Source organism: Herpailurus yagouaroundi, unplaced genomic scaffold, assembly GCF_014898765.1.
Source record: "Herpailurus yagouaroundi ecotype Mexico unplaced genomic scaffold, PumYag 162560, whole genome shotgun sequence".
In the NCBI taxonomy this organism is placed as follows: Eukaryota; Metazoa; Chordata; class Mammalia; order Carnivora; family Felidae; genus Herpailurus; species Herpailurus yagouaroundi.
In genome coordinates this window covers 1-69,519 of record NW_024423281.1, presented here as the reverse complement: position 1 = coordinate 69,519, position 69,519 = coordinate 1, and the positions used below count along the sequence as shown (strand labels likewise).

The 69,519-nt window shown below is 44.8% G+C and overlaps 1 protein-coding gene and 4 long non-coding RNA genes across 5 annotated transcripts; 4 read left to right on the top strand and 1 right to left on the bottom strand.

Annotated features, from left to right (window-relative positions):
- Positions 1–3,452: 3,452 nt before the first annotated feature.
- On the top strand, positions 3,453–13,047 carry LOC121026850 (uncharacterized). The gene is made up of 3 exons (XR_005788467.1): positions 3,453–3,584; positions 10,298–10,424; positions 11,893–13,047. It is a non-coding gene; the product is annotated as an uncharacterized LOC121026850 (long non-coding RNA).
- Positions 13,048–29,027: 15,980 nt separating this feature from the next.
- LOC121026849 (uncharacterized) lies at positions 29,028–44,765 on the top strand. Its single transcript, XR_005788466.1, has 5 exons — positions 29,028–29,171; positions 33,552–33,635; positions 34,475–34,584; positions 41,628–44,122; positions 44,364–44,765. It is a non-coding gene; the product is annotated as an uncharacterized LOC121026849 (long non-coding RNA).
- LOC121026848 (transmembrane protein 174-like) lies at positions 44,399–46,587 on the bottom strand. The gene is made up of 2 exons (XM_040469658.1): positions 45,853–46,587; positions 44,399–45,663 (listed from the first exon to the last, which is right to left on the bottom strand). The coding sequence occupies exons 1-2, from the start codon at positions 46,485–46,487 to the stop codon at positions 45,558–45,560; spliced, it is 741 nt and encodes a 246-aa protein (XP_040325592.1). The 5' UTR covers positions 46,488–46,587; the 3' UTR covers positions 44,399–45,557.
- A 4,089-nt stretch (positions 46,588–50,676) lies between these two features.
- LOC121026851 (uncharacterized) lies at positions 50,677–53,385 on the top strand. The gene is made up of 3 exons (XR_005788468.1): positions 50,677–51,013; positions 51,936–52,000; positions 52,387–53,385. It is a non-coding gene; the product is annotated as an uncharacterized LOC121026851 (long non-coding RNA).
- Positions 53,386–55,136: 1,751 nt separating this feature from the next.
- On the top strand, positions 55,137–59,647 carry LOC121026852 (uncharacterized). The gene is made up of 5 exons (XR_005788469.1): positions 55,137–55,677; positions 56,795–56,856; positions 57,328–57,417; positions 58,284–58,356; positions 58,465–59,647. It is a non-coding gene; the product is annotated as an uncharacterized LOC121026852 (long non-coding RNA).
- The last annotated feature ends 9,872 nt before the right edge of the window (positions 59,648–69,519 follow it).

Genomic DNA, 69,519 nt, shown 5'->3' with positions numbered 1-69,519 from the left:
GTGAGCGCCTCCAACCCGGAGCCAGGGGCTTCGACCGGCTCCCCCCCCGCTTCTCGCCCCGCGGCCCGGGAGCGCTGCTCGGACCAGGGCCCGGAGGGCTGTGAGGACTGCGCGGCAGGCCGCGCCCCGCAGTCCCAGTCTCCCGGCGCGGGTCGGGACCCGCTGCAGTTGCTCTTGTGCCCCACGAGTCTTGGCAACAAGGGCGCAATGTCAAGATCGCACTTACAGCCCAGCCCTCGAGCCGGGGCCTGCTCCCGCCTCCCGCTGGGGAGGCGCCGGGCGCTGCGGACTCAGGGCCCCCGCGGAGGGCGCGCTTCTCCGGATTCGCGCCGCACGGTTAGCCTGGGGGTTGGGAGAGAGGGTAGTAAACAAGATCTTTCCCCGGACGGGAAGCCCCCCCCTGTGCGCCGAACCAGGCCGGGTAAACAGGGCACGCAAATGCTCTAGGGAACAGGCAGCCCAGGGACTTTGCTGGCAGCCGCCTACGCCGGCCAAATGGAGTGAGTTCCCGGTTTAAACCAGATCTCAAGCTTGGCTGTTTAGCTGATGGACTCAGCTTCCACTTTTAAGAAGCAAATCAAAATCCGGGTGGAAAAGGCTAAAGGAGTCTCCCTCTTTCTCCAAAGAGAGGGCTGTACACCCCCCAGACTTCACACTGCCTGCACTATCAATGAAACGTTTATTTTGTGGAATATGTTAGAATAAATCACAACAAAAGCTGTAATTGAAAAAAAAATCGAGATATTTTTGTCACTGTCCATATACACATTATGTGCTTGCGGGCTGTATCAGTCTGTGAACAGATAGATACATAGATATAGATATACATATAGATACAGATATAGATATAGATATAGATATAGATATAGATATAGATATAGATATTTGCTGGAGTGTATACTGTGGACTTAAGTTTGCATTCTAAAACTCAGCGAAAATAGTCATAGATCCCATCATATATGCCCTGTTTGAGCATGCTGGCCTTCCCAAAGGCCCATTAAAATGCTATTTTCTTTTATTTAGAACCTCCAAAACAGGAGCAAAGTGTGCTTTTAGAATGAATCTACTCTACATGTAAAAAAAAAAAAATGACGTGTGTAAATTGTATTTACAATGGAGTGTTTACAATTCACTTCTTTCTCTAATGTGACCTGACTTTGGGGCATGGAGGTCTCTGTGCAGGGGCCTTTAGGCAGAGTCATTCTTGGCTCTTAGAGTAGTACCTGATACTGTAAAATGCTAAATCTGGACAGATTTACACAAAACAGAAGCTGTAATCTCACCCTTAAAATTCCAGCTGAACAGCTTTAGGGATTTTTCTATGTTCCAGACCCCATGAATGTTTTTCCAGGTTGAGTGGTTGGGCCTTAGACTATGACGGTTCAACCAAAAATCGTGACGTTAGACACAGAAACGAGATGTGTCATCAGGTTGTTGGTGTTTTGTTTTGGTTTGGGTTTTATAGTATCCACATTGTGGAACAAAGGTATTTTATTTTGAAAGATACAGCTATCACTTTGATGAAACAGTGCATAGATACATGATGGAAACTCAGAAATGAATTTTACATGTAAGAAAGGTGTGTTGTTTTATGTCTGGTCCTTGACTTGAAATTGTCTTTATGGGGTTTTCTTTTCCCTAAACAATATTTTTATGAAGACAAGAAATAACGAAGGTATTCAAGACCATTTTTCCAGACAGCATCTGAATAAAACTTATTTCTTCCCGTTGAGATAGGCATGGATTTTCCTCTAACTTGAAAATACATGACTACTCTTTACTGCGGTAGAAAAACCACTCAGAAAACTGCTTTCCTCTACTGCTAGTGAAAAGTATGTTGCATTCCCTGCCGCCCCCCCCCCCATCCCCAATGAAACCCAGAATTCTTTAACTGTATTGCCAGGTATATCACCATTAATACATAGCCTGTAAGTGCCTTTTGGGGATATGGGAAACTCCTTGGGTAGGTCCTGGCTGCACAGAGTTATTCTTTTTTTTTTTTTTTAATTTTCTTTCAACGTTTTTATTTATTTATGGGACAGACAGAGACAGAGCATGAACAGGGGAGGGGCAGAGAGAGAGGGAGACACAGAATCGGAAACAGGCTCCAGGCTCTGAGCCATCAGCCCAGAGCCCAACGCGGGGCTCGAACTCACGGACCATGAGATCGTGACCTGGTTGAAGTCGGACGCTTAACCGACTGCGCCACCCAGGCGCCCCACAGAGTTATTCTTTAAGCAGCACAAATATGCTTCAGGACACAAAGTGTGAGAAAAGACTCAAGTCAAATACGTATGTACATTATCGGAGTTAGGGCAGAGAATAGACTGAAAATAATGCTCCCTGTTGCTAAATCCATTCATAGCCGGTAAGATAATTAAGGACCTTCCGTTCTATGTAAACGGAGTCACATTTATGTATAAAACTTGGTGCAACAATGGCACGTCCCTCCAAAGCACCCAAGAAGCCTGAAATAGTTACGGTACGCCCTATATCTCCCTTCCCCTACGGGTCTTGCTTATGGAGAATAGTGGAAAGTACAATGTACTGAGTTAAACAAATATTTAATTTGCTCCACATCCAAAGCAAATCAGGTTTCAGGCCAACATATGGGCTCCAGCTTAGAGCTGGAGACATAGCCTCAGGTTGGGTCTGGGGGTGAGTGATGTCTATGGTCATTGTCGGAGGTTCTGGCTGGTCTGAAAAGACTCTGGGTCACCACCTTCCCGAGGAGTGTGGACAGACTGCGTTCTGCTTCATTCTAGAACCCATCACAGGTTAGAGCTCTCTGAGGTAGGCCCAAAATGGTTGATCTAGATTTAGAATTTAACTTCTTATTTGTCTGGCTGAGTTCCTTTAGGGCAGGCATGGTAATTTACTGATTTGGGGTTCCCCGTGTTTAGCACCGTGCCTGGAACATGGTAATCCCTTGATACAGATCTGATCAATCACTTACATTGTAAATGAAGAAGATCCCCTAAGTTAGGGTCTTTGGGTCTTTAGGTGACTGCAGAGCATCTAGAGATGTACCGTGCTAAAGTAGCCACTAGCCATATGTGCCCAGTGGTGTTCGGAATGTGGCTAGACCAGTTGGTTGGAGCTGTAAGTATGAAATACATACCGGATCCTGAAGACTTAGTGTGAAGAAAAGAATGTAAGATATCTCATTAATAATTTTTATGTTCATTATATAATAATACCATAAATAATACCCCAATATATTGGGATAATTAATTCAGACTTGCGGTAGGCTACTTTTAAGATGACCCCCAATAACCCATAAGTGTAATTCCTTCCCCTAGAATATAGGCTGGGCTTAATGGGTCAATTCTAACAGAAAAAAAAGGCAAGAGTGATAGAATGTAACTTCCAAGATTAGGTTACAAATCTACAAAATGCAGCTTTTATCTTGGGGGCTCCTTCCTCCCTACGTTAGCTTGTGCCCTCTCTACTTCTATCTCAGAGCACAGTCACCAGTAAAGAAGAGACTCCCATGCAGAAGATGCCAAATGAAGACAAGAGTCCCTGGAGGATGAGAAGTCACGTGGAGGAGAGGTGAGGCACATCACCCAACAACCAGCCATGTGAGTGATACTTCTTGGAAGCATACCCTCCTGCCCCAGTCAATGTAGCCCAGCTGATAGCCTGACTACAAACTGAGGAGGAACCCTGAGCCAGAACTCTCCAGCCAAACCACTCATGCAGAGCAACTGTAAAATAATAAATGTTTGTTTCAAGCTAGGTTTGGGGGGTAATTTGTTACACAGCAATAAATAACCAATGCACAATTATGAAAATTAATTTCCCTTTTTAATTTTTACAATGTGGCTACTAGAGAATTTTAAATGGCACGTGTGGCTCACATTGCATTTCTGTTGGACAACACTGGTCTCTGTGACTCACATGGGACACAGGTGCTCCAGATTTAATTTAGGGTTCTAGGGAGCTGGACTCTAATTTATGATATAGAAAACCATGAAATAATTAGGTGTAAATCCTTTTTTTGTTTTGTTTTTTGAGAGAGAGAGAGGGTTGGTGGTGGGGGTTGGGACGGGGCAAAGGGAGAGAGAGAGAGAGAGAGAGAGAGGGAGAGAGAGAGGGAGAATCTTAAGCAGGCTCCTCCCTGAGCGTGGAGCTTGGTCTCACGACCCTGAGATCATGACCTGAGCCAAAATCAAGAGTCAGACACTTAACCGATTTAGATATAAATCTTACAAAATATGTTAAAATCTATAATCCGTTGGCTATACCAATTGGTGATCTTTCCTTATTAAACAACTATGGATTGAGAGTTAAGGGTTAATCTATGCTTGATTTAGCCCCTACATAGTTAGAAACTGTACCCAGAGAGACTGCTTTAATGTCCCTTCCAGCTCTAACATTCTAGGATTCAACAACTGCTCATTTCAGCATTCTCTTGCTACAAGGAGCAATGGTGATGCTGGTGATAGGAGGTTCAGTGTTTCTTAGGTATTGAACCAACATTAACAGCTCCACTTTTCCAAAATAGGAAAGAATGTGGCCAGTGGATCAAGGTGAGGAGTAGACAGTCTGAGACAAAGGAGCACTCGCCAGCACCCCTCTGGTTGCTCCCACTGGCCTCTGCACCCCTCCACAGCCTTTCCTGGAATACTTGAACCTCTGTTCTTCACCACTCCTGACTTCTATAACACCAGAAAAATTGTGTTTTCATTTAGGAGTTTTGTAGCTAAACTGAGAGTTGGGAAGAAATGAACTTAGCTTTCTATTTATTTGTATTTGCAGAACCACAGAGAACCAATGTGATAATTAGAAAAACATTTTAGAAAACCCTATTTTCTACTGGATTTTATATTCCCAGTACAGTGACAAGTTCTCCTAAGTTTTCAATGGCTAAACATATCAGTTTCCATCTTTTGACCAGAAGGCCACTCATTTGAGTCTCTTTTTGCTCTGGCTATTTATAGATAATCACGGAATAAGAGCATGTTACAAAATGAACATCATCTTCTGTGCTTCTCTTCTACATTCAACTAAGAAAGGCTTTTCATAGGTGTTCTTTGCATTTTATTTTGACACCGTGATTACAGATGCAATTAATACATAGCACTTCAAAGGGAGATGATTTTCTATAGCAACATTTTGACCGAAAGTAGATAGTCTTTTAAAAGGCTATCATTGATAGTTTACATCACTTAAAAGTGACCTTTGATGGGGACACCTCGGGTGGCATACCTGGTTAAACGACCAACTCTTGATCTTGACTCAGGGCATGATCTCATAGTTTGTGAGTTTGAGCCCCACATCAGGCTTGTTCCGGTGGCGTGGGGCCTGCTTGGGATTCTGTCTCTCTACTGTTTGTGCTCTCTCTCTCAAAATAAATAAGCTTAAAAAAAAAAAAAAGTGACCCTTGATGAATGTTGCTGAAAATATTCCAGGTTTGGATTTATTGGGTGATTAAGTGACGGGCAGGGACTACTACACAGGCCATCATTCCATAAATATCTGTGATAGTGGCTGCTCTGAAGTTTTGTATAATAAAGTCAAACAGGCTGCTAGTATATAAATTAGCAATACTTTGGCAGATGGCATTTATTGTTTTGTTATATTTATTTCTGGCGGGTCTTTAATTTCCAAATTTTTGTAACTATTGTAGTGGATTTTAGATTTTCCTTTAGAGGTGAGTTTTGATCCTATGAAGGACAAATTGTATTCAGACAATTACATATCAGAGCTCTATCTTAAGTGACAATTTCAATTCTAGATTATGATTTTCAGTTTTCTAAATCTACATAACTTTTTCCTAAAATTATTAGTGTTTGTCTAAGTATACAAAATAAGAAAATCAGCCATTTCAGATGACACCAAAGCTTTACCAAGTCTTCAAAATAATGGGATTAAAATCGTGTGTGTGCTATTCTGTTTTCCATAGACGCTAACTCAGACATTGTTTCACAGAACTAAGCAAGTTGGCTTTCCAAACATACTGAACAGATGCTTTTGATAACTTTCTGAAATCAGTAATGAACATCACAGTGTGTTAGACTATGCTTATTTAAGTGAAGGTCTTAGAAGTGATGGTTCTTAGTTTTGTGTTTTTATTCTCATTTATTCTCATTTTAAAGCCAATCTTCTGTGCTTTGGCATTTCATATTAAGCAACATTCACCCAAATCTTGGAGAGCTTCCCCCCCCCCCCCAATTTGGAGGGACGGGGTAAAAAAAAAAAAAAAAATTAACATCAGATTTGCCATTGTTTTATTTATTTATTTTATTTTATTATTTTTTAATTGTATTTTTTTATTTTTTTAAATTTACATCCAAATTAGTTAGCATATAGTGCAACAATGGTTTCAGGAGTAGATTCCTTAGTGCCCCTCACCCATTTAGCCCAACTCCCCTCCCACAATCCCTCCCGTAACCCCCAGTTTGTTCTCCATATTTATGGGTCTCTTCTGTTTTGTCCGCTTCCCTGTTTTTTTATTATTTTTGTGTTCCTTCCCTTATGTTCATCTGTTTTGTCTCTTAAAGTCCTCATATGAGTGAAGTCATATGATTTTTGTCTCTCTGACTAATTTCACTTAGCATCATACCCTCCAGTTCCATCCATGTAGTTGCAAATGCCAAGATTTCATTCTTTTTGATGGCTGAGTAATACTCCATTGTATATATATACCACATCTTCTTTATCCATGCATCCATCGATGGACATTTGGGCTCTTTCCATACTTAGACTATTGTTACTAGTGTTGCTATAAACATGGGGGTGCATGTGTCCCTTCGAAACAGCATACCTATATCCCGTGGATAAATACCTAGTAGTGCAATTGCTGGGTCGTAGGGTAGTTCTGTTTTTAGTGTTTTGAGGAACCTCCATACTGCTTTCCAGAGTGGCTGCACCAGCTTGCATTCCCCCCTGCAAAAAAAAATTTTTTTTTTTTTTTAAGTAAAGAAGGCCATTACTTTACCAGTGAGATTCTATTACTTTCTTCAGGGAATGATGATTTATATTATAAAGGTTTAGAACCTGGAATTTTATATCTTTGGCTCTTGGAAACCAATCAAACCATTCTCAGGCCTTTGCCTCCTCTTTAATCCTCCTCCTTCTCCCCCTCTTCCTTCTCCTCATCCACCTCCTAGACCATCTCCCATCCTTCCCCAGCCACGCACGATCTCATTATTCTTCATGCTCTGTAGCTCTCCTTCCAAGGCAGACCCTCTACCTTTGGTGCTTCTGCAACAGCAGCAGACCTGTTCCAGTTGCTGAGCTTTAGACTAATCCAGCCTCTGGTGAATAATCCTGTGCCTTTCTCCTTGCCCCCTCCTCCCTCTTCCGCCCATGCCATGCTCAGCTGCTTGATAGGATGCTCTCTCTATTCCTCTCTTCTTTGCTGATGCCAAAGAGGACTCACAAGGGGCTGGCCAGAGAGACCCAGCTTCGGCCAAGGAAAGCGCTTACAGCGCAAGGAGAGGAAGAGGAAGCTCTTCTTAGGACTTATATTAATGTTAGAAAGAAGGAAAAGAGTTGACACGCAGTTTTCAGTGTGTGCAGGATGCTTCCAGTTGTCTTTCCTAAGCCCTGCCTGCTACTGCCCCAGTGTCCCCAAGGCACTCCCACGTAATTTGCTGTTACCAGCCATGCAAATATTTTTCTAATTCCCAATTCAAACTCAGCTTCACAAACAGGTGCCTTTTAGTCCAATCAGGATAAAATACACATGTGGCTATTATTCTCTTGTTTTGAAAAGGTGACAAAGGGCATAAGGGGCTATCAGGCCAGGCTGTCACTGGGTAATTTGCCACGAGCCTCTGTGTGGATCCAGACCCTCCCTTTGTTTGGGATCCAGCACGTGATTCCTGCAGATGACTGACAAGGGCAGACTTGTAACAACGTTATTTCAGGAGGATAATAACCAGCCCTCATAAATTCCTTTTTTAATAGTTAATTGCAGGTTGTAGGCTATTAACAATGACTCTATTTTACATCACAAAAGAAAATAGTTTCTTGTTACTGCTAGTTTCTAAAACCACTTTGAGACATTATAGTACCCTCGGAGAAAACCTAGCCTTTCATGAAATGAATCATAAATAGTTGAGTTAAGAAAACCACTGTGAAATAGGAAAAGAGAAGAAGGGAGGAGAAAAAGAAATATCTGTCTGAGATACAGAAGAGATGTTCTGGGAGGAGCTGCTTCCATGCAAATAAAATTTTAACCCAACTTTCTTTTTTTTTTTTTTTAATTATTTTTTTATTTTCTATTAACCCAACTTTCATGGCCACCCATCTAAGTCTTACTTCCCTGGGTGATAAGTGAAATTAAGCACAGAAATATCTAACAGCTTTAAGCCTTAAGCTATGTAGAGAAAATGAAATCGAGTCAGGAAGGAGCTCATTCTGAGCTTTGTATAAGGAGCCCTGGGTTTCATTTCATTTCTTGTTCTGTTGGGGGTACATCACTTCGTTACTGATTCCTGGCAGTGAAAGAGAGACATTACAATTTTCATTAAAACTCTTATACTCTCTTAGGATTTTTACATCTTGACTTCAAGTTGTGCTGCAAGAGATCTTCACCATTGTGAGCTCTTTTAAGTTTCAGACCATGCAGCAATACCTATGCTGTAAATGGCCATCAAGAAATAGAAAATAATCTTATAGACATTTAATTAGAGGAGACAGTTTATAGGAGCATGTATGTCTATTTCTCTTTTCCTTTAAAAATACGTTGGCTTTAATAGGAAAAATGCATAAGCCCAGAAATATCTTTTTGAAAAGCAATTCTTGTAAAACACACATAGAGTTAAAACCATGCAAGTCAGGTACATATGTGACTAATCATATTTTTGATATATCTCTCTGCCTAATCATTAACTTTAAATGCCATATAAGAATTTGTAATCCACAGTAAATTATTTCATAGAAATAATTTAAGAGGGCTGCTAATGTGAAACATTCTAGTTTCCACCAGCAGTTTGCTGCCAAACGTTGTAGAAAAAAAAAAAAGAATCCCAGATATAAGTTGACATAAATTATAGTGAATATAAATCTCTGATGATCAAGTGGTGGTTAGAGATTATTGCATTTAGAAGATAGGGAAAAAACATATTAAACACCATGAAATCTTTCCAGGGTCTATTTTGCTTATTAGGAAACTGGATCTTTAAAAATCCCCTCAAAGCCTTTTAACTTTTTTGTTTAATGCCCTAGACTCCATGTTGTACATTTCAAAATATATTGTAACAGTTGAGTTTATTGAGCATAGAAAATAGAGGGGAAATTGTATTTTAATTACCAGGGAGACTGCCTAAGCTCTATTTTTAAAATGTGAGTTAGATGGGGCGCCTGGGTGGCACAGTCGGTTAAGCGTCCGACTTCAGCCAGGTCACGATCTCGCGGTCCGTGGGTTCGAGCCCCGCGTCGGGCTCTGGGCTGATGGCTCAGAGCCTGGAGCCTGTTTCCGATTCTGTGTCTCCCTCTCTCTCTGCCCCTCCCCCGTTCATGCTGTGTCTCTCTCTGTCCCAAAAATAAATAAACGTTGAAAAAAAAATTTAAAAAAATAAAATAAAATGTGAGTTAGGAAATTTAGCTTTCAAAGTAAAACCTTTAACTTTTTTCAAATGTTCTTCTCATAGTATCCGTTTTGCAGAAAAAAAAAATCAGAATAACTGAAAGTGATAATTATCCAAATAGTAGTTTTGAGAGGTTTCCCCCCCGCCTTTCAGATTCCTAGGTTTTTTGCAAAGCTGGAAACATTTGAGTGGAAATAATGTTCAGATTATAAAAAGCAGCAGCACATGAGTGAAATCAGGCAGAATTGGCCTGACAGGGGGTCAGAAACCAGAAAGAGTGACATGTAGCCACTCAAATGGCAACATTAGTCAGGTAGAAATCCATAATTAGCTGAAGTTTTTTTGAGTTTAAAGGATTACTATAAAGTACAGAAGGAAAAGAGTAAGTCTGGTTTTGAGAAAATTAATTCCCTTTCCAAATCTTCATCCTTTCCTTCAAGATGTGACTCCAAAGAAAGACAATTACGTCAAAGAAGGTTAGAGGCCTAATTCTGAACACTGCCTTTTAAGCACATTCTAGAAACCTATTAGACATCATGTAAACTGTAGACCGCGGCGTTTCTACGACCCCAATACTAAACATCTGTACACCAGCTTCTTGGGAGCAGAAATGGAGACATATGCATTTAACATATTCCAACAATATAGTCACAAGGGAAAATCTACCTTTCACCATATATGGCCATTGTGCAACTCTATCCAAGAACTCAATGCAGATATTTATGTAATATCTCTACTCCTTCTCCCCGCAGGTTGGCAGAGATTTAAGGAAATTCTTTGGGGAGGCCCCTGCAAAGTTCGTCTTCTAAAATATGAATGGTGTTGATGGAAAAAGCTGAAAAGCTTTTTTTGAGCATGAATCGGACTACCATCATGTGGGTATGTCAGAGAGTTTTTTATCAATCTTTCTAAAAATACCTATGGATATAAAATGTGTAGTTATTACGTATACATAAAAACCTTTGGTTTGTGCTGGAGTTGTTTGTTTTCGGTAACCTGTGATCTTGACCTGTTCCTTTGGGGAGTAGCTCCGTATGCACTCAGATTCTAGTAATGGAAAAGAAGAGCCATGGGATAAAGTGAATTGTGGGTGATCTTTTATAAGTCAGTTTAAGTGACTTTGGGAAATTGTCCAATGTGGCTAGATTAACACTTTGCTGATTATTAAGGGGGAGAAATTCAACAAAAGGACAGAGTTATTGCAATAATAGTATCCCCAAGGAGACAGACTATTAAAAAAAGAGACCATTTTTTCATGAGTATAATTTGCACAATTAAATCAATATAAAATTATCATGCTTGAGTGCAATGTAGTTAATGAACATATAGCAGGCATGATAATGCAGTCACATAAGAAACTGTGACGTTTTATTATAGAACTTTAATGGTATAGAACCTTAATGGAAGGCTGTGTCAGAAGGCTGGATTCTAATTCTACTCTGCTCTTCCTACCTTTCTGACCATGGCTAAATTCCTCGTCAGAAAGAAATGGAGGTGATAATATCCATCCTACCTCGCAGTTATTATGAAGATCAAATAAGAGAACAAATACAAAATTGCCTTGAAAACTGTCAAACGCTACAGAAGCACGAGATACTATGATTACCATGTTCTCAGCCATCTGCCATAATAGGATGCCATTTTTATGTCAGTGCTAATGTAGGACTCCCACTGGGAAAAGAAAAATCAAAAGAATGCTATTGCCTACACTCACAGTCTCTGGAAGGAGCCCCCCTGAGCTTGGAGGAAGGGCCATGCTCCCTCTGTAAGCATCACCCACTGCTCTGGACAGGCACTGTGTGTCTAAGGTGTTCTCCAGGAGGAGGGGTGGTACGCCCATGCTTACAGAGAGGGCATGGCTCTACAAATCGTCCTCCACCTGCCGGTCTCTCATATATGTTAATAATCAAAATCTTCTCAACTTCTCAAACTGCACGGATCGGAATGTACTTTCGGATGATAGAGACGTTTCAAATCGCCAATGCTGCCTGGCCTATTCTCTCTGAATACAACGGTAGTGTATTTACTGCGTTTCTACTCTGCTCACCCTCCCTGCAAAATATATTATATTTAAAATGTTTTCAGTGACTTGTTACCCAGTAGTGACGTTAACCACAGGGTGCAGGGAGCAGGAGCAGGGAAAGGCCTTAAAAATGTTAATTATCTGGAGCATAGAGCTTAACATTCTAGACTCCAAGATGGTATTTAAGCCTATTTAGATTTTCTCCAAATTCTTTAAGGCTAATGCAACTTCTCAATGTATCTAGTAATCTCTAATTACTTGTGGAAATGGTAGATGTGAGAAGACCAGATTAAATCCATGGATAATCCCAAAATCTCATTTTAGCCAACAGCGTGGCTCTTTTCCCACCAAACCCAGTACCAGAAGGACCATTAAGAAGAGCTGAGTGGACTTTCAAGCTCCCTGCCCATCCCTCTGATGGAGATGTTAATGAATGAACCAAACTGCCAGAAAAGAAGACTGCAGGAAGGAAAGTGAAAACTCAGGAGCCTGGGCCACTGCCAAGCTAGAAATGCAGACGCTGAGGAAATGGAAGGTACTGGAGGACTAACGTAAAGGCGCAACCCACAGACCCACGCCTTGGGAGCACTGCGCTACAGTTTCCAGAAGGTGGAGGGCCGTCTTATTTGGCAGTGCTGCCCCACCCAGATCACGTTCTGTCCCCAGTGTGACCAGCTGGGTGTTCACCTGAGCTGAGCAAGAGTGAGCTGGAACCAGGAGCCTGGCTTTCTGGCTCACAGTACCAAGGAGCAGGCAATGGACTCGTCCAAGCACTCTCTCCTTACTTGAGCACGATTTGCTAACAGGATGAGGAAAGGGAGAGGAAGACAAAGACTTTGTTTTTTAGGACAACTTTGTAAATCCCACTGGCCTACATTTTATTGGTTTCCTCCTCATGCTGCTTTCTATTTGATCTTTATCTATTTTGTTGGTTTATTAACATCATAACAGCAAGGTCTCACAACCCTTTTGAACCCCAGTGTAGTTTTAATGAACATAAAAACTGTCCATGGTCTCTAAGGGTTATTTGAAATTCCAAAATAAATAGCATCAGTGAAACAAATGCGCAAGTCATTTTAGAATAAAGTTTCTGAACAGATGAAATATTTTACACAGCAATTTAATGTCCATCAGGTTAAAAAGAAGAAAACACCACAAAAATGCAGTTTGGTTTTTTGATAGCCCCGTTCCCTGACCCCACCGCCGCCTTTTTTCCTGGGCCATTTCTGTGTATGTTGGGCTCTCTAGTCTAGAACTTTTGGGGAGTTTTGGTCCAGATGGGTCAGGAGTTAAATGTGGAAGCAGAAAGTAGAGAAATGGGGCCGATGGGATGAGGGGAAGAGAACCTGTTTACTGTAACGTCTTGGGGTGGAATGATCGAAGTATACGGAAGTCTGTACTAGGAGATAAAATAGTTGGAATGGCCTCGGTTGGAGAAAACAGAAAAAAGAACGGTGTCCAGCCAATTAGATGTAAACAGGTGGCTCCCGGATTTAAAGTATCTGAACCACAGAGATCAGGATTAGCATAACTGATTTATGCCTGTGTCCCTGAGGCTCACAACACGTCCAGGCCTCAGTATCTGCAAAACGAGAGTAATGCTCAGTCGCCAGAGGCTGCAGGGCGGGTTTGGATCTTGGGAAAGAGGGGACGCAGGGAGCAGCTCGCGTCTTTTCTTCCCAGCGCGGCTTTCCTTCCGGAGGCTGCAGTGATTGTCTCTGGCTCTTAGGGACGGCGGGGCCCCTCGGACCCCCGGCTCCCTCGCGTCTCTCAGACAGGCACCCGCAGCGGCGGGAGGGTGCGGCGCTTCCAGGGCTCCCGTCCCCGAGTCGCTGCGGACGTCAGAGCCCGGTGTCGAGGCGGCTGGCGGCGGGTGTCTCGGGCCGAGCTCCTTCAGTCGGGGCGGTTCCTACGCCCTCCGCCAGTCGGTGTCCCAGCCGCCTGCGCCGCCCGGGCTCCGCGCCCCGCGCCCCGCTCTCTGTGCTCCCCCAACCCCTGCCCCCCAACCCCGCACCCTCCGCGCGGCCGGCTCCTCCGCTGGCCTCTATCCTTAGTCCTTCTTTCCTGCCCCCCTGCGGCCATCAGGGGGAAAGCAGAGCGACCTCTGGGCCCTGGCTGCCAGGGCCGCCGGCGCTGCCACCTCCACGGTGGGCACCTGGGTCGCGCGCGGGTGCGCTGCGCTTGGGCGGGCGGGAAAGGCTGCGCCCCGAGAAGGGGGGCAGGGGTGATTCCTGCGGACCGAGACCCCCTGGGATCTTCGAGAGGGTTCAGGCCGTCCCTACCCGCCCATCTAAGCGCAGTGAGGACCCGCGGGGGGACACCCTTTCCCAGAGCCAGGACTGGCCGCCTCACTGACAAAAACTTGATGATCTGTTGGCGGGCAGTGGATGTGCAGTGTGGAGGAAGGAGATGGAGTGTGAGGGGATCGCAGCCGGGGGTTCAAGGCAACAGCCGGGGGTTCAAGGCAACAAGAGTAACTTCCGTAGCACCACCTGTGCCGATGGGGGCTTAGGTGCTTACTTCTCTAGAAGTTTCCCTTTCACTGTCCGCTAGCCCAGAGGGAGTTCTCAATGTTGTCCACATCCTCGTAGTACGTGGGTGCGTGGCCTTTCTCTTAGCCAACCCAGCCAGCGAGCTTTTGGCTGCCAGAAAATGTGTTTCCTATCCAACATCTCTCGCACAAGGACAAAAATAATGCGTCTAAAAATGGTGAATTTCCTGTCTAGGCTTCCCTTACCCAACCTGGTTCCCCACTTACGAATAAGACTGGAGTAACAAAGATGAGTTGGAAACACTTTATCCTTTGTACATCCCTGATTTCTGCTGGTTCAGTGTCCTGTGTCAGGTGAAATTATTCATGAGGCTCTGAGCAGAGCTGGTAAGTCTCACTCCTTCCTCCTAGAAATTCCAAGTGGATTTAAATCACTCCCTGGTTGCTGCAGAGAGTCTATGTTTTATTGGAGTTCTCTAGTGAGCTTTGAAGTATGTGCTTACCAAATCTGTTTCTCAGCTCCCAGCTCCTGAATTAATTCTCCCCTCCCCCCTTCTCTTTGTTGCCACTCCGGCCACCCCCCTCAAGTGTGAACAGTGGAAGTTTTCTCTGGACAACAGCTTGGAATCAGACCTCAGGGGTTTGTCAGTCAGCCTCCAGTCCTGGACACCCATTTGCTCCATGCTTGACTGAGAGATTTCAAATGTCTAATGGAACATGCAGGGAATGGGGGCCCTCGGACCGTATTCTGTGCACGGATTTATCCCTTTCTCGCGGGATCACTTAACTAGTGTCACCATTTAGTATCTTGAGCCTGGTTGCCTTGTCAGGAAAGTGGCCGTTAGTATACTCATACTTTACTCATACTTTCGAGAACACAGGAAAATCCTCGCGCTGAAAACATCTTGGAGCTTTGTGAGGATTGCCACTTGCCGGAGGTTAGTGTTAATTGATGTCAGGCAGGTCTGTTGCAAAGACTGTAGACTTCTATTTATTTTTTTGTTTGTTTAAGGGCTAGAGAGGGTAAAGAGAAAACGGGCAGCTAAGGCCCTTTGGGGAGTCAGGAGGCATTTTGCATTATCTGCCAAGCTACTTAAAGAAGCACTGTCATCCAGCCTTCTGGGTGATTTGGATGGGACGTGGCTAAGTTGTCCATTTCAATGCCTGCTCTTATTGTCCCCATGACTAACATGCCACTAAAATCACCATTTCGCTCACTCACACAATGTGTTCAAGAGGTAATTAAAGACTTCCCAGGAGATTCACAAGCAGCCACTTCTGGAGTTGAGATTGGTCACATTCCTATGAGTCACTTCACCAGGGGCCTCAGCTGCACAAGGACTCCTTGATTCTCCAGCTGGGCCTTTCCAGGAAAGGACAAGGACTCTGTTACCCTCTTCTTATTTCAAGTTTTACTAAAACAACATCATCGACAACAACCAAAAGTAAAACAAACAAGAAATCAAAATATACAAAAGCATGGACATCTGGCGTGTTTACAAAGCACAGATTTCTTACCCTAAAATAATTAAAGCCTGTCAGACTTGGCTGATGGTGCCTCTGGCTGGACTCATGGCTTCAGATTCCCTGTCGCCCACATCACTGCTGATTCATCAGAGGAAGGAGCTCCTGCCACTCTGCTCCCCGGTCTTCTCCTTCAGGGGGCCTTCAGTTTGGCTGGACTCCCACTGTTGAGTATGTCTCGGTCCAGAGTCGACGCGCCTCCCCACGCCTGTTGGCAGTCCCAGGATTTTCCTGAGCGGCAAGCAGGGAAGCTCAGAGCCCTCACCTGTCACTCTCTACTCTCAGGCAGCCAGCCCAGGCTGCAGGCCCAGCCCCACCCATCCAGAAGCCTGCTGACTTGGTATTCACCCCTCCCCTCCCCACCACTCCCCAGCCGGGCCTGCACTGCCGAAAGCCACCTGTTTTGTGTTTTGAAAGCCTGGAAGCACCCCCCCACCCCCTCACAGACCTCCCACTGAGTTCCAGTTTCCTGTCCAAACTCCAGACTTAAGTTCTCGACTCATTTGAAGAACCTAAGAGCTTGTTGCACACTCAGGCCTTTCCTTCCTGGAGCAGGAATAAAAAACCCATGGGAGGAGTTGCCAATGGTACCCCTCCCAGGGGAAGGGCGGTCTTGTAAAGTTTTAAACCTGGCAGCCCCTACGGGCAGTACTTAGACTTGTCAGGAGTCAGAGGTCCTCAGACTTGTCAAGGTCATCTCTGCAGGGCACTGTGTCACCGATCAGTCCCCTCAAATGTGCTAGTAACAAATTTACAAGTGAAGACTATGCCTCTGCTGTGGCATGTACTAGGAAATCACAACCATCGAGAAGATTCACATGCAGGCACAAAGGAAAACTGTTGAATTTCCTGACTGGCAATTTCTGAATGTTCTGGATATGCTAATGGTTCAAACAAGTTTTTAGCTTTCCGCAGCAGTTGCTACCAGGTGAGTGGGAGCAGGTGTCAAAGACTGGAGGAAGACTTTTAGAAGATAAAAAGCTTAAAAGTGACAAAGCTGTCCCCATGGAGTAGGCAGAACAGTGGTCATCCAAAAATGTCCACTTCCTCATCCACACACCCTGTGAATGTGTTGCCTTGCATAGCAGAAGAGACTTGGCAGATGTGATCCTTGATGGGGAGATTATCCTGGATTATCTGGCTGGGCCCAGTGAGATCACATGTGTCTTTATAAGTGAAAGGGGGAGGCAGGAGAGTCAGAGTCAGAGAAAGATGCTGAATTGCTGGGTTTTTGTTTTTTGTTTTTAGAGAGAGAGAGGGGGAGAGAGAGAGAGAGAGCAGGGGAGAGGGGCAGAGGGAGAGGAAGAGGGAGTATCTCAAGCAGAGCTCAATGTGGGGCTCAACGCCGGACTTGATCCCACACCCTGGGATCATGACCTGAGCCAAAATCAAGAATCAGACACGCAACTGACTGAGCCACCCAGGAGCCCCAAGAACTGCTGGCTTTGAAGAAGGAGAAAGAGGCCAAGAGCCAGAGAATGCTGGAAGCCTCTAGAAGATGGAAAAGGAAAGGGAATAGATCCTCCTCCAGAGCCTCCAGAAGAAATGCAACCTGCCCACGTGTTGATGTTAGTCCAGTGAACCCCATTTCAGACTTCTGACTTCCAGAACTAGAAGATAATAAATTTGCGTCATTCTAAGTCACTAAGTTTGTGGTAATTTGTTACAGTGACAAGAGGAACTCAGTACTCTCCATCCAGTAACTTAATTGTTTACGTGACTTGTGCATAGAATACTTTTTTGGGGGGATTTGATGGGAACACTGGTACAACACAAAGAATAAAACAGCATCCGCGTTCCTTTTTTTTTCAATAGCTGTCATTTGTCATTAACTTACCACCAACGCTAAACCAGGTCCAGTGCTTGGTCACTGATATACTCGCAAGAACATTTTGTGCCGGGTATTGTTACGCACTTTGTAAAACTGAGGCTCAGCATAGTCAAAAAATAACTTCCCCAAGGCCACACGTCAGTGCTGACAGGAGGAGAGAAAGAATACGTGCTCTACGTCAGCTAATTCCAAAACCCTTGCTATTTTCTCCAACCCCTTTTTTGCCGCTTCTCAAGGAGGAACTTACAAGCCAGGGTGTTCTTCATCCCCATCCTGTTCCATCTACGGGAATACTCACTCTCATACAGAAGGACAACTGCCTTTTTCTGCCATTGTAGATGGCACTGCTGTTTGGAAAGCTCCTTTCATTTGCAAATAAGGTTCAGGTTGAGCCTCCAGCTAGGGGCATAGTGGGACACTCCTTGTGTGCAAACTCAATTTGGGTCTATTGGTTTACAAGATAGTGTGTCCATTTCAAAGTCCAAGAGTGGGGAGATTCAGCGCTCCTCTCTCTTGACGTGACCTCCGCCATGTTGCCAGCTATGTAAGCCCCACACACACTTGCAAAGGGTCAGGAAGGCACCAGGGAATGACCTGGCTGATGTACACTTTGCCTGGACTCAGTGACTCTCAATCCTGGCTGCAGTCAAATCCCCTCAGAAGCTAGAGAAATCTGTCAGGGCCAGGCCCCATCCCAGGGAGTTAAACCACATGGTGTCTGCTGGGACCTGGGCATCAAGGTACAGTTCAAAGTCTCCCAGATAATTCTAATGCACAGTAGAACCACTGTAGGATCCCTATCCCACCAGCTTATATACTTTTTTTTAAATTTTAACTTGTTTTATTTTTTTATTTTTTTAAAATTTACATCCAAATTAGTTAGCATATAGTGCAACAATGATTTCAGGAGTAGACTCCTTAGTGCCCCTGACCCATTTAGCCCATCCCTCCTCCCACAACCCCTCCAGTAACCCTCAGTTTGTTCTCCATAGTTATGAGTCTCTTCTGTTTTGTCCCCCTCCCTGTTTTTACATTATTTTTGTTTCCCTTCCCTTATGTTCATCTGTTTTGCCTCTTAAAGTCCTCTTATGAGTGAAGTCATATGGTTTTTGTCTTTCTCTGACTAATTCCACTTAGCATAATACCCTCCAGTTCCATCCACGTAGTTGCAAATGGCAAGATTTCATTCTTTTTGATGGCTGAGTAATACTCCATTGTATATATATATATACCACACCTCTTTATCCATTCATCCATCGATGGACATTTGGGCTCTTTCCATACTTTGGCTATTGTGGATAGTGCTGCTATGAACATGAGGGTGCGTGTGTCCCTTCGAAACAGCATACCTATATCCCGTGGATAAATACCTAGTAGTGCAATTGCTGGGTTTTAGGGTAGTTCTATTTTTAGTATTTTGAGGAACCTCCATACTGTTTTCCAGAGTGGCTGCACCAGCTTGCATTCCCAAGATTATATGCTTTTTTTAAAGTTGTATTTATTTTGAGAGAGAGAGAGAGAGCATGCATGTGTGTAAGCAGGGGAGAGGCAGAGAGAGGGAGAGTGAAAGAGAGAGAGAGAGAGAGAGAGAGAGAGAGAGAGAATCCCAAGCAGGCTCCTCGCTGTCAGTGCAGAGTAGGACACAGGGCTCAATCCCATGAACCGTGAGATTATGACCTGCGCTGAAATCAAGAGTCTATGCTTAACCAACTGAGCTACCCAGGTTTCCCCAAAATTATATCCTTTACCTGATCTATGGAGACACCTGCTGTCGCTGTGCGGACTTGTCTGGATGAGTCAGCTCTGCCAAGTCAATAACTGTGGGGCTGTCAGAGCAAGTGTGCCTGTCAGGAGAGCGGGCAGAACCTTATTCACAGGACACTGCATGGCTGGGAAAGTGCATTGGGTCTCTTCCCAGGCAGATGCTTTCTATGGTGACTAGCCATCTCAGTTTGCCCAGGACCTTGGGGGACAGGGTGTTCCCAGACATGAGACTTTAATGGCTAAAAACAGGAACGTTTCGGCCATTTTGACAGGGAACTCGAGGTCTGAAGCCCACAGGATCAGACTCTCATGGTTGGGTGGTACATTCTGGCATCAGAAGAGGGGTGTGTGTGTCTCTGCGTGTGCATGAGCGTGTGCATGAGCGTGAGTGTGTGTGAAAGCTTGTGTGAATGTCACTCGAGTGTGCGTAAGAACATTGCACGTTTGTGTACAGGAACGCGTGCAAGTGTACGAGAGGATGTGTGTGTGTGGATAAGAGTGTGTGACTGAGTGTGTGTGGGGGGGGCAGTGTTCAAGTGACAGTGTTAGGCATTCTGGGGACGGGAGGCCTCACCAATCCGGAATCACCCACGGCAGTCGCTTCTGAAACATCTGAGCCTGGGCCAAGCCAGCTGGCCCTGGGTCCTGCCAGAGAGCAGCCCAGAAAAAAAAGTTTGCCCTGAGTGGTTCAGTGAGCTCAGGGGTAGAAATTGTACATTTATTTTGCTCTATGACAGTATAATTAGCTTTTCCTCTTGTGAGGCAGTGCTTTCTGACAGCTGTGGGAGCTGCCTTCCTGCCTGGATAAGTCTAGTATCCCCCAATATTGTTACACCTGTTTAAACAAGGAACAAAATAGGTATTTATTTGAAGTTCAAGAGGCCATATGAGCCATGGCCTAAATATAGGCCTGGATATAATTATAAAGATACTTAATTCTTTGTTCTGAGGGATTTTTTGCAGCCCGCTGTTCCCTCAGAGGCTCTGGCCATTTCCTTAAACACATGTACTTCTCAGAATGAGTAAAGGCAGGGGTGACAAAGCCTCGTGGAGTGTAGGGTACAAGCCTGGGGGGGCAAGGGGGAGCAATGACTCCCAGACCTTGTTGATCATCAGAACCGTTAGGGAGGAAACTTGATAAAGATGTAGATCTCTGGGGATTCTTCTCTTTGGGTTTGGAACAGAGGGCAGGAACATGTATTTTTAAAGCTCCCCAGGTGATTCTGATGATTACCCAAGTTTGGGAACCTCTGACCTAAGTCATTGGGGTGGGGGACTCCTTCCTATGAGTACTTTCTGGGAGTAGGTCAGAAATGCTAACAATTGCCATTTGCTGACCACCCCTCACATGCAGGCACCCATCATTATTCCCATTTTGCAGATGAGGTGACTGAGTCCTTTCCTTCCTTTCTGTGCTGTATGCCAGAGCACCTCCGGGCAGGAGTTCATCACGAGTTTTAGGTCATAGGCCCTTTGTGACTTTGATGAAAGTATAAACCTCACACCATAAAACAAAACTGCACATGCATAGAAGATTTTGCCCAATTTTGGAGGGTTCATGGAGCCCCCTGAAGCCTATCCAAGGACCTGTGGTTAAGAATGTCCGTCCTGGTGGCTCAGTCAGGTAAGCGTCCAACTCTTGATGTCGGCTCAGGTCATGACCTCATGGTCATGAGATCAAGCCCTGGGTGAGCTCTGATCAAGCTCAGAGCCTGCTTGGGATTCTCTCTCTCTCTCTCTCTCTCTCTCTTTCTCTCTCCCTCTTTTTGACCCTCCTCTGCTTGCTCTCTCTCTCTCTCACAATAAATAAGTAAACATTTTTTTTAAAAAGAGAATATCCACCCTAAAGGACATTCCCCTAAGGGGAGTCCACAAACAGGCATGATGAGCTGGGTCCTCAAAAGCCTGAGTAAAGGCTTACAAGCCACTGTGGGATTTATGGGACCTCAGGGCACAAGGAGGGAAGCTGGGGATACAAGAAGTGAGGATGGAAACAGGTCCCACTTCCAGTTTAGTTGGAAAGACATGACTGCGTAGGAAGAAAGATATGAGTTCAAGGTAGTTTATGGCAGGCCCACACAAGGGTCCAGGCCGTGCTGCAGTTCAGCGAGGTGAGGCTGTGGACTGTGGGAGCGCCAAGGGTGGGGAGGCGAGGGCTGAGCCTTGGAGGAGCCTGGCCTGAGCTCAGCAGGGAGGAGAGAATTCTAGGCAGGGGGAGCTTAGTCATGCTTTGGGGGGGGGGGGGCCGCGGAGAGAGACGCACCCAAGGCAGAGACCAGGAAAACCAGGCCTTTAAAAAAAAAAAAAAAAAAAAAAGAGGGGCTCCTGGGTGGCTCAGTCGGTTAAGCGTCCCACTTTGGCTCAGGTCATGATCTCACGGTCCGTGAGTTCGAGCCCCGCATCGGGCTCTGGGCTGACGGCTCGGAGCCTGGAGCCTGTTTTGGATTCTGTGTCTCCCTCTCTCTGTGCCCCTCCCCCGTTCATGATCTGTCTCTCTCTGTCTCAAAAATAAATTTAAAAAGTTAAAAAAAAAAAAAAGATTCTGCTTTCTAAAAGATGAATTTCCCTCCCCACCCCTAAACAGGAAGGAAGAAAGAAAAGGATAAGAGAAAGAAGTGCTTAACAGAGTGATAGCTCTTGTAATCATTTTAAAATATGTTACACTGAACAATTAAGTCCTTTAAACACAAAACGTAATGCCTGATTATTATGCTTTACAGTTACAGAAAAAAATATAATTACAGAATAATTACATACTTTACTTAAACTATGTTAACTTACAGTTCCCCACAGATAATGTGGCCCAGGAACAGGACCTCAGATAAAGTTGCATGGGAACCTCTGTACGTTTATCTCTGAGACTCTGCGCGTAGCACCATTTGCAGATTACGTCAGAAGTCTAAATTTGAGGCTCTTTGTAAAGGTGAAGTTTGAGCCAAAGGCATTCCTGCCCAGTGACAGACCCTTTCACAGTGTGCTTGAAAATCTGCAGGAAAAAGTGAGGCGAATAGGTACGTGTGGATCCCATTGGAGCAGCCCCGCTGAGTTTCCTCCTTTGTCCTGTAGGGGGCGCCGCCGCAGTTTTAAGGGAAGTAAGGTGGAGTCCCAGTAGGGCAGAGGGCAGAGGACTCTGGGTGTGGGAGAAACTGGAGGCTGGGAGACTAGCCAAGAAACAGGTGCAGAGAGGCAGATGCAAGGAGAAGGGCCTGGACAAGGGCCAGGGAAGGGCAGATTCCAAGAAGGCAGGATCATCTTCCGCAGCGGCCTGGAGGACAAAGAGGAGGCAGAGAGGAGCTCTGGTTTTGCCTGCGAGTGACTGGGCAATGGTGGCTCCACAGACAGAAGCAGGATTCACAGGGTCTGCGGTGTGAAGTTCTGGCAGGAGGCAGGGAGGCTCACCCCATAGATGATCTCACATGTGCTTCCTCCCAGTAGGAATGTCCTGATAGTTCCTTAAAAGACAAATTCTGCAAGCGGGGTTCCCTGCTGGCCTGACACTGTGTTCCCTGAGGGGTGTGCCGATTCTGGGGAGCCCTGCTTTCCGGCTTGGGGGGTCCCTCTGTTTGCTCTGCCCAGAACCTGACACCATAACGTGAGATTCGGGTTCTTTAAATAGACAAGGGATTTCAGCAACTCCAGGGCAAGATGCCTTGCAGGTATCTGCAGAACGTTTTAATGACAAGTGGACATAGGAAAATTAATAATAAAAAACAAAGTCAAGAGTGAATCTGTAAGGTTAGGTGGAGGCAGAAATAGGGAAACGTGCAGGTTGAGATGGACATTTACTCTTGGGTAGTATCAGGAATTAACAGTGAACTAAAGCTTACAAGAAAGTAGAAGGAAGTGTGGAATCAGATAGCTATTTCCCACAGTGGTTCAGTTCTGTGCAAAGAACCATGGGTTTCAGAAATGCACGTTGCCACTGTCTGGGATAGTGAAATGATTTCTTAGACAAATAAAGTGGCTTCCTGCTTCTGAATGCGATGTCTTTGCATAACGAGGAGCTTACTAAACACACCCAGAAATCGTTACAAGATTCTTTAACCCATTAAAAAAAAATGATTGAAAACATGTTGGGAATCTGATTTCCCATGTTTAGACAAAGCCACACATGACTACTTTTAAAGAACAATTGCAACATAAAGATACATTTAGCTGTATTCTAATTTAAAAGCACCCCTTGCAGGGACATGTGACTAGTTATAGCCCACAAACTGTGAAATGTCTTCTCTCACCAGATACTGAATCTGCTGGTGCCATGATCTCGGACTTCCTGGCCTCCAGACTGGGGGAAACAAATGTTTGCTGTTTATAAGCCACCAAGTCTAAGGTCATTTCGGTATAGCAGCCAAAAGGGAGCAAGACAATGGATGTTTGCATTGTTTCTAGTTCTTCCCTGTTGTTTACAATGCTGTGGTTGACATCCCTTTACACATAATGTCTTTGTGCTCCTGCCTCCGAGTTTCTTCCAAGAATATAGCAAGAAGTGGAGTTACTGAGTCAGAGTGAATATCCATATTCAGTGTTGCTTGATACTTGCCAAATGAATCTGAAAGAGGGTGGACCGGTTTGTGATGAGAGCAGCTATTTTTAGAGCTTACATTTTTTTAATTCTATTTTTTTTTAATTAAAAAAAAAAATGAAGTTTATTTCTTTATTTTTAGAGAGAAAGAGAGAGAGAGGGAGCACACATGAATGGGGAAGAGCCAGAGAGAGAGGGAGAGAGAGAAGCCCAGGCAGACTGCGTGCTGTCAGTGAGGGGCCCTACACGGGGTTCCATCTCACAAACCATGAGATCGTGACCTGAGCAGAAATCAAGAGTCGAACGTTTACCTGACTGAGCCACCCAGGCGCCCAGAGAGCTTGCATCGTATGCTCGTATCTTTGCCCTGTGTCCTCAAACAGTGTCATGCATTCACCTTTAGAAATTTTCTAAACTAACCACTCTCATCCTAGATAATTGCGTTTTACAACATTTTCAAGGTTTTTTTTTGTATGTTTTTTTTGTTTTTTGTTTTTTAAGACATATTCTTTCAGCGCCTGGGTAGCTCAGTTGGTTTAAGCCTCCGACTCTTGATCTTCACTCAGGTCGTGATCTCATGGTTGTGACACTGAGCCCCGCGTCGGGCTCTGTGCTGACAGCATGGAACCTGATTAAGATTCTCTCTTTCCCTCCCTCTTACCTTCCCTGGCGAGCACACGTGCACGCCCTCTCTCAAAAAAGCTAAATAAACAAAATAAAAAGACATATTCATTGCAAAAAATTAAGACGATTTGTAAAGGTATAAAGGACAAGGTAATGATCACCTGAAATCCAAGCCCCCAAAGAAGACCACTATTAACATTTTGGTGAATATGCTTCCAAATATTTCTGGTTCAAATGGATATGTGCACAACATTACAGAAATGAAATCAGGCGGGATGTTGATCGCCTGCCTTTTCACTCAACGGTCTGTTACGAACATCTTGAGACAGTTTTCCAAATCTGTAAAACTCCTTGATCTCCTCTGGCTTGGAGTTGCTTTGGGGTTAGCAGATGAGAGAAAGGGAAGAGAGGAGAGAGAGAGCTAAACATGGCCAAGGGCTGGGTATGTGCTGCGTCTGATTTCCCCATCCCTACCATCCCGGGCAGTGACGGGCCTGTCACGCATTCCACGGATGGGGAAATTAAGGTCATAGCAACGGAAGCAGTGGAGTTGGAATTCAGTAAGGTCTCCCCCTTAGTCAACTGCATTTACTCCACCCACCTACCCCTCTCCATCTCCCACGGGGCTCCGCAGTTCTCCACAGGTGCAAAAGGTGAAAGGCACTTGAAGACCCAGAAGATGGGAGGCCGTCATCTCACCACAACCTTGGTGAAGCCAACAGGGGTGAGAATATTCGAAACTTGCCTCAATGCGGTAAGCGTCTGTTTTCCCCTTTCCCACCTCAGGCGGAGGGGCAGCAGGCCTTCGGAGGGGCATTAATCTGGAAACATCTCAGAAGGGAGGGTGAAGAGCCATGCCTTGACTAGATGGGAGCAGCCAGATCTGGAGAAAGGGTTCTAACTTCTCCCAGGCTTGCAAGGGGTGGGATGGTCGAGGAACATGGGGAGGCAGAGATTGGGTGGCTAGTGGATGCCAGGTCTGTGGTAAGGGAGGAGGAGGGCTCTGAGGTCCTCTCTGAGTTGCCGGGAGGGCCCAGAAGACAGATGGTGAGGGACTGGGATCAGCTGTAGCTTCATGTAGCCAGAGGAGCAGTGGTAAAGAGGGATACCACCAGGGCCCAAGGACACAGTCTCCCTTCCTACCCCTGCCATTGGGTAGTGCCATATAAGCCCACGTTTCTTGTAGGCTCCCAGGATAGGGGAAGGGAGCACCCTAATTTCTTTGGCTGCTAAATTTCATTTTGGAGAAATAGGGGAATGTGACATTCCCTGAATTCGATACGGTGGCCTGAAATGCAGGGCTAATGATATGGCTCTGTGACCTGTCCAGTCACCCAGGACCTCATACTTAAAAGAGCCCCCCGCACTTCAGTGCCCTGCTGTCACCATCTTGAAACTCTTAATACGTTTTGGACGAGGAGCCCCAGTTTCATTTTGCACTCACATGCCGATTGTATAGCTGGTCCTGTGAAAATGCATGGCTGCTGCATCCCCACATGGCAGACGCTTCAAAAGTCTTGCATCTTTAGGAGCACTCCTCGCCGAGGGCTGGGGAACTTATTGAGAATGCTCACCACCAGGCAAACCCACCGTACGTCCACAGGCATCATGACCCCCTCATGCCTATTCATGCTGTTGTGTTTCTATAATGCTCATTCACCAAAGGAGTTGGTTACGTTCGTCTCTCCCGCGAAAGTAGGGCTAAATATAAACTTAATATGTATTATTATGACGCTATACATGAAAGCCATGGTGGTGCATAGAAGGGGTAGCCAAGATGAAAGCAAAGCTGCTGGGGGTGTGGGGGGGGGCGTTTTGTCAGCGGGTTCCAGTGGAGCAGGCTCGAAAGACACATGTGTGTGTCAAGAGTCCCAGCCTGGTCCCCGGAACGAGCGCTTGCCTAGTGCTGACAGTTTGGAGTATTTCTCTCTGCACAGCCCCCTCTTGTTTTTCGGCCTGAAATTTGCACAGATCTTCAGAAGCTGTACATCAATCTGGACTCTTTGTATATATTTGGAGCTGAATAATGTGCTTTTGAAGCCATCAGATCCTGACGTTTATCATGTCTTCCAGTTGGCCCCCAGGTTCTTGGGACTTAAATGGCTGCTTTATGGAGTGAGGACACTTTTTTCCAAGGTTCTGAAATTTGCACAGCTCTAGCCTGAGGTTTCCAGAAGCACCCGGCCAGTACCTGGGTGTTTGTGGATGCTGGGAGGAAATGTCCCCCAGAGATGAGGGATATGACCAGGGGCTAGGAGACTGGGGTGCAGCGCCCCTCTGACACAGACTCCTCCATGCCCTTACTCACTCTCTCTCATTGCAGTCTGCTTTCTCTATAATTAGCACAGGACAGCTGCCTCCGTTTCCTTACAGGTAGCTTTAATCACCCACCACGGGGGTATCAGGCACAGACCGAAGTGCTAAGGGGAAGGAGATGTTGTCAGGGGCTTCATGCCAGGTTTTATTACGGGCTTGCGGTGTTCTGGGCATTGCTCTAAGCCTCTCTCATGGGTGATTCTATTTAACTCTCAAAACTACTCAGTGAACCAGGCACTCTTATCATCTCCTTTTAGCAGCCAAGAAAAATGAGACATTGAGCGGCCAAAGAAACTAAGGCAAGCTAGCAAGTGTTAGAGCCGGAACTCAAAGCCTGGCTGAGCCTGCCAGTGGGATCCTATGCATGCTCACCCAGCAGGCTGGTAGAGAGAGGAGACTAATTACAACAAGGACCCCAGAGCAAAGGTGCGAGCTGACACCCCTGAGAAATGTGGGGTGTTTGAGCATGAGAGAGGCCAGGAGGCAGCAGCTTCATGGGGGAGATGGTGCTACCAAGCAGTGAAGAAGCAGGGCACCCTTCGCTTACCAGACAGTGACCGGATACGGGGGTGGGGCGCCCACCCCCATGGTGCCCAAGCCCCCCATGGTGCCCAAGCCGAGCCAGTCACATAGGTGAGCAGTTGGTGAAGAGGGGCCGTTCTGAGTACTACCCGGTACAGGTAACTCAGATTGTCTTCGGGTGTGGTGTCCCCAAAGACACTTGGGCAGCCTCTACAGGAGAAGGTCCTGTCACCTGGAAGAAAGGCGAGGTTCAGTGAAAGACCTCGCCCACCGGAAGCTTGAGGGACGCCCAGAGGAAAGCTTGCTCTGCTTTGTGCCCTAATGAAGGAGCATGAGGCAGGCGGGTGGGTCTACTCCAGGCACTGGGAACAGCCGTCAGAGCTCAGCAGAGGAGCGGTCACATGGAATGCAAGAGTGGGAGTATTTGGGTGAATCTCAGGAAAATGCCACGGACGTAGGTCAAAAACCGGAGAATATTGGCAATTTCATTTGTTAATTCTAATCCAACCCAGCCAGCAGCTGACTGTCAGCTATGGCTGGGAGAGGATAGGTGCTCACAGTGGACAAGTTAGTGCCGGGAGCAGCCAGCACGGGGAGGACAGACACGCTGGGTCACAGAAGAGGACAGATGGGACACATGTGTGAGGCATCCAAGAGCACCCTGGAACCTGGAGACAGAAACTTGATGTGGCTGCCGAATTTCCATCAGCAGAAGCTGGAGGTGGGGGCCAATGTCCTGTGAATATCATTCGAACCCTGTTCTGAGCTGGTGTGGCCCAGGAATGAGGGTCACAGGCATACAGGCAGAGGTGGCCAGGCTGGCAGTGTCAGCTAAGCATCACTGCCACCCATGGTCTGGGTGATCAAGGGAGGCTTCTTGGAGGAGGTGAGCCCTGAGCTAATCCTTCAAGGGTGGGTGGGAATTAAAAACACGTGTGGAGAAGAGGAGACGGTGAAAAGTGGAGAGATCTAAACTTCAAAAGATATTTTAAAATAGGGAAAGTCACAAAATAGCATGGATACTGTGATTCCTTTTTTTGTTAAAAAAGTGAGGGAATATATACATATATGCATATAGACACTCGTAAATATTCAACAAATGATATATGGAAGAGTATTTATTAAAATAATAACTATGCTACCATTATTGGGTGGTTTTTACTTCTTTTTGTTTACCGGTATTTTCAAATTGTTCTATGATAAGCATGTAGTACTCACGTAACATATAGAATATAGGCTGCCTTAAGTCCTATCAGTATGCAAATGCCTCATGAAGGAAGCTCCACCTGACTGTAAGTTGCAATGCACTTACAGGCATGTACTCTGTAGGTTTGATTCTATCTCCACAACTTACTAGCTAGTGAAATGGAATAATGATAGTACCTACCTCCTAGGCTCTTCTTTTTTTTTTTTTTTTTTAAATATAATGTATTGTCAAGTTGGCTAACATACAGTGTATACAGAGTGCTCTTGGTTTTGGGTGTAGATGCCCGTGATTCATCGCGGCAATACCCGCTGCTCATCCCAACAAGTGCCCTCCTCAATGCCCAGCCCCTATCTTCCCCCCTGCCCCGCACCCCCCGTCCTAGGCTCTGTTTGAACTCAGTAAATGTTATCATTGGCTTTTCTCTCTCTCTCCTGAATACCGCTTTCAACCATGCATGTGAAGGTGGTATAGACCGGAGGTGTAAGCCTAAGATTCTGCATTTCTTTTTTTTTTTTAATTTTTTTTAACATTTTTATTTATTTTTGAGACAGAGAGAGACAGAGCATGAATGGGGGAGGGGCAGAGAGAGATGGAGACACAGAATCGGAAGCAGGCTCCAGGCTCTGAGCCATCAGCCCAGAGCCCGACGCGAGGCTCGAACTCACGGACCGTGAGATCGTGACCTGAGCTGAAGTCGGACGCTCAACCGACTGAGCCACCCAGGTGCCCCAAGATTCTGCATTTCTAACAACCTCTAGGATGTCACATTGCTGACTCACGGACCACACTTCGAGGCATGAAGGTAAGGATGTGTTAATGTCTTTCTACAATGTCCAGGAACAAAATGCCCTTACGTGTGTTCAGATACTACCTGTCATATGGATTCTCTTTTCTCTTGGGCAGTGTTATGCTTTCTGTCCATCCATAAACATAAACAACTACCTCTGTGTGTAAGACTCTGTGCTCAGTTCTGAGAAATCATGGTATCTGTTATAGGACAGGGCCGCTGCCCTTAAAGAGCTTATATTTAACACCTAAACATCAAAACGTAGGCAGCGATGAAAAGAACCTATCCTGGGCGCTAAGTGAGGGCTACAAACAACGAATGAGAGCAAGGTTCCAAGGTCTATTTTAAATTCTGTAAAGAACTAAAGTCCAAATACTTACTTTGAAACGTTGAGGATTAACACATGTTCCAGATGCAGGATTGCGTGAATACGTCTTAACAGTTAATGTGAGTCGTGTCTCTCTATATAAAAATGTGCTCCCATAGGATATGTGAGGTTGTGGTGTATTATTTGCATAGTTGCAAATCCTCCCCATTCCTTGTTGAATGGAAGAACCAGGGGTTGAGATATGGAAGTCATCTGGAACATAAATGCATAGGCTTGCGGCCACACCACACTATTGTATCCATTGTTTAAGGAACATGTTTGTCTCATTTGGCTGCATTTTGTGGGGCTTTCAGTTCCTGCTGTATTCCATTTGAAGATTATTACTTACTATGGAAACAGTGATGTCAAGTTGAATGTGGGTGGGGCTCAGGCCGTGAATAAACACAAAATAGTTCATCGCACAGGGTGCAAGTTATTCTTAGGTTTAGGAGTAGCCAGTTTGTGCATGCACCCCTCCCAAGCCCCGTGTTGGCATGCAGCAGGCTGGCAGGCCGTGGGGTGGCGCGCTTGGGAGAAAGTGTCCATTTTAAATGGCACAAGTGTCTTGGAGTAAATATGTCGCCTCTGCTGAAACAGGACACAGTCCACCTACAGGAGCAATGGGAAAGAAGAGAGGTGACTTAATGGGGCACATCGAGGTACGTGATCCAATGTGGGAAGCGTTTCTTGAGTAATGATTGCCCTAGGAAGCAAGAACTCTATTTTTGACATAAGGAAGTTGTATCGGGGGCGGGGGGGACACTTTGGAGTGGGAACTCCTGGAAAACGGGGCTCTCTGGGAGTACTTGGAGTTAAGCAGGACCGAGGTTGGCAGAAACTGCTGTGGAAAGCCATGGGGCCAGAGAGCCATCAGCCTAGCTCATGGAGACGAGAGGTGCGAATAAGACTGATGGAAAATATCAGCTGCTTTTATCAGGTGCTAGTTATGTTCCAGACATTATATCCTTTGGTTCTGTCCATAAACCATATGTATGAATATGGTGGTTTCCATCTCATAGATGTGGAAACTGAGAGAGAGAGAGGGTCACGGGTCAGAACAGAAGGATGGAATGAGATGAGTCCATTCTGACTCCAGAACGTACTTTTTTTTTTTTTTTTTTTTCAACGTTTATTTATTTTTGGGACAGAGAGAGACAGAGCATGAACGGGGGAGGGGCAGAGAGAGGGGGAGACACAGAACCGGAAACAGGCTCCAGGCTCCGAGCCATCAGCCCAGAGCCCGACGCGGGGCTTGAACTCACGGACCGCAAGATCGTGACCTGGCTGAAGTCGGACGCTTAACCGACTGCGCCACCCAGGCGCCCCCAGAACGTACTTTTTAAAAACACCATTCCAGATCCTTAAAGAAAAAGACCAAACCAGGGGCGCCTGGGTGGCTCAGTCAGTTGAGCATCCGACCTCGGCTCGGGTCATGATCTCACAGTTTGTGAGTTCGAGCCCCGCGTCGGGCTCTGTGCCGACAGCTCAGAGCCTGGAGCCTGCTTCAGATTCTGTGTCTCCCTCTCCCTCTGCCCCTCCCCTGCTCATGCTGACCCTTTCTGTCTTTCAATGATAAATAAATGTTAAAAAAAGGAAAAAGACCACACCACAACCTTAGAGTTTACTGTCTTCTGCTGGAAGTGTTTTGTTATCAGTGGATCCATGAAACACACACCACGGCCTGGTGACAGAGCACCTTCAGATCAGGGGTAGGGTAGGGTAGCTGGAGGGTGACCGGTTCCCTCTGCTGACTTTCCCTGGTGAAGGCAATGAAATCTTAGACCCGAAGCCTGGGCAGAAATACCATTACCTTCATTTACAAAGCTCCTACAGGGGCTCTGGGCACATGATAAGCACTGAGCTGGGCCTCACGGCCACACTAAGAGGCACAGACTATTCCACTCACCAGATACAGGGGGCAGAGGTATGACAATTTTCTCAGACATTCCCAAAGTTACTCGGCCAGTAAGGGGCCAAATCCTGTGACTCCAGGAGTCTGCCCTTGGCTGCTCTGCTCTACTGCGTGTGGTCCAGAGACCTGGTGACTGCAGGTGAGTGCAAGGGCCCCCTGAGGTCCTGGATTCCCTGCTGGCTCACCAGGACAGTGTAGCAGGCCCCTACGACTCACTGCCTTTGACAAGGCTGAGGGGAGGCTCTCAGCCAGATTTATAGCTATTTAGCACTCCCTTCTGCTGGTCATTGTCTCCCTCTCAGCACCCAGAACTTTCTTCTCCTAGCATGGTTTGCCCCTGCATTATTCACCTATGCCCATGTTCTACTAAGGACCACTGACTGTTTCCCATGTGCAAAACATGGGGCCTTTTGGTGGCGGGGAGGGGTCAGCGGGGCCACCTGATTTGAGGCCCCAGCTCGAGGGAGAAGTCTGGCGAGGATGAGGCTTCATCACAAGCGCCGATCTCCCTTGCAAAGTCCATCTTCTAAATCTTTCCGTAGGAATCATAAACTCGAAGAAGAAAACAAGAAGGGAAAAAAATTCTCAGCAGACAACATAAGTGAAAAGCCTCTGTGTAGAGGCTGTCACACCCCTGCCCAGGGCTGTGATGTGAGTCTGTGCAAACTGTCCCCAGTATAGCTGCAGGGGACACCATTCGCATCAAAGTCTACGTGAGTCAGACCATTGGTTCTTAAACGTGGTGGCACATTGGAGTCACCTGGGAGGCTTTAAACATTATTGGCATCTTGGTCCCTCCTCTAGTGTCTGATTTTTAGTTGGTCTGAGATGCAGCCTGGGCTTTGGAATTTTTCAAACTGTTCAGGTGGCTCTAATATGCAGCCACGTTTGAGAACCACTGACTTAGACTATGCTGTGAATGGCGTCCACCGGGGGGGTGTGCGGTATACAATCGGCTAGCCCTTCAAATCGGCCCTGCCCACACACATATGCCATCTTCAATGACCTTAACTTGCTAGTAGGGGAGATCACAGACGAAATACATACTTTTCTGCCTTTTGAGTCCCAGTTTCCCTTGGGTTGTGATTGAGGCTGAGGAGAGCATAAGTACCGACCTCTGAGTCTTTGAAGGCTCTCTTATACTTCTTGCATCCTTCTGAGGGATGAGGGAGAGGCAGGGGTCTAATCCTGCTGAAAACAGGGAGTTTGTCAAGCCCAGTTTTGGAGGCTGCACAACTCTGGTGCTCTGCCCAGGGCAAGCATGCTGTTTTGATCGCCTGGCTGAGTGATTTAGGCCCTCGGAAGAATCTGGCTTATTTCCCCCGGTGCCTAGGTTATAAATCAGCCACCGTTAGCAGCTGCATTTTATTCTCTGGGGCCACAAGGAAACTGTAGTCATTTTTACTGAATTAGCAACTTAATTGCACTAAATATAGCTCTAATGCCCCAAAGAAGTTATGGCAGCTCCCAAAGGTGTCTGGCTTCCTACACTCTCCCCTCTCCCTCCCCACCACAAACTCAGGGAGCAAGTTAAACTCCGAAGAACTCAAGTCCTTAAATCCTAGCTTCTGGAATGAACGCACTTTGTTTTGATTATGTCAATACCATTAAATCCTGCCATGTGAATTTAATGTCCCTGTTTCCATAACAACTAATGTCCTTCAAATGTGAGGATGGGTTACACTGAAAATCCCACAAAAACTGAAAGAAATGAGACAAATATGTGACACAGCAAGTCCTTGGTGTTGTGGTTCAAAGCTTCCCTGTTGTACAACTTAGATGCTCTGTAACTCATTGATGCTTCCCTGCTGATGAGTGCATCTGTCGTTCTGAAATTATAAGTCAAGCTTCTTTGGCCGAAACTTGCTTCTGGCATGTGTATTTATACTTGGCATTTCAAAGTTAATATTTTGGGTTCAGCAGAGGGATTCAAAACAAACATTTTCTGAAACGTTCCAAATTCTTAAGCAGATAGTTGAGTCTAAACCGAAGCGAGTGAGCGAGAGAGAGAGAGAACCAAGTATGGAAGAGGCTGCAGTTGCTTGCCCAGTATCCATTCTACAAGTTTCCCCCTTGTAATAGAACAACAGTAACAGTGAACAGCTGTGTTTCCCAGGATTCCTTTACAGCTTGGCGAAGCCACAGGACCACATTCTGGTCAATGAGGTGAAGGCTTTAAGAGAATCGAATCAGGTGTGAGGTATGCCCTTTTTTCTTTTCTTCAATTTTTTTTTTTTATGTTGTGTTTTATATTTGAGAGAGAGAGACAGAGCGCAAGCAGGGGAGGGGCAGAGAGAGAGGGAGAGACAGAATCTGAAACAGGCTCCAGGCTCTGAGTCGTCAGCACAGAGCCCGACGTGGGGCTCAGACTCACTAGCAGTGAGATCATGACCTGAGCTGAAGTCAGACACGCAACTGACTCAGCCCCCCAGGTGCCGCCCCCCCCCTTTCTCGTCTTTGTCTACTTCCTTCCACCTTCTAGGATGTAGACATAATGCCATGCTTCAGCAGCCATCTTGGACTATGGGATGACTGAAGAGGAAAGCTGGCTGGTGACTAAAGATGACAGAAAGATAGGAGTCTGGGACACTGATGATAGGGATCTGCCCTATACTACCTACCTTTGGGCTTTTCACATGGAGGAGAGAAATAAACTTACCTTGTTTAAAGTAATGTCATTTGGAGGATTTAGTTATATGAAAACACACCTAATTCTAAAGTGATAGATTATGGCAGGGAAAAACTAATAGAAAAGTCATTTCTCCAGCTATGTTAGCACATTTTGGTCTGTTTGTCCACCTCCTAGAATGAACAGCATTGTCTGAGAACACGTGCCTAAACGTGTTCTCTCACGCTCAGCGAGGTTAAGCAACTTGCCTAAAGTCACCTAGCTAGTAAGTGGCAGAGCTAGAGTTCTAGTTCAACCTAGGCTTTTACTCCTCCCTGCTTTCCCCATCAGGGTAGCATGACTTACTAATTACAAGTCTGCGGACTTTGTTGTTTTTAATCAATAGTATCATCGTGTTTAATACTCAGCAGGGTGTGCAATGGTCAGGTCTGGGCTGAATCCACCCCAAATCCAAGGAGCCTGGAAGAATTTTGGTAACCATGAAGATGCTGTCTCCTCTGGAATCTTCCAGCCTTCATGAGTAAGGCTTGTGTATATCTCTTCTTTACCCAGTCCCCATCTATAATGCTCCCAGTAAATGGTAATAGACTTTGTACAACTGGAGGGAAGAGACTGCTTTGAGGTTCCACAAAAAGTTACCTTTGCTTAGAAGAGTTTAGTAACAGGTGGTTCCTTGGCCACCTTTGTTGGCCTTCTACAACGGTATTTCAAATCAAGCCACTTACTATATCGACCTTGTAGCATGAGGGAGCACTCAATAACGGACATGGCTAATCTTGGAAATGAGATTTGTCAACCCACCAAAATTAAGGACAGGGGAGAAGGAAGCCTCTTTGTTTATTTGGGCCATTCTGGTTCAATGAGTGTGGGTGACAATGAAATTTACTCATGAGAATTTTAAGTCCTGCCCCAGAAACACCAATTAAGTGACAAGCTGTCTGCTTCTCTCTTCATACTGAGAATAGTCTTAACTTATCTTAACATGGGACCCAGTACCAGTTCCTGGAGGGTGGTGGCTCCGTCCCTGGACCACAAGAGCTCTGAAGGCATGTACACCCAGTGCCTGGCTCACTGCATGCCAATACGATGAGCCTCCAAATGTTTGTTGCTTAAAGGGTTGAATGAATTTCTGAGAGCCTACAATGCTAACCATGACTAATGTTACCTTAATACAATGGTTGTCATGCGGATGTAACCCAATCTTAAAAATACATGAGAAATAGTTATAGAATCCATGTAAAGCTGGGTCCTTTGTGGCTAATCTTAGCACATTGTCACACTTAAAGGAACCAATTAGGTTTCCCTACATGTAACCGTAAAGTCAAAATAATAGTGGCTTAAACAAGATTTAAAACTTTATTTCTCTTTCATTTTAAAGAAATCTAGAGTAGACAATCAGGCAGCATCGTAACAGTCACTAAAGACCAACTTTTTTTTCTATCTTTCTCCTCTTTTTTTGTTTTTTGTTTTTTTTTTTTTTAACATTTATTTATTATCAAGAGACAGAGAGAGACAGCATGAGTAGGAGAGGGGCAGTGGGAGGGGGAGACACAGAACCCAAAGCAGGCTCCAGGCTCTGAGCTGTCAGCACGGAGCCCAACGCAGGGCTCGAACTCACAAACCGTGAGATCGTTGGCCTGAGCCGAAGTCGGACGCTCAACCGACTGAGCCACCCAGGCGCCCCTCTCCTCCATCTTTATAATAAGTAGCTTCTTTTCTCAGGGTCACCTCATGGTCCAAGCTGGCTGCTAGATCTTCTGTGATCACATGTAAGTTGTAGTCTTTCAGAATGAGTAAAAAGCAGGAAGTCAGAAAAGGAATTCCCCTAGCTGTGTATTTTCCACATAGTCTTTCTGGAAGTCCTATCCCAAAACTTCTGCTTACATCCAGTTAGCCAGAACTTAACCATATGCTCATACTTAGCTGCAAAGGAGGCTGGGAAATGTAGTGTTTTAGGAAGACACGTGAACAGTCCTTCTTTTCTACCCCTGTAGTGTAGGCCAGCTGTTCTCAACACTTAGGCTCTTGAAAACCTTTTATACCCTTAAAATATACGGAGGAACCCAAAGAATTTTTGATTATGTGATATATATTAGTATTTACCATATTAGAAATTAAAATAAGAAAATTAAATATTGTTTATTCATTATAAAATTAGTATATTTTATATCAAATATATTAATATATTAGTATATTGTATATCAAATCATCACATTGTACACTTTAAAATCTTATCATTTTACTTGTGAATTATACCTCAATAAAGCTAGAAAAAATTTAAAAGCGCTCCAGGGTCTTCAAAAAACTTAAAACATAAAGATAAAAATTACAGGGGCACCTGCCTGGCTCAGTTAGAAGGGCGTGTGACTCAATCTTGGGACCATGAGTTCAAGCCCCACGTGGGGTGTAGAGATTACTTAAATAAATAAATAAACACATAAATAAACTTTTTAAAAAATTAAAAATAAATTAAAAATTAGTTTAATTTTTACTTTAATTAATTTTAAAATTAAAATAAATAAAAATTATAATTATATACCCTTTATGTGTTAAATAACATATTTTTTCCAAAGTGGAAAAGAAAGGTGAGAAGAATGGTATTTCTTTTCAATTTTGCGAATTTTTATAAAAGTATCCAACTGAACAGAAGACAGCCAGATTCTTGTATCTATTTCTGCATTGAATCTGTTGCAATGTGCTGTTTGGGTTGAATTATATGAAGAGAATCTGGTTTCACACAGATGTGTAAGTTGGAAATATAGAAATATTTCTAAAGCTTTTCAGATAATTGTAGATGTTATTCTTTGACACGACACCAAAACTCACATGGCCGTTTCTTTTTTTTTTTTAATTTTTTTTTCAACATTTATTTATTTTTGGGACAGAGAGAGACAGAGCATGAACGGGGGAGGGGCACAGAGAGAGGGAGACACAGAATCAGAAACAGGGTCCAGGCTCTGAGCCATCAGCCCAGAGCCCGACGCGGGGCTCGAACTCACGGAGCACGAGATCGTGACCTGGCTGAAGTCGGACGCTTAACCGACTGCGCCACCCAGGTGCCCCTCACATGGCCGTTTCTTAAAGGCTAATTGCAATATGGAATCTGAAATCATATCCATGATTATTTTGCAGTCTATCCATGAAAAGCCATTGGTCTATCTAGTGTGTTGAATGTATTTTTTACAGGCACATGATTTTGTAATATCATGTAGTGCTCATGTGGAAAATATTCATTCACTGAGTTATGCCGACCTTTCAAATGTTAACATTTCATTATATAATAGAGTTTAAAATCACATTTTTAAATATTCTTTTATGTTTATTTTTTGAGAGAGAGAGAGAGGTAGGTCAGGGAGGGGCAGAGAGAGAGAGAGAGAGAGAGAGAGAGAGAGGGAGAGAGAGAATCCTAAGCAGACTCCACCCTGTCAGTGCAGAGCCCGACGTGGGGCTTGAACTCAGGAACTGTGAGATCATGACCTGAGCGGAAACCAAGAGTTGGACGCTTAACAGACTGAGCCACCCAGGTGCCCTTAAAATGACATTTTTAAATACCACTTTGATCTCAAAAATAAAGTACAGTTTTAGGGAAGTTGTCGAACTCGTGATGACAAATAAAATTTTCAGAAATTCTAATTTTCGCTTGAAAGGTTCAATATTATCATTAGCACTAAATGCTGTCAGTTATTTCCCTTGAAGTGACAAACTGACTTTGTCCAGTTTTGAAAGAATATCCGCCAGGTACACAAGTCTAAGTAGCCATGGTGCCTCCTGCCACGGGCCTTTGAGAACCACAGAGTAAGCTGGGAGGTCAGCCAGGGTGTCACTTAAGCACAGGGACCAGAAAGGTGACCCCTGAAGGTGAGCCCCCAGTGACCTCTGAGGGGCCAAATGAGGCAGAGACACGCTCTAGTCTAAACCTGTTCTCTTTGGAGCTTTATAGACAGAGATTTTTGTTTTCCCTTTGCAGTTTCTTGGCCTTCTGAAAAATTCCAAGCATGTTTTCGTGGCTCCTGTTCAGACTGTCGAGGGATCAGGGAGTCCTTCCTGGCTGACGGGGCGATCAGACCAGCCCCAGAGGCCCAGAAGGAAAAGCCTCAGCTGGAATGCAGGAAGGACCAGGAGGGAAAGGGCCTGTGGCTGCTGCAGGCGCTGATGTCCTTGCACGGACCCATCCGGAGTGGGAAAGAGTAGGAAGGGGGGCACAGTTAATCCTACAGCTCCTTCTGATGAGGAAATTGGGTAGCTAGAGTTACTCTCAGTTTCATCCCCAAAGGTCCCAAGGTACGTGAATTGCTGCTGTGGTGAGCAGTTTTTCAAGGTGTGGAGGCAGAGGCTGGGTTGAGAAAACTATCAAAGAAAGAACCTGTGGAATCTGACTCATGACTCTCTGTGTGCCGTTGTTCCATTGACATTGGTCACTGTTTACCTAACATTGAACATTAGCCAGCAGAGGACTTTAGCAACAACATATATGTGTGAAAAATCTTTCCCACACAGGGTGAGTGACAGACAATGGAACACTCTGTTCTCTCTCCCGAGACCTTATGTGTGTATGTCCATGTAAAAGTGTTATTCATATCACAGTATAAACATACCACATTTGCATCTATGTGCCTTGTGTGTATATCTGTTGCATATATAAGCAGCGGTGGCAATGAAAATTATTTACTCTAGGACTCAAGAAGATGCTGTTAACAGTAAAAGTACATGGGGAAAGATCATTTCCTTCTCTTCTTCCTTTTTTTTTTTTTTCAATGTTTATTTATTTTTGGGACAGAGAGAGACAGAGCATGAACGGGGGAGGGGCAGAGAGAGAGGGAGACACAGAATCGGAAACAGGCTCCAGGCTCTGAGCCATCAGCCCAGAGCCCGACGCGGGGCTCGAACTCACGGACCGCGAGATCGTGACCTGGCTGAAGTCGGACGCTTAACTGACTGCGCCACCCAGGCGCCCCTCTTCTTCCTCTTTCTAAAAATGATTTTGTGAACAGATAGTAAATGAGCATGGTAAAAAAAAAAATCCATTAGGGGCACCTGAGTGGCTTTGTCGGTTGAGCGTCCAACTTTGGCTCAGGTCATGATCTCGCGGCTCGTGGGTTCTGTGCTGACAGCTCAGAGCCTGGAATCTGCTTCAGATTCTGTGTCTCCCTCTCTCTCTCTCTGCCCCTCCCCTGCTCATGCTCTCTCTCTCTCTCTCTCTCTCTCTCTCAAAATAAATAAACATTTTTTAAAAATCCATTGATTAGCATGGACTAAAGTGAAAAATGACCTTCCCATCCTCTGCTCCAGAAACGATTATTACCAGTCCTTATGTATTCATTAAGACATATTAAATCTATTTTAAAAACTGTAGGGGCGCCTGGGTGGCTCAGTCGGTTAAGCGGCCGACTTCACCTCAGGTCATGATCTCACGGTCCGTGAGTTCGAGCCCCACGTCGGGCTCTGTGCTGACGGCTCAGAGCCTGGAGCCCGTTTCAGATTCTGTGTCTCCCTCTTTCTCTGACCCTCCCCCGTTCATGCTCTGTCTCTCTCTGTCCCAAAAATAAATAAATTAAAAAAAAATTTTTTTAAAAACTGTACACATACACACATTCCATCTTTTAAAATTTTATTTTTTGAAACTAATAAATTGGAAGATTCAAAGTGGAAAATCTCTGACTTCTTACACAAGCTTCACTTTCAGCCCGTTGTGTGTAGACATATTTGTGTGTATGATTTACACACGTGTAGATTTTGTGCTGGAGGACAAATTCTTTGTTCCCGAAGAAAACTTCTGGAACCCAGAAAACTGATTTCCTTCCCAGTTCATCTGGTTATTAATCTTCTTAAAAGCTCAAGGCAAATAAAATTCCCCTATCTGAGACCTTTGTGGTATCCCAAAGGCAGGTGAGAATCATTCCCATGGAGTTGTCTTCACTTTCTGATTTGTCATCAGTTCTTAAGAGCAATCCAGTAACGGTTTATTTAGTACGGCTCGCTGTTGATTTTATAACCAACTGCTGACTGCCTGGGACATAAAACTCTTGATGATTTACTAGTAGTAAATGGGCAAGAAATCCATAAATCACATTCTATAAGAGGGTATAGGTGAACACACACACACACACACACACACACACACTTATCCACCTTCAAAGGAAGAGTTGTAGGCATGTCCAGAAAATATATTCATTTTTAACTTGAGGAGAATTGGGAACTCACTGGTGAGAGGTCCACAATCAATGACCTCTGCGAGTTAAATTGTACCAGGTAATATTTTAATGTTCAGCAAGAGGTTTTGCCAATTATTTCTTAAAGAGAGACTCTGGTTTCTACTTCTGAGATGTTCCAAGGAGTTTTTATGATTTCTGAAGGGAAGAACTTTTTTTTCCTAAAAGATTTGGCCTAACAAGTCAAAACTGCTAAAGGTTGCCAGAATTTTCAGATACTCTTGAAAATATTCAGCAACTCATAATTATCAACTAAACATTCACTTAAAGATCGCTTTGTGTTTTCGTGTATGTATTTTTTCTAGGCCTATGTTTAGAAAAAATCTCTAATAATGTGCAAAAATTGGAAGAAATAAGTTTCTTCTTCCAGGGAAGTCTTAGAGTTTCAGGGAAGTGACAAAGGAGGAGATATAAAGTGAAAAATCTTGAAAAACATTTTTGGTTGGAAAGTGAGATTTAATAAATATGAATCTGCTACTATGAACAATTTTCTGGTTGTCTGCCTTCCAAAATACAGTATAAGGTAACTAGAAACTTAGGATGCATTTAGCAAAAAGCTAATCTCATTTGGTTTTTGAATGAAGCAAAATGAAGAGGTAAAAATAAAATAGAGAAGATTGGGAATAAGTTGAACAGTGATTTAGATATTTGATGACCTTAAGGAAGTGTACATTTTTTAGGTGTAATCATGGCATGACTCTTTTTTTTGAGTCTTTACCTTTTAAAGATACACAATGAAATATTTTTAAGATGATGTGATTTACTTTTTAAAAATCCAGTTGGGGGTGCCTGGGTCGCTCAGTCAGTTAAGCATCGGACTCTTGATTTTGGATCAGGTCATGGTCCCAGGATCATGGGATCAAGCCCTGCACTGAACATGGAGCCTATTTAAGATTTTCTCTCTCTTTCTCTCCCTCTCCCTCTACCCCTCCACACCTCACACTCTTCCTCTGTCAGTCAATCAATCAATTAATAAAATATCCAGTTGGGTTATACAACTGCCAAATCATTATATTGTACACCTGAAACTAACATAATGTTAGATGTCAGTTATACCTCAATTAAAAAAAATCTTTACAAAATAAAATAAAAAGATGAAAAACCCTGAAAAAAAATAATAAAAATCCAGGTGGGGGATTGTGGGTGGGGGTGTCAATGAAACAACCTCGGCCATGAGTTTTGAGGTTGGGTAATGGATGACCCCGCAGGGTTTCATGTACTATTCTCTCTACCCTTGTAGTTGTTTGAAATTTTTCACAATGTAGAAAACAGCAGAACAGCTAAGTTGAAGTGGTCATGTATTAGCCATTTGGAAAGCTCTTCATTTATTTATTTCATATTTATTACTCAACAGGAGCCGGGTGTTGGTTGTGCAGAGGGCTCTGCATGAGGCCTTTGGTGAATGCCAAGTGGTGTGAGTTGCATTCTGCAGACAGCACCCTGGTTATCTCGACGGGCAGGGACACTACTGAGAACTAGGTGGGAAGCTTTCTTTGTTGATAAAAGGAGTCTACCTGACAACGGTTACTACGAGGAGCTTCTTTTTGGGGGAGAAACATCAGCCGCCTGGGGTGCAGGGTTTCAGCCAGCCCTGCTCCAGGGATCCAACAGTAAACAAGGCCCATGAGGCGCTCCAGAGGTCAGAAGCTGAAAACAGACACCCACAGCCAGCTCTTCCCAAACAAGAGTCTTTATTTTTATGATGTACCCCGCCCTCTGTCAAAAAAAAAAAAAAAAAAAAAAAAAAAAAAAGTGCGGAGAGCATTATTTAAATGGCTGGTTTTGTAGCAAAGAGCTTGAAACTCAGATCGGTGCCCGGCACAGTGGAGCCAAAAGGAAAGGATTGATTGATCGCAGGCTCTGGGAAGCCCTCCACCTCTGCAGGACCCCTCCCTCTGGAGTTCTGTAGAAGGGAGGAAACACACACCCAGATTGCACAAGAGATCCAGTCCTTGGTTGGCCCAAATGGATCAAGAAGAAGTCCCAGGAGCTCTGTGAAAGCTTCTTCCCCTTGGTGGCTGGGCCTCACTTCACAGGCCTAGATAATCCCTCTCCTGCCCTGTCAAGATCCTGAGGTGTTATCAGTCTCTCCAGCCAAAAGGCCCAGCCCAAATCGGCTCCCAGGAGAAGTTTCCACACAACATTACATTCTTCAGAAACCTGTCTCCTTTGATTAACAAGACCTTTTAGCTTTCTTTTGAATTCTATATAGATGGCCAGAACGCACCCACACACACTGTCCCGCTAACGGCTGAGGGTGGAGAAGTGTCTCCTGGTGTTGGGGTAACCTAGATCTGAGCTTTGCCAGCAAAGTCAATGTTACACCCTATGTGACACTGGGTTTACCCTAACCAGTAAGTGTTCAGAATCATTATCACAGCTCCCTCCTCATTAAGGGCATTCAATGGCTTTCCAGTTGCTCTGCCGACACAGACTAAAATGGCTGACAAGGCTGACAAGGCCCTAAAGGTTCTGGCCTGGGCACTGAAACTTTGAGCACGTTCCCAAAGCCAGGGCCACTTTGCACACTGATAATCTCAGGGTGGATAGTATAGCAGGGGCCGGACAGACTCTGATTCACTAGCCCCACATCACAGTCCTCCATTCATCCCTCATAAGATACTGACAGAAAGAATGATAAAAGGCAAATATCCGGATGACAAACTAAAAACTCTTCCAGTCAAAGAGACCGAGCACAGACTCAGTGTTGGAATCCAAAAGCCATTCAGTGGGCTTTCTATCATGCTGGCACCTGCAACCCCTGAGTGAAGACAGAGACCATGGTGTCTTGAAGCAAGAGAGCAGGTGGATGTAATTCTCGGGTAGCAGAAGGCCCCTCTATTTGGTGCCCTGCAGTGGCAGAGGAATACTGTTTACACAGCCTGTAAGGTGCCCCCTTAATACTGCCTCCCGCTTAGGGGGGATTGCCAGGCATCTCCCTCCTTCTCTTTGACTGGGTATCAGCTACTGTTCCCTCAGCTACCAGGACAGTCCTCAGAGGTCAAGAGACATCAGTCACAAAGCTTTCCTGTGTGAACAGTGCTCCCTGGGGTTCTGCAAGGCAGGGGCCTTGACTTCACTTCCTCAAGCAAGCCCTCCTGATCCTCCTGACCGGTCCAGAGCTATGAGACCCCTCCTGGATGTCAGAGAGTAGTTGATCAGATCTGTCTCCCCTCCTAGACTAGAAGCTCTGCTCTTCTGTTGGTGGGCTTCCTCGCTGTTCTATCCCCACTTGGCCCATGTCCTACCAGGGAGTAGAAGTTGAATGAACAATTTCTCATTCTCCCACCCCCTGACTGTTCCAGGCCTGCCACCCACCTCGAGCTCCTGACACTCTGATGCACAGTCTTCGGAGGCATCGATGACCTCTGTGTTGGCACTTTTTCTCTTTCTTGGAACAGGGATGGTGCTGAGTAATTTTGTTGCCTGGAGCTAAAAACTCCCCAAGGCCACTTCCCTACGTGTGGGACTCGTGGCATCACTGAGATAAATCGGCTTTCCTGCCTGGCCTGCTTCTACACATGGACACCCTTTCCAAACATCTTTTTGTGATTTGACCTCCCCTTGATGCTCATTATAACTGAAATCCAGGAATATAGAGTTGTGGGATGGGGGAGGATGAGCAGAGCAAGGGGTGAGGGAAGCAGGCACGCAGGGCTCCAAGTGTCATTGCCAGTAGGCATGCCACAGGTGATGCTCAGCTGTGTCCCTGTCCCCAGACTTCCTCCCCAGAACCAGTGGCTCTCAGTTAGGAATCCAATATTTCATGACTATTGTTTCTGTAAACAGAATCACATTTTTCCATTATTTTCTGTCATCACACATCAAAACAAATTCTCATATAAAAAGGTTTTGTTCTGGGGCACCTGGGTGGCGCAGTCGGTTAAGCGTCTGACTTCAGCCAGGTCACGATCTCGCGGTCCGTGAGTTCGAGCCCCGCGTCGGGCTCTGGGCTGATGGCTCAGAGCCTGGAGCCTGTTTCCGATTCTGTGTCTCCCTCTCTCTCTGCCCCTCCCCCGTTCATGCTCTGTCTCTCTCTGTCCCAAAAATAAATAAACGTTGAAAAAAAAAAATTAAAAAAAAAAAAAAGGTTTTGTTCCTAAGATATAATACAGATCACAATAATAATAAGCCAAGCATATTTTAATCATGTCCTTGGAAAATGAGATGTTTTTGATAAAAATTAGTAAAAATCATGAACATGGTACCAAAACGTTAAGGAATTGCTGAATCCTGTCTTCCTCTGGGATGAGCCTCCCTTATCTCGAGTGACAGGAAAATATTTTCTTTTAAAACTCAATGGTCGTAACTGTCTCTTCTAAAGTCTTCGATCCGTGGTGGTGGTTTATTACCCAGTTCAGATTCAGGGAGATTAAGGCCACCAACTTCTTTTATATAGAAGATGAGCTTCTGTTGACCATAAAGATTGTTTCCACGATCCATGATTTTCCGGGTATGGACACGAGGCTCTATTTTGTCTAATTGAGCAGAACTCATCAACAGGTGCTTATAGAAGCACCCATGTTCTGTTGGTCCCTGGGCCCAGGTGGCTTGCGTCCAGCAGAGATCCTAGCCTGGGTGGACACATCAAGCTTTATCCTTGCTAGTAGTCCTTGTGACCCAGTGATAACTTAAGGATTTATTGACATCATTATCCTATTATTATTTATTTTGTATGGTTATTATTTTATTTTGTAGCCAGCTACCTAATACTTTTTGAACAGGAGACGTTATTTTACTTTATTCAGCTGTTAAAATGTTTTGCAGCCGTTAAGATACTCAGAGCCCTCATGGGACGCTGGATGGCAACCGAGTTGTTTGGGGATCTGCAAACCCCCTTTGAGGGGCTGAGAACCGGCACTGGGAAATCTCCAGGTGAGCCTATTTTCTCTTGCCCACCTGCTACCCACCCCCCACTCTCACTTCCATGGAATCTTCCAGAGTCCCAGCAGCCGTGATGTTTCCCTTGACTGCCGGAGCTAAAATTGAGACCCCAGTGCCTTCCTGGCAAGGGGTGGGTTGTGGACAAAGAAATAAAATTTCTGCCCATGAACCGTATGCGGGAATGTCCAGCTGTACCAGAAGGAAATATCCCCCCACCCCGGGCCTGATTTTTACCAATCTGAGACGTGTTGGTTCCCATTTCCCCTCCCACCGCACCCCCTTGAACGGTCTCCATCAGGCTGCCTAGGCTGTCCTACTGTCCAGACTCTGAAAGTCACGGCATCCGACACCTCATTCATCAGCAACAATGACTTAAATGCTGTTCCCTCATCATCATGGTCTAGCGAGGAAGGGAGTATATTTCCTCATAGGGAGGAGGAGAGAAGCAGGTGGAGTTCTCTTCTCCCAGCTGTGTCTCTTCCAGCTGGTCAGCATCAGGGCCGGACCTGGCAGTGGGAGCAGAAAACACAGACCCGTTACAGCCCACGACGCGTGTCTCAGAGCTGACGCCGCCACCCTGGGGAGAGGCCACACAGACCTTCGCATTCTCCTGACACCTTCCTTCTAGACCGGACAAAGTCACGGGCTGTGACTGTGACACCTGCAAGGGGACCGTCCCCCTCCACACCACGTACCTGTCATTTCCACCAGCCACAGTCGAAGAGTAGTCTTGCTCTCCAATAAACGTGGCGTTGTCTGGAGGGTAGATGGTGTAGTACTGAGGAGGGCTTGGCGTGGCCGTCACCACCCCTCCAGGTGGTATGAGACCACAGGGGTTCACCACTGGCTGCAGGTAGGCGGCGTTGATCCCAAGGGGCTCTTGAGAGCCATAGGGAGGAGGGATATATTGCACCACAGTGGCCCCATGGAAGGTGATGGGCTGGTTGATACCAGTGAAAACAAATGATTGTCCTCCCGCCGTCTGCTCCAAATCCAGAGCCCTTTCCTCACTTTCTTTGCACACCTGGCAGGAGAGCATTTTGAACTTGCACACAGCAATCAGGATGAATGTCACTCCGACCGATAGCAGGATGGGCCCAAGGAGCTGGGTCCATTCAAAGTGAGAGACACCTTGGTATTTGATCCAGCCCATGATGGTGAACGTGATCCCCACTAGTCCCAGGAAGATGCCTGAGAAGAGCAAGGTGGCCCCTGCCTTGTCATCATCGGACACCTGGATGTCAGCGGTACTGGGTGTGTAAGGAGTGACCGAAAACACGTTGAGAGGGAAGTCGTCCAAGTGGCTGCCGCCTTGCTCCATCGTCCGCATGCAATCACCCCGCTTCCCAGAGGGGAAAGGGATTATGAGAGCTCCTCAGAGCACAGCAAAGCAATCACAGGCTCCGATTAGTTAGGGAAGAACTTTGGGCCTCTGTGGTTAACAGAGTATAACAGGCAGAGGCCTGAACTTTGTTTAGACGAGTAAAGGTCTGAGAAATGAAGCTTGAAGTTTTCTTATACATTGTCCACGATTGGCGGGCCTCTGTTTTACAATTCAATGACAAGCCCTTTCTCATTCACATTCATTCATTCATTCATGAATTCAAAAAGTGTTTGAGCCTGTCCTTTTGTGCCACGGGGTGCTTTTCTAGATGCTAAAGGAACCGCTCCCGGGCCCTGTTTGCATCCTGCCAAAACCAGGATTCTAGAAATGGCAGAGGGACCTCCGGGGCCTCTGGCAGAGCAGGGGCCCTTGATGTACTCATCGCATGCTCAGACACCTAACCCACTTTTCCTGCTGGATCAACTCACTGGAAGGGAACAGACACACATTTCTTGACTGTGTCGTCCTTCCCACGTCAGGGGGCTCGACCTGTGATGACCCTTAACCACCCACAGCCCTCACCGAGCTCTTAGGCGCTGCTGTCTTCTGGTCAGCCCATATGCCTTTTGCTTTCAGCCTTGGGGAACAGTTCCAACCAGGGGTGAGGAAGGACCCCCTAGGAAACCTTCCTATGCACCACATCAGTGGCAAAAGTTGAATGAGCGTCAGGTATGACCTGGCATCTAGGGGACACCTGCTGCAGACCCTCCCTCTGTGGTGGCAGCACGGCCCCTGGTCTCCAAGGTGAAGTCAACACCGGCTCTTTTTTTAAAGGGAACATTTTTTTAATTAATTTTTTTTGAGGGGAGGGGTGGAAGGAGAGAGAGAATCTCAAGCAGGCTCCATGTTCGGTGGCTTTTTAAGCCTGCTGTGTTTGCAACCAAACTCAAGCTAATTCAGAGAAGAAAGCTTGACCTTTAATGACATTATTGGTCATTCATGATTGCAGAACTCGAAAGCGGCCCCATAAATTTGTTCCTCCACAGAATAGTAACTGTAATCCCCTTCCTTTCCTGGACAGGCCTTACCCAAACAGATGTGTCTCTTCAGTGGTTAAATATTATATTAGCTCCCTTTCCCATTAATAAGCAGAGGTCTGGGAAAAGAGTTGCCCTCTTGCCCTAGACAAGGCTTCCAAACTTTCCTAATGATACAAATCACCAGGGCCACTTTCTTTAAGGGCAAAATCTAAGTTCCTAACTCAGACCAACAGAATCAAAACTCCCAAGGAAGTGTGAATGCCCCGAGTGGCTTTTATCATCGGAATCTTTGTTAACCTACTCCAAGTTAATCCCAAGTGCTGCTGGAAGACCAGTGGACTTTGTTGCCCACCAAAAACGCCTCCCCTCTGCTACAGGACAAGGCCTGTAATCTCTAACTTCATTTCCAGCTGGGAAAGCAAGCAGGTGACCCCCCTCGGATATTGTCCCAGATGTGTCCTTAAGCAGCCAGATGGGCTGGTGGTGCATTTGAAGCGCTCTGCCGCTTTTCCCACTGAGCTAGATCAAAGACCCAGAGAAGCCAGCTTTTCTCTCTAATCATAAAAATTCTGATCAGCTAGCCTGACATTCTTTTCATGCTCTTAATCCCTGAGTTAACAGTTGAAACAGTCCTTGGCATTTAGAAAAAGCTAGGCTTTCAAAATTCTTCTTCTAAACCACTCAGTTTATATTTTTCATTTGTCTGTAGCTATGTCCACTTGCAGCTAAGAGAGTAACTGGGAACACTGAAGGAGCAGGGCGGAGGGATCGCCTTTATGAAAATATCCCATGAGAGCAAAACTGGAATGACTTTCACAGCAGAAAGTCCAGGAAGTTCTCTTGTTACACTTTCAAGGTCACCTTGATTTAGTTTCTCCCTCCAAAAGCACAAACTCTGTGTATATGGTAAATAACAATTAAAAAACAAAACAAAACAAACCCCTAACAAACTGAATTCAACAGCATATTAAAATGATTATGTGCTATGACAACCAAGTGGGATTTATTCTTGGAATGCAAGGATAGTTCAACATTCAAAAGCCAATCAATGTAATACATGAACAGAATGAAGGGGGAGGCGGGGAACCCAGTGCTTATATCCGAAAAAAAGTGTTAGGGTTCATTGAACATATTATGGACCAGGCATGATTCTGGATATTTAATATGCATGGTATCATTTCACCCTTTTAACAACCAGGTTATAGTCAATCAAGAAAATGATGCTGAGCTCCAGGGCCTGGGGTCACTTGCATATTTGACCACTGCAGCTTCATGGCAGCGGGGGCCTGGACACCCACGACCACAAAATAACCTCTGACTCTGCTTTTCCCTCTAAAGTCATTTTGACTTTAGTCATTTCTTAGTTTAGATCCTACTTAATTAATGATGTGCTTAATTTAATTCTTATATATACATGATTTGCATTTGTAGATAACGTCTAGAATTATGTACGGTGTTACGTTTACATTTGAGTAGATTGCCTGTTATTTCAGCCATTAATGTATTTCAGCATGGAAAGAGACATTTAAAACAATAAGATTATTTTAGGATGAGAAAAGAAGAGAACCCTATGCTGGTAATTAAGCTCCAAACCATCCTTAGGTACTCTGCTTTAGCGAAGACTCTACCAAGGAGATTTTTCCTTTGCCAGGTGGCTCCATGTTAGGCTCTGCCCATAGGGCGCGCTGGAGGGAGACTGCAAGAGAAAGAAATTACTATTTCCTGTTTTGCTTGCTGTTACTGTCAGTAGATTTCATCATTCTGGCTGTGACAGTTCCAATTTCTAGGCGTCCCCCTGCAACACACCCAGACCAGCCTCACGGTGCCCCTTCAAAAATACCAGCAATGTATTGTATATTTGCAAGGTGCCAAGAGAGTACATCTTAAAAGTTCTCATCACAAGAAAAATTATGTAACTATCCATGGTGATGGATAGTAACTATGTGGTATATGTGAAACTAATACAATGCATGTTGATTAAAAAAAAAAAAAAAATGACCAGCACCAGCCAGACAGTGCTTCCTCCCTGGAGGTTTTTGGTTGTTGGTTTCGTTTACTAGATCACTGGTTTATTATGAAAGGATATAACACAGGAACAGGCAGATGGCATGGGGCAAGGGCGGAGCTTCCATGCTCTCTCCCTCCAAATCTCCATGTGCTCACAATCCTGGATATGAGCACACATGTGAACCTCTCCAGAGGTTCTTGGCCCAAGATCGTCAGATGCCAGCACTAGCTAAGCGCCATTTTCTACTCAGAAAGCTGGGTCCCAATTCCATGGGGTCTCTTCTCCAAGCTTCTGCGTTGTAATGTAATTCCAGCCTCTTCCCTTTGCCCCCCAACCTGCTACTACCTGAGTTACGTCAGTGCTCACTTTGTGCTTTTTCAGTCCCCCAATATCTGTTGAATTTCCTATATTAAATCTTTCTATTAAAATAGCTGGTAAAGTTTCTGTTCCCCTAACTGGATCCTGACTGATACATAATATTAACAGTGGGGTTAGGAAACAGACCTACAAAAATGGGATTATGGGGTTGGTTTGGTCATTTCTTGGCCTCACAGATAGTGCTGAGCTCCTTGTCAATGAAGAATGGGATGTTAGTAACCTATGGCATGCAGTAATATCGAAACTAATCAAAGCATCAGTCGTAGTAGTAGGCTGTGAGGAAGTTCCTGGTGAAGAAAGTGATGTAAGGACCAAGTGGCTGCTACATTTAACCACGGTGGTAGCAACAATGGACTATGAGGTCTGTGGGAGTAGGGTGGCTGCATTGGAGTGCCCTAGAATAGTTAAATAGAACATTAACGAGCTCAAGGCTTTAAACTCTCAGCTCAAGTAATGGTCAGGAAACCAAAGAGCTTCTACGGTGACCCTAAAAGAATGTCTTTTCTTTTTTTCTAGTACCTGCAGGGCTGACCTCCCTAAAAATCAAACACACAACTCAAATATGCAGGTTACATAATTACGACAAAAGTTTAATTTGAAGCCTCATCAAGTATGTCATATGCAAGGTCAGGGGCTTGTGAAGGATTGGGCTCCTGAGATTTAGAAGGAGGACACCCACGGAAACTCAGATGAAGTTGATAATCTTGAGCCCCCAAGTCATTCTGAGCCATCCTTGTTAGCAGAAGCAACTGTGTCCTCTTACTCTTTTTGGAGGCACTATGGTAACCTCAACTGAAGTAGCAAACGATGCCTCGTTTCCTCAAAATTCCTGCTAACCACCCCTCTTTGCCTCTGAACATAATGGATCAGTTTTCAGCACACTCTAGGGAAGTGGTACAAGGTTCTGACACAGGAGAAAAGATCTTAGAGTCTCTGTGATCGAGGAAGTCTCTCCCTTCAATTTTAATATTTGATTTTCATTGCAGTGACATTATGTGCAATGAAAACATCCAACTTCCACCTTGCAGGTGTTCAAGAATATTTAGCATTGAAACTTGACAAATAGTTGGTGACTAAGCCAACTTTGTGGGCTTTTTGTCATTAAGGTGAGCAATTCATTCATTCATTTTATACAAAATTTGACCCTTTGTAGGATATTTCTTATTCAATGACTAAAAATAAGAATAACTCATAAAGCAGTGGTTCTCAAAGCATGATCTCCAGATCACCAGCATCTAGCAGCTTGTTAGATGTTAGCAGCATCTAACCCCCTAGAAATGTGAATTCTTGGGGGTGCCTGGGTGGCCTAGTTGGTTAGGCAACTGACTCTTGATCTCAGCTCAGGTCTTTTTTTTTTAATTTTTATTTTAGGTTTTTTTTTTTTTTTTTTTTGACAGAGAGAGAGAAAGAGAGATGGAGAGAATGCATAAGCAGTGGAGAGGAGCGGAGGGAGAGGGAGAGAATCTTGAGCGGGCTCCATGCTTAGTGCAGAGCCTGACTTGGGGCTCTGTCCCACAAGCATGAGATCATGACCTGAGCCGAAATCAGGAGTCGGATGCTTAACCGATGGAGTCACCCAGGTGCCCCCCGCCTCAGGATCCCATCTTATCGAAAATTTCTGTGTCAGTTATTATCCGAGTACCTGGGACATGTCCTCACAGACAACATTATAAACCCAAGCTGTCGCCCTATGGGTTACCCTCACTCTTCCCCTTGCTCTCCACTTGCAGCAGCTGTGGGATTAAACGAACCAGAGGCAAAATGACTTTCCTTAAGATGCAGTTACAATAAAAAAAAAAAAAAAAGTAAAAAGGGGCACCTGGGTGGCTCAGTTGGTTGAGTGTCCAACTTCCGCTCAGGTCATGATCTCGCAGTTCGTGAGTTCGAGTCCCACATCAGGCTCCGGCTTGGAGCCTGGAGCCTGCTTCGGATTCTATGTCTCCCTCTCTCTCTCTCTACCCCCCACCCCGCACATGCTTTGTCTCTCTCTGTCTCAAAAATAAATATTAAAAAATATTTTTTTTGAAGATGCAGTTACAACGACAAAAGAAAGCTAATCAACTAAAACTACATACTTCCAAGAAACAACTAAGGTTAGTGAATCTGCCATTTAGCAAATTAGTTGTTTGGGAGATCAACCCAGATCCATGACTCTATGTAGAATAAAGACTCGGTACATCATCGACATCTATGCTTGTGTCAAAACATTAAAAGTTGATCTCAGTCTTTCACTGATTGTTCAAATATGGCTTTTTAGCACATTAAAATGTATCTTTTGCGGCCCCTGAGTGGCTCAGTTGGTTAAGCTTCCAACTCTTGATCTCAGCTCAGGTCTTGATCTCAGGGTTGTGAGTGCCAGCCCCAAGTTGGGCTTCATGCTGAGTATGAAGCCTACTTCAAAAAAAAAAAAAAAAAAGTCTCGTTTGATGAAAGCACTCTTTTTGGTTTGGCTAACTCTTTTGACCTAAACTTTTTTCAGCCACATCTATAGACCAGACCCACCTTCTTCTGAGGCAGTCATGACACTGACCTTGCAGGAAACTTCAGGTAGTGTTTTATTTGCTCGTTTGGTTGTGGTTTATGATTTTTATAGAAATGGAATCACGTTAATCTTTGGCTCTTTTTTTACCTAGCAGCTCATGCCATCTTTCCCAAATCCATACAATTTATTTTTAATATTCTGACGAAAAGGACTGCTTGATACGGTTACAGCTGAGCATTTCTCCAGCAAGATATATCAAGATATGAAATTGAGATCAAGGATTAAGCTCATTTTTTGCCACAGTAATAAAATCCATAACCTGAATAAGAATCCAGGGTAAAAAAAAACATTTAAACTTTGGTAGAGGCACTGTTGTGGCAAGAGTGTAGGAAAACAGACAACTTTAAGTTGTGAGAACCTAACTGGGTACAACGTCTTTTTTTTGGAACAGAGTGATTTGGCAATATCTATTACAATTGAAAATGCACATACAGTTGAATTCAAGAAGATGCAAGTATTTTCTGCTAGGAACGTAACCTACATATATATTTTACACGAAAGAGTGTCTTAGCAATATAGACAATGAATGTCTGCACTGTCAGTGCACAGCCTGCTTGGGATTCTCTCTCTCCCTCTCTCTCTGCCCCTCCCCACCCATCCCCCTCCCCACAAAAGAGCAAGCAGGTCTATAAGAACAGGTATGAGATGATCTTTAAGATGTGTTGTATACTGTTGTATAGTATATTTACTATGCTACCATTTGCAAGGGGAAAGTGGTATATGCCTGTCACTGAATGTATGTGCTTAAAATATCACTGAAAGGCTGCACAATCAACTGGGATAGAGAAGTGGCTGGGTGTTCCAGTTATCTATGTATAACAAACAGTGATCTATATAACAAGCCACCCCCAAACATTGTGGCTTGAAGCACAATTCCGTAGGCTGACTGAGTTTTGCTGGGCAGTCTGCTAGGAATGCAGCCATCTGTCAGCCCAAGACTTACAGACTGAGCTCAACATCCAAGATGGTTCACTCACACGGCTGGGAGTTCTGCTGGCTGTTGTTAGGAGCTCAGCAAGGTTGTTCACCAGAGCTCCTACCTGTGGTCTTTCCATGTGATTTTTCCCAGCACGGTGCCTGGCTCTCAAGAGGGAGTGTCCTAAGAGTGAGCATTCCATGGGTCCCAGGTGGAAGCTGCAAGGATCTTACAACCTAGCTTGGAAGTCTCAGAATATCACTTCCATTTCATTCTGTTGCTCAAGCAGACCACTAAGCCAAGCCAGATACAAAAGGAATGGAATTAGATTCTTCCTCTCTATGGGAAGAGTGTCAAGGACACAGTGCATGTGGAATAGGAGATAATATTGCCATCCTCTGGAAATACAATCTTCCATAGAGAGATACTGACTTTTTTACCGTTTAGTCTGTGATACTTCTTGAACTTCTGTCCACATGGACATCCAAGTGTGTTTCAAGATTTTAGATCAACCACATTTGTAATTGTTTATGGTTGGTTAGTAGCCTCATCCTTCTTTACAGACAAGTTCTCGGGAGGACTCATGGGGTTACACTGTCACAGCCCTCAGTAACATCATGTTCTGAATTGTCCTGAGTTTCTTGCACATTTTCACTGCTTGTCAGGCTTACCCATCAAACTTCCTGTTTTTAACCACCAACCCACAGTCTTAGTTAAAAATTGTAATTTCGAAATGATTATAGTTCAAAGAGATCAATGAAAAGTGACACTGAAACCACAAAAACAGAGTTATCAGAGAACCCTTGTGGGAAGTGAAACTAAGCATGGTCATGCATTTGTTACCAAAACATTTGATTTCAGCACATTGTGGTGGGAAGGAAACTGCTTTGTGGAGACTGTGTGTGTGTGTGTGTGTGTGTGTGTGTGTGTGCGCGCGCGCGCATGAGATATCAAATGCCTGGAACGTCACCCTCGAGAGAGAAGACTCTGCACTTAAATAAATGTCAGGTGTCTATAAATCAGTTGGAGGTGGATATTTGAAGGAAATCTCAATATTAAGAATTATCTACTAGCCAACTTGTTTCATTTACTTGAATTATGTCTGTGACTGCAGTTTATATTCCTCTTTTACAAAAAAAAAAAAACACAAAACCATGGTGGTTGAATCATAGCTATATAGTAGTCATGCAGAAAATCAAAATTGTCCCTGTGTATTTTACTTTAAGAATCACCAAATATTTGGGGGGGGGGGGTGTGAGGATCGCTGTCGTATGGACTCTGAGCATTCATCCCAGCCTCTTGCTTGAGTTTCCTAATACCCATGTGAGGGGCACTGCCTCAGTTTTACAGGTGATTAATCTCAGCCACAGGAAAGGGTGTTATCTGACCAACCAGCAGGGCAGGAGGGCAATCTGTTTTCCTAAACTGTTTTTAAACCGCTCTTCCATGAAGGGCACGCGCCTGCTGACGAGCGATCCCTCTGTGTTCCTGAGCCAGGCTGCGTCTGCTGAGGGTCACTGGGACAGGCGGTTCTTAGGATGTTCTCTCCGACAACCTTTACATTTCTTTTTTTCGACTGAACTGAATGTTACCTTGGTGGTGCTAGAATGTAAGTCACAGCCACTGACATTTCCAGCAGGCAATAAGGTGGGCCCCCCTAGGGGCGGAGCTCGAGGCCTGAGGATCTTCTGAATGGTGTAGGTTTGCATCAGGCAGTAGCTCCCTTCCAAATTTGGAAATTTAGGTACTTGTGTTTACAGCCATAAGAAGTTCTGGGCTCTTAAGGGAGCCGTGTAATTAGATTACACTCACCTGGATAATCCCTTTTTGCATCAACTGTGTCATATAACATAATGTAGTCACAGGAATGATATCCCATTCACAGGTTCAGGGGGATAAAGGGTATGGAATCTCTTGTGGGAGCAGGTAGGGCATTTTGAGAATCCTGCCTACCACATTCTGGTTCTGCTGCTGGGAGTCAAGAGAGCATTTAAGAACAAGTGATCAGATGAGAATGACTCTCCTGGGGATATGTTTTCCCAGGCTTCGTTGGCATTAATTGCTAAGTAGGTTTAGGTAACATTTGCAGTGGGTCTTATGGTCCTTAACGTGTACAATTTACCCTCATGCCATGGTTCTCACAGTGTGGGCGCAGGACCAGCCTCATCAGCATCATCTGGGACCTTGTCAGAAATGCAAATTTGGGGTCGCGTCCCAAACCTACTCAATTAGACGCTCTGGGTTTGTGGTCCTGAGATGTGTGTCGTAACAGGTGATTCTGATGCTACTCAATTGAGAACTATTTTTCTAAAGTAAGTCCCCAGTTTCTTTCTTTCCTTCCTTCCTTCCTCCCTTCCTGCCTTCCTTCCTTCCTCCCTTCCTGCCTTCCTTCCTTCTTTCCTTCCTTCTTTCCTTCCTTCCTTCTTCTTTCCTCCTTCCTTTCTTCTTTCCTTCCTTTCTTCTTTCCTTTCTTCTTCCTTCTTTCCTCCTTCCTTCCTTCATCCTTCCTTTGTTCCTTCATTCCTTCCCTCTCATTTCTCTGTGTGTGTATGTGTGCATGTGCATAAATCAGGCCATCTCTAGTGACTTCCGTTTCCAACAATCTATGATTCTGTGAATGTTATTAAAATGATTACAGTGTATAAACTAAAAGGCACATGTGTGCATCATCTGTGTGTGTGTGTGTGTGTGTGTGTGTGTGTGAGCTTACATACGCACAGTGGCTGAGAGCAGTCAAATCCTGGGTCCACTAATTACTAGCTGTGTAGCTGGGGCGGCTGCTTAGATTCTCTGAGGCTCAGTTTCCTCATTTATAAAAGAGGCTGCTATGTTTCAGATTCTGTGTCTCCCTCTCTCTCTGCCCCTCCCCTGTTCATGCTCTGTCTCTCTGTCTCAAAAATAAATAAACGTTAAAAAAAAAAAAAAAAAGAGGCTGCTAATAGTACCTATTTCGGAAGGGCACGAGGATTGAGTGAGACGACATGGAATGAGTCCGGAGCCTAGTAGCTCAGTGACTGTCAGTTGTAGTTATTTTATCTTGCTACATTTAAGTGTTCCCCTTGGGTTCTTGAGGAGCTGGGTCCCTAGTAGGGCTGGAGTACCAGGCCCAAGTCAAGAGGCCCTGAAACCACTGCCCGGATACTAAGGATTAGCTGAAGGTCAAGATGAAACTTCTCTGATCCTCAGGGTCAGTTTAAGTCATCCCACTACAAAGGGAGTCATTTGGGTAGAGTGTGTACGTAATCCTGTGGCTGCCTCAGTGTCCTTCCCTGGGAAGCTTGAGGAGATCACAACATAGAATCAGCTGAAATGTGGAGAAAAGAAGCTGCAAACAGTGGGCCTTTGTTATCTGTGTGTGTCTGCTTATATGTTTGTTTATTTTTGGTTTTTAATTTTCTTGTTGCTTTTCTTTGTTTTGCATCTTGAAAGGAGCAGAAATAGTTAAGGCCTGGAAGAGGGTCAGGATGTGCCTCTGTGAGGAAGCGTGTCAGGTGGGACACCCCTCATCCCCCCCCCCGCACCCGACTTCAAGGGACCCTCATCCCACCCCGACTTCACGGGCCTCACCAGTCAGGCTTCGAGGGATCTCCCCAGAGCTCACTAAGAGGCCTGAATAAAGATGAAGACCTCGTTGAGCCAGACACAGGGAGAGAGAAGAGGCCCCTCAGCAGGGTCTGCTTCCTCCAAGGGGAGCTCCACACTCCTCAACCTTCTGGGTCATCCTCCTGTGAGCTGATGTGGGAGGGAAAGCAGAGGCCACCCAGTGTGAATTGCTGCTGTCTGAAATGGAAGCCATTCTCCCACGCGTAGGCAGGCAGTGACATGAGAGGCAGAGCCCCACAGCTGCTCCCCACCCGCAGCCTGTTCCCAGGCACCACATGGCTCCTTTAAGCTTCGATGCCACCAAGAGAGTGGCCCAGCCTGGGAGACACTGCTCTGCTAACAACCGCTAATAACCACAGGAACTCTCCCGGTGGGATGCGGATGCTGGCCTGGTCCTCTTCAGCCCCAGGAAGAGGAGTTAGAGCTTGCCGATATGTGCGCTATTCGAGGTGGGTCTCTGGCTGAGGTCTTCAGCGGCTGCCATATGTCCACCAGTCTTATGCAGGAGGTGAGCTCCCCCAGTGAGAGCTCTTAGGACTGCAGACCGGCCAGGTTCCTGGAAGGCCTCACCATTCAGAGTTAGAGGCCCAAAGGTGCACTCATAACCGTTTTTGCCATCCAACACTTCTCGTATTCCCCATTAATGTGTCTGCATATTAATCCACTTGGTCCCCTTCATGCAGACCAAAGTTGGCCAATGTGGGGAGTGATTACAGATACTGCCTTCTCCCCTCTGTTGCTCCAGAAAGCCCGTCAATAATTTGATTCCAGTTAGCTGGAACCCTGGGTAACAGAACATTCTGCAACGCTAAACAATGTTTATAAAATGTTTATTAAAAAAATTTGGAAACCAACACCCAGCATCCTGAGGATATATTTTTTAACTGGTGCTGGGTAAAAAAGTGTTAGAAAAAAAAAAAAAATGAAGTCCGTAGCGCAATATAACATATGAAAATAAAAGATCCATACACAAAACAATACTCCTAAAACTACAATGATATTTTTCACATTGACGTGGTCGCCTGTTTGGAGTAAAGAGATTAGCGCTAGGAATGGAGAAAGCAGGGAGAGGGGAGGAGAGGGGGTGGAGCGGGGAGGAGGGGAGTGGGGGAGGAGGGCGCAAGGGAGGGAAGAGGAAAAGGGAGGGGGAAGGGGGAGGGAGGAGGAAGGGGTGGGGGAGGGGAGGGGAAAAACTTGTAATGATGATAGCCAACTATGTCTCAAGGAGTATGAGTAACTCTATCCTCTAGAATGAAGTTACAAAACAAAAGGTAAGAGAAGAAGCAAGCCCTCGACTTGTGATTTCACTTTACAGATGGAGAAACCAAGGCTCAGAAGCATGAATTCTTTGGCTCTGAGGTTTCACGGCCATCAGGGGCAGAAACCAGGTATTTTGACTCCCCCTTCACTGCTCATTCTACTATGTCACACTGCTGCACAAGTATTTACAATACCTTGATTCTTGCCCTCCTAATGAGTAATTAATTCGGTTATAGTTTTAACAAGAGAGGTTGATCATCGCTGGTCCAACTCATACCTTCTCCTCCTGGAAGCTACCCCACGCTACACGAAGACAATAGCCCTGCTGGCCACCAGAAGACCTAGCCCTCCTCCTCTTGAGGTGGGCATCTGATGCAAGGGCAACCTTTCCACAGATAGGGGGAAGGCTGGCCAACCATCCTGGTTTGTGTTGGACTGGGGGGTTCCCAGAAGGCAGGACTTTCAGTGCTAATTCCAGAAAAGTCCTGAGCCAACTAGGACAAGTTGTTCACTCAGGCAGGAAGGGACTTGTGACCTGTGAGCTCGGGTTCCAAACCACAGAATAGGCAATCAGGTTCTCAGAAACTGGGAAACTAAAAGACTGGGCCTGTCACCTGAAATAGAAGGGCCATGATATAGAAAAAGAGCAAGGAGAATTGAAGAGCTGCCGTGTTGATCACATGGAAACAAAACTTACGAGCAGAAACTCTGAGCCAGTAGAGGACACTGACCGTATTTTAGGAAAACTGACTTTCAGTAGCTTCTTCCTTAAAAACCACCGTGGCCAATTGCAGATCCTTGCGGAGACTCTTTCCAGATGCTTCTGTTTGCTGCTGCTGCTTCTGCTTTCATTGCCAAGGAAAGGGCTACAGCAGACTCTTCCGTATTAAAGCAAGTTCCCTCCAAATCATGCTGCTTATCTTCCGAATTGAAACGAAATGAGCAAAATCCAGCACCCTTAGAAATTTCAAGTTGGGAAACCCCAGAGTGACTCTTCCTGACTCCCACCTCACATTTTTGGAGCTCAGGAAGCTCTTCATCAGCCAAAGCTGAGGTAGCAGACTGTTTTTCCCAAAGAGAGCCGTGACAACATTTCCCATCTCTCATCCTCTTCTTACATTATTTGACACCCTGTGGCTTATTTGACACCCTGTGGCTACTGTGAATGTTGGCTGCTGATGGCTCACAGCTGATCCCAGTCCAGAGACTTGCCCTTGGCCCATGGGAGCCTTCTCTCCCAGAGGAATATGCCGACCCCCAAGGGAACACCCAGCCCAAGCCAAGGTGACACAGGGGTACAAAAGGCCAGCCTCACTGCGTCACAGAGGACCAATCCAGTGGCATGATTCTTGCTTCACTACTTGGTGGGATCAGGCTGTCTCTCGTCTCCAGCTGAGGCCACATCCTTGCTGAGCGTCCCCCCCCCACCTTGTACCCCTTTTTTCTTTCCTCGCTCCTTTCCCCGTGTAAGTACTTCCTTAACTAAGAATCCCCCACTCAAGGGTATTTCTGGAGATGCCAACCCAGGACACGCTTCCGGGGAAAGTAACAATTGTGCACTTTCGACTGAAATCTATGTGTGATTTTTTTGTGATTGGCTATTAGCTTCATTTAACAGCATTTATTGGCGACCCATGATACACATAAAGTGCGGAATAAGGCCTGGCTTTTACAGTCAAGGAATTTATATTGTAGTAGGGAGGACTTACAAGTAACCACAAACTCTACTCCAAGATAGAATTCAGTATGAATGACAACAAAGTTAAAAACCTAATTCTGGAATGTAGAGAAAGGGGTGCTTGATTTTGACCTGGAGAATCAGGAAAGAAATAGGCACGGGGAGGTGGCATTTCAACCGAGACTCCAAAGGCGGTAGCATCTTGGTAGCCAGAAGACACAAGGAAGGACATTCCAAAGGTGGGAACAGTGTGGAAAAGGCACACATTCCCGGGATGCATGCTGTGCTCTCAACACACCGGAGAAGCAGTCTGTCTGCTACAGTAAATTTGCTTATCTCTGTTCTGTCCAATATGTGTTGAGCCGATCTTTTTTTTTTTTTTAGGTTTAACTCTCAGAGGGCAATATTATTTCTCTTATTTGTGTGTTTCTGGAAGGAAGCCCTATTACAGCCCCAAATATTGATAACCGAACCATGAGGTGTTACTTGCGGCAGCCACCAGAGGGACCTCCTAATGGTAAAAATGGCTCTACAGGGATGACCAGAGCCTTCTGCTGGCCTCATTACCCTTAAGTCAGCATCATCCATAGACAGGAGAAGCCCAGTCTGACGTCTACTCTAAAGCGCCTCCCTCCAGGTAATCACTACCTCTGAGCCCCAAACCAAATCTACTTGGACATCTGCCTTTGAGCCTGTCGGCCATACCCCACGGGAGCAAGACCCTGCTACAGCCTGCATCCAGATACCATTTTGTCCCAGAGCCTTTCTTATTCATTTTCACATATGCATGCGTACTAAGTTGGGGCTTTGCACAAAGGAAGTCAAGTTGTAAAATAAAATTTTATCTTCCTGCTCTGCCAGTCTCTTCCCAACGAGAATGGATCCCAGTCAAGTTAGAAGCTTTTCAAGCAGGTATTCAGGACCAAAATACATGAGTTGGCTCCAATGGCTACAGGCCTGTGACTTTTTCACAGCCCTGCAAGGAGACCACAGCAAGAAACTGAAAAGACCCTAAAGGAGGGTATTATCTAGGAAAGTCGGCGATTCACCGAGAGGCACACTCCCAGTCTGCTTTGCCACAGAAGGGTCGGTGTGCGTGGACGGCCTAACTGTCCATCTCTCCGGGAGATTTCATGTGATCTTCCTTGGTATCTTTCTCCGCTTTGCTACTTTTTCTATGCCTTTCAGTCACTTCGCTGCTTAACTTTACTCGTCATCTCAGACTCCTCATATGCTTTTCTTTATTCCCTCCTCTTCCTTCAGACTTTCTTCCTGAATTAACTGACTAGAAGGAGGCCAAGATCCACATCTACGCGAAAATGAGGTTTAGGTTTTTTGCTTTTTTTATTGACGTATAACTGATCCACCACATTATATTCGTTTCAGGCATGCCACATAATGATATGACATTTGTGTACATTGCAAAACGGTCACCGCAATAAGTGTACTTAATATCCATCACCATACATCGTTACAAATGTTTTTCTTGTGATGGATTTACTCCTAGCAACTTTCAAATATGCAGTACGATGTTACCAAAGAAGTCACTCAACTCCAAAGCTGGGAAAGTACCATGTGTGGTGGGCAACTGGCTGAGTGATGCTGGTATCTTACTATTTCAAAACACCCCATATCTTTGTCGCAGCTCCCCCACCCCCCACCGTTGCCTTCCCTCTATCTCAGAGAAGTCTCTTCTTGCTAAGCCCCTTTCCACCTGGGTTATAATCTTATCTCTTCCCTTAACTAGCCTGTCTCCCCCTACCTAGCCTCTCCCCACCGATCTCCAGACACTAAAAACCCTCTCCTTTCTTCCCTACCTCATGCTGTCTTCCACAGCCATCCAACTATTGCCCCAAACTTCGCGAAAAATCGTTGGCACAGTGTGCCTCCATATCCTCCCTCCTGCATAATCCCTACACTCCACCCCCTCCCCCCCCATTCCAGGGGAAATTTCTCTGGCCCCGACAGTCTGATCCAGGGAACTTTCTACAGCCCTTAACTTCTGGGGGGGGGGGGGGGAGAGGGGGCGGGGGCGGTTCTGTAACATCTCACACCATCTATGGCACCTCAGCACCTGAGAAGGCACAGACTCCTCCCCTTGAGACTCTGCTCTCCCCTCTTCGCTGGCTCCTCCCCCTACTTGTGAAAGGCACACTTTGCTGAGAAAGAGCTTCCAGATTTCTTTCCCTTCCCTCACCATCTCCAGGACCTCACTTGCCAAAGCCCTGGGCAGTGTGTCAGGGTAGGTCCGAGGGAGGCATTTTTATGCCGAAATGTAGCCTTTTGTAAGACGTGAGTAGCCTTATATAAGGTGCCGGTGTAAACCAGGTTTTCGCTGTTTAACAAACAGGGTCACCTGGGCCTTGTTCCCCTCGCCCGTGCGTTTGCATTTGCTGTAAGACTTGCTGGGAGAGCCCCGTGCAGGCTCAGAGAAGGTTCAACAATGCAGGGTGGGTAACTAGTTAACCATTCATTCACCTCCCTCCTGCCAAGGCCAGCAGAGAGGTGGCCCCAGCCCTGGTGCTCCTGACACACGTTTTGAGACTCTCCCTGCACCAGCGAGCAGCCAAAGAAGCCAGAAGGCAAACAGGTATTCGTAATGCTCTTTGTTGCTGGGATTCTGTTCAAAAACAAGCAGTTAGAAGAATTCAGAGAAAATCACGACTCTCTCGCCCTGTCCTCATAAGTATCTATCTGGGTCTAAGAAAAACTTGTAGACTTAAGAGGAAACCATAACACCTCAACATTAGCTTCCCCCGCCCCCCCCCCCCCCCCTGGGGGTGGTTATTGTTGTTACGATTATTGTTATGTAATGCTGGAAAATCAGAAACGTCGAAACTGCGGTGAAAATCTATATACCACCGCCCCCCCACCTTCTTCAGCAATTATATCTGCCAGGTCTGTTTCATCTCGCTGTTTTTGTGTGCATTTTTTAAAACAATTCTGTACGTCGCTCAGCACTCACCACGGTAAGTGTAGTCACCAGCTGTCACCATACAGCCTTATTACAATATTGTTGACTCCCATATTCCCTATGCGGCACTTTTCATCTCTGTGCCTGATTTATTTTATACTGGAAGTTATAATCTCCTTCACCTGTTTCACCCACCCTCTCACCCCCTCCTCCCCTCTGGCAACCATCAGTTTGGTCTCTGTATTTATTAGTCTGTTCCTATGTTTTGTTTGGTTTTGTTTTGTTTTTTAGAGTCCACATAGAAGTAGAATCATATGATATTTGTCTTTGTCTGACTGCTTTCACTTAGGATTATAGCCTCAAGTTCCATCCCTGTTGCAAATGGCAAGATTTCATTCTTTTTAATGGCTGAATAATATTCCATTGTGTGTGTATGCCACATGTTTATCCACTGGGCTGCTTCCCAGTGGATATCAATGGACACTGGGCTGCTTCCATATCTTGGCTATTGTAATTAATGCTACAGTAAGCATCTGGGTGTATATATCTTTTCAAATTAGTGTTTCTGTTTTCTTTGGGCACATAGCCACTGGTGGAATTACTGGATCCTATGGTATTTCTATGTTGAATTTTTTGAGGAACCTCCATACAGTTTTTCAGAGTGGCTGTTTCAATTTACATTCCCACCAGCAGTGCTCGGGTTTCCTTTTTCTCTACATCTTCACCAGCGCTTGTTACTTCTTGACTTTGTTATACTAGCTATTCTGACAGGTGGAAGGCGGTATCTCATTGTGGGTTTGGTTTGTATTTCCCTGATGATGAGTGATGTTGAGCATCTTTTCATATGTATGTTGGCCATTTGGATATCTTCTTTGAAAAGATGCCTGTTCAGATCCTCTGCTCATTTGTTCATTGGATTGTTTGGGGGGTTTTTGGTATTGAGTTGTGTAAGTTCTGTATATATTTTAGATGTTAACACCTTATCAGATATGTCATCTGCAAATATCTTCTCCCCTTTAGTAGATTGCCTTTTCTTTTTGGTGATGGCTCCCTTCATCGTACAGAAGTTTTTTATTTTGATGTAGTCCCAATACCTTGCTTTTGTTTCCCTTGCCTGAGGAGATGGTGTTGCTCAGCAGATACCTGAGAAATTACTGCCTGTTTCCTTTTAGGGGTTTTATGGTTTCAGGTCTTACATTTGGGTCTTTAATCCATTTTGAGTTTATTTTTGTGTATTATGTAAGAAAGGGGTACGTGTTTTTGTTCTTACTGAACCATTGGCAAGTAAGTGGTAGACGTCATGATATTTCGATCCTAAATACTTCAGCTAAGAATATACCTAAGAATAAGGACATGCTTCTCTCCAACCGCAAAAACATGATCATACCTAAGAAGATTAACAATCATTCTGTAATATTATCTAAGAGCCATGCCCTATTCAAAATTTCCCAATCATCCTACGAATCTTTTATAGCTTTGTTTTCACTAAATTAGAATTCAGCTGAGATTGACACATTACAGTTTGTCATTATTTCTTTTTAGTCTACTTTTTAAAAGTTTTTACTGATGTAAAATTAACGTAATTTTAACATATCCATTTTCAGTGTGCAGTTTGAGTTTTGGAATATATATATATATATATATTTGGAATATATATATTTGAAATATATATTTGAAATATATATATACATATAAATATATATTTGAAATATATATATATACATATATATATATATTTGAAATATATATTTCAATGAGCCACCTGGGTGGCTCAGTCATTTAAGCATCCAACTCTTGGTTTCGGCTCAGGTCATGATCTCACAGCTCATGAGATCCAGCCATGCATTGGGCTCTGCGCTGTTAGCACAGAGCCCACTTGAAAGTCTTTCTCTCCCTCCCTCTCTGCCCCTCCCCTGCTCATGCTCTCTCCCTGTCTCTCAAAAATAAATAAAGATTAAAAAAATTTTTTAATAAAAAAAAAGAAAATGTTCCCTCATGCCATCTTTGCAACCAATCACCCATTCCCACCCTGCCCCAGGCAACCACTGATCTGAATTTTATTACTGTAGATAGCTCTGCCTGATCAAGAACTTCAGAAGTCCAATAATACAGCTTATATTCTTGTGTATCTGACTTCTTTTGCTCAGCATAATATTTTTGAAATCCACCATATTGTTCGGTATATGAGTAGTTTGTAACTTGTTGCAGAGTAATATTCCATTATATGAATATTATCCGTTTATCCATCCACCCATTGATGAACATCTGGATTATTTTCAGTTTTAAGCTATTATGATTAGCTACTATGAACATTCATGTATGAGTCTTTTTGTGGACCTATGTCTTCATTTCTCTTGGGTAAAAATCTAGAGGTAGAATTGCTGGATCATGTAGTTAATGAACGTTTAACTTTATAAAAAACTGCTGAAGTGTTTCCCAAAGTGTTTCAACATTTTACGCTCTTACTGGGAACATATGAGACTTCTAGTTTCTCTACATCCTCACCAGTGCTTAATACTATCTTTTGCTTTTTGGCATTTTATTGGGTGTGTAGTGATCTCAGGGTGGTTTAAAATTTTTTTTTAACATTTATTTATTTGTGAGAGTGAGAGAGACAGAGCATGAGTGGGGAAGGGGCAGAGAGAGGGAGACACAGAGTCCGAAGCAGGCTCCAGGCTCTGAGCTGTCAGCCCAGAGCCTGACACAAGGCTCGAACTCACGGACTGCAAGATCATGACCTGAGCCGAAGTCGGACGTTCAACCGACTGAGCCACCCAGGCACCCCCTTTTTTTTTCTTTAATTTTTTTAAAAAATTTTTTTTTTTAACGTTTATTTATTTTTTGGGGACAGAGAGAGACAGAGCATGAACGGGGGAGGGGCAGAGAGAGAGGGAGACACAGAATCAGAAACAGGCTCCAGGCTCTGAGCCATCAGCCCAGAGCCTGACGCGGGGCTCGAACTCACGGACCGCGAGATCGTGACCTGGCTGAAGTCGGACACTTAACCGACTGCGCCACCCAGGCGCCCCTTTAATTTTTTTTTTTAAACATCAGCATGGTTTAATTTGTATGTCTCAGATCGCTAGGGAAGCTGGACATCTTCTCATGTGTCTATCGCTCATATATATAGTACAGCTGACCCTTGAACAACATGGGCTTGAAGTGGGCAGGTCCACGTCTATGCAGATTTCTTACAATATAGTAAATGCATTTTCTCTTCCGTATGATTTTCCTAACATTTTCTTTTCTCTAGCTTACTGTATTATAAGAATACAGTACATAATACATATAACATACAAAATATGTGTTAATTGGCTGTTGATGTTATGGGTTAAAGTTTCAGGTCAACAATAATAAGCTATCGTAGTTAAGTTTTGGGGGAGTCAAATGCTATACACAGATTTTTGACCACACGGGGGATGGCATCTCAGCCCCCATGTTGTTCAAAGGTCAACTGTCTGTTAAAATATTTGCCCTTTAAAACTTGGGTTATTTGTTACTGATGTGCGCCTATGCATTTTTGCCAGGTTTATTCATTATTATTTGTTTGTTTGTTTGTTTGTTTGAGAGAGAGAGTGGGAGTGCAAGCTAGGGAGAGGGGCAGAGACTAAGACAGAATCTCAAGCCGGCTCCATACTCAGCATGGAGCCCACTGCAGGGCTTGATCTCACAACTGTGGGATCATAACCTGAGGCATGATCAAGAATCAGACACTCAACAGACTGAGCCACCCAGGCTCAGTTGTATGCATTATTGCCCCATAAATGCCCCAGGTTTATGTGTGATTAATATTTTCCTCCAATGACTTGGGCTTTTCATTTTCTTAATGGTGTGTTTTGAGGAGAAGTTTTTTTTTTTTATAAAGTCCAATTTATCAATATTTTCTTTTAAGATTGGTACTTTGTTTATGTCCTGTCTATGAAATCCTTGCCTACCTCAAGATTAGAACGATTTTCTTCTTTGTTTTTTCTAGAAATATTGTAGTTTTAGCTTTTACATGTAGCCCTATAATCCATTTAATTTTTATGTATAGTGTAAGACAGGAGTTAGGATTTTTTTCATACATATATCCATATCTTCTAGCACCATTTCCATATATTCTAGCACCATTTGTTGAAAAGAATATATTTTTCCCATTGGATTACCTGAAAAAAATAAACTGGGGACACCTGGGTGGCTTAGTCTGTTGAGCATCAGACTCTTGGCTTCAGCTCTGGTCATACTCCAGGGGTCATGGGATTGAGTCCCACATCAGGATCCATGCTAAGCATGGAGCCTGCTTGGGATTCTCTCTCTCTGTGTGTCTCTCTCTCTCTCTCTGTCTCTCTCCCCCCCTCCCTCCCTCTGCGCCTCTCCCCCACTCTTGTTATCTCTCTCTCTCTCTCTCTCTCTCTCTCTCTCTCTCTCTCTCTCTCAAAAAGAAGAAAAATAACATGTAAAATAAGTAAGTTGACCAAAAATATATGGATCTACTTCCAGACTCTAACCCATTGTCTATCCCATGCCAATATCACAACAATTACCAAGGTGTTATAGTAGCTCTTGAAATCAACGTGTAAGCCTTCCACATTTGTTCTTTTCCAGAATTATTTTAAATCTTCTGGTCCTTTACATTTTCATATAAATTTTATAATAAGCTTCCTGGTTTTTATTTTTTTAAATGCCTGTTGAGATTGTAAGTGGTTTTACTTTGAATCTATAAATCACTGGAGAAAACTGACATTTTGCCAGCATTGATTCTTTGAATCTCTGAACATGGAAAATCTGTCCATTCATTTAGAGCTTGTTCAATTTCAACAGTGTTTTGTTGTTTTCAGTACACTATGTGTGTGTGTACACATATATACATTTATATATAAATTTATCTGAAACATTTTTTGACATTGTAAATAATACTTCATTTCCCATTTGTGCTGAAATACAGACATACAGTTGCTTACTGTATATTGACCTTGTGTTTTCCATCCTTACTAGATTTACTTTTTGGTTTTCGTAGCTTTTCTGCGAAATTCTGAGGGTTTTCTATGTTCACAACCATGTTTTACTTCTTCCTTTCCAATGTGTGGGCTCTTTCTTCCCTTGCCTGTTTGCACTGGCTAGGACCACAGCAGAACGTTCACTAGAAATGGTGAAAGAAAACTTCCTTCCCTGTTTCTGATCTTAGGTGGGAGATATTCAGTCATTGACCGAAAAGTTTATTACAGAAAAAGAAAAGGATTCAGAAAAAATCATTTTACAAAACTCAAAAAATCGATTCATGATTAAAGTTCTTGGTAAACTTGGAATAAAGAGTCAAAGGCAGCCATCCTTGTTGTCCTCTTTAAATACGGTTAAGTTTTGTTTTCACGGATAGTTAATTTATACATGGATTAACTTGATTCTTTGAAGACCTACTTTTTTTTTTTTTTTTTTTTTTTAATTTTTTACTTTAGTTTTTGAGAGACAGACAGAGACAGACCGCAAGCAGGGGAGGGGTAGAGATAGAGGGAGATACAGAATCCAAAGCAGGTTCCAGGCTCTGAGCTGTCAGCACAGAGCCCAACGCGGGGCTCAAACACTGTGAGATCACGACCTGGGCTCAAGTCAGACGCTCAACCGACTGAGCCACCCAGGCACCCAGAAGACTTACTTTTAAGCTTCGTTGAGATAGATCTAGAGTAGCTAGTTAGTCCTAAACCTGAGGTGTGGCCTTTTTGATAGTCTACTCAAAGTCCTTGGTGTTCCGGGAGGCCTTTCCCCTCTGGCTGGTCAAAACTCAGTCATCTCCCAACTCTGTGTGAGCTCTAGGAGTTGTTACGTTTACAGCTCCACGGTCCCCTTTCTTTCCTGGATGGTGTTTTTTTGGCCAGGCTGGTGCTGTCTCCCCCAGACACATGCACGACCTGGTATTTAGCCAAAGACTCAGAGCGGATCCCGTGGCCCGAAACCCCTTCTTTGGTTAGTTTCTTCCTCAAAAAATATTCACCGGTGGAAATTCCAGCTGCCTCAGCCTCCCCACTCTCCAATGATCTGTCTCGTCAGCTCTGTGAGAACTCTGTATTCTGTTTGTGTCCCCCTCCCTGGGTTGGGAAATGCAAATGCCTCTGGTAGAAAGCCTGGATGACTGTAGACTCACTTTGTTTGTTTCCTTTCTCTCAGAAAGCCCAGCCCTGTGCTGCCAATTATTTCACGTCTGAGAACAATTATTTAATATGTCTCATCTGCTGCTCTAATTGTGTGTGACAGAGTGGCTAGCCAGGACTACTTACTCTGTCATTGGTTGGAGTAGAAGAGTCACTGGTCTCTTAATTTAGAACAGGGGTCAGCTAACTTCTTCTGAAAGAGCAGGAGAGTAAACACTGCAGGTTTGTAGGCCACACTGTTTCTGTTGCAATCACTCAACTGTGTCACTAGCACAAAAGCAGCCACACACACTACGTAAGCTAATAAGCATGACAGCGTTCCAATAAAATTTTATTTACAAAAATAGACCGCTGACCTGGGGGTCATAGTTTGGCAGCCTTTGATCTAGAACAGGACCTTGGCCTGTTTTTCCCTCCATGACATCGACTCTTTCAAGTGTCCAAGCCAGTCATCTTATTGAATTCCCCCAATTCTGGGTGCATGTAGTTATTTTCTCAAGGTATTGTGTGACACATTCCTTCATCCCCTGTGTGTGTGTGTGTGTGTGTGTGTGTGTGTGTGTGTGTGTGTGTGTGT

What these genes read in the sequence shown, in the direction of transcription:
- LOC121026848 (XM_040469658.1), bottom strand. Translation starts at nt 46,487, where the DNA reads ATGCGGACGATGGAGCAAGGCGGCAGCCACTTGGACGACTTCCCTCTC. An exon ending in GTGGCTGGTGGAAATGACAG is followed by an intron (nt 45,664 to 45,852) that starts GTACGTGGTGTG and finishes TCCCACTGCCAG; the next exon opens with GTCCGGCCCTGATGCTGACC.